This window comes from Siphateles boraxobius, unplaced genomic scaffold (genome assembly GCF_051911475.1).
Source record: "Siphateles boraxobius isolate OS27281-9 unplaced genomic scaffold, OSU_SipBor_1 30, whole genome shotgun sequence".
In the NCBI taxonomy this organism is placed as follows: domain Eukaryota; kingdom Metazoa; phylum Chordata; class Actinopteri; order Cypriniformes; family Leuciscidae; genus Siphateles; species Siphateles boraxobius.
The window spans coordinates 18282770-18354858 of NW_027508920.1; the positions used below are offsets into that span (position 1 = coordinate 18282770).

General features: G+C 39.6%; 4 protein-coding genes across 8 annotated transcripts in view; all 4 read left to right on the top strand.

The window, feature by feature from the left end:
- The first annotated feature begins 274 nt into the window (after positions 1 to 274).
- eif3m (eukaryotic translation initiation factor 3, subunit M) lies at positions 275 to 7998 on the top strand. Its single transcript, XM_077248439.1, has 11 exons — positions 275 to 406; positions 824 to 956; positions 1060 to 1198; positions 1286 to 1409; positions 1745 to 1839; positions 1938 to 2021; positions 2108 to 2207; positions 2290 to 2371; positions 6511 to 6654; positions 6745 to 6805; positions 7824 to 7998. Exons 1-11 carry the CDS (start codon positions 365 to 367, stop codon positions 7945 to 7947), a joined length of 1128 nt encoding a protein of 375 aa, XP_077104554.1. The 5' UTR covers positions 275 to 364; the 3' UTR covers positions 7948 to 7998.
- A 12085-nt stretch (positions 7999 to 20083) lies between these two features.
- Positions 20084 to 29972, top strand: prrg4 (proline rich Gla (G-carboxyglutamic acid) 4 (transmembrane)). The gene is made up of 7 exons (XM_077248454.1): positions 20084 to 20332; positions 20608 to 20717; positions 20992 to 21155; positions 21458 to 21485; positions 25718 to 25856; positions 25967 to 26152; positions 29286 to 29972. The coding sequence occupies exons 2-7, from the start codon at positions 20618 to 20620 to the stop codon at positions 29311 to 29313; spliced, it is 645 nt and encodes a 214-aa protein (XP_077104569.1). The 5' UTR covers positions 20084 to 20332; positions 20608 to 20617; the 3' UTR covers positions 29314 to 29972.
- A 1905-nt stretch (positions 29973 to 31877) lies between these two features.
- qser1 (glutamine and serine rich 1) lies at positions 31878 to 52171 on the top strand. The gene is made up of 13 exons (XM_077248443.1): positions 31878 to 32635; positions 36667 to 36767; positions 36859 to 37014; positions 37494 to 40976; positions 41220 to 41476; positions 42737 to 42853; positions 43961 to 44094; positions 45809 to 46029; positions 46732 to 46869; positions 46960 to 47057; positions 49614 to 49760; positions 49920 to 50015; positions 51053 to 52171. The coding sequence occupies exons 1-13, from the start codon at positions 32550 to 32552 to the stop codon at positions 51191 to 51193; spliced, it is 5175 nt and encodes a 1724-aa protein (XP_077104558.1). The 5' UTR covers positions 31878 to 32549; the 3' UTR covers positions 51194 to 52171.
- A 12080-nt stretch (positions 52172 to 64251) lies between these two features.
- The window catches only part of depdc7a (DEP domain containing 7, paralog a), a 22006-nt gene continuing 14168 nt past the window's right edge, over positions 64252 to 72089 (top strand). For 3 of the 5 annotated variants that reach the window (XR_013210483.1, XR_013210484.1, XM_077248451.1), the window contains exons 1-2: positions 66656 to 66852; positions 69790 to 70222. Coding sequence is in view for 3 of the 5 variants with exons in the window: in XM_077248451.1 (XP_077104566.1) it covers positions 66702 to 66852; positions 69790 to 70222 (584 nt within the window). In the remaining 2 variants the exon portion in view is untranslated. Of the gene's footprint in view, positions 64462 to 66655; positions 66853 to 69774; positions 70223 to 72089 lie in introns of those variants that run through there. The other 2 variants (XM_077248452.1, XM_077248453.1) reach the window with 2 other exon arrangements.

Below are 72089 nucleotides of genomic sequence, written 5' to 3' on the forward strand. Positions count from 1 at the left end.
ATGAAGATCCATCTTTTGTGTTTCACTGAAAAAGTGACATGGAGAAAAAAAATGGAGAAAAAGTTGATGGGCCCCATTGACTTCCATTGTGTATTTTTAAATGGGCCCATGAACCTTTTCGTTAGCCATATTCTTCCACATATATTATTTTGTGTTCTGCAGAAGAGAGATCTTCATACAGGTTTGGAACAACTTGACGGTTAGTAAATGATGACAGAATTTAACATTTTGTGTGAACTATCCCTTTAAGCCTGTGACCCGGAAGTGCTTTAACATCAACCGGCAAATATACAGATTCTCTTCCGGCCTGTGAACCTAGGCTGCGAGCGTGGATTTTCATCTGTGCTCTTAAAATAATAAAACAATGAGTGTCCCGGCGTTTATTGACATAACGGAAGAGGACCAGGTATGTTTAAGTAATTCACAAGCCATTTTGCGTCGTTACACACGTAATTCACCCAAGTAAAAGGCCTATGGTGTAATCATGCTTTCAGATGCTAACATCTGTTAGCCTTTAGCTAGTTTTGATACTTTCAACGAACTGGTTCCGTTACTATCAATTTAACAGACAGAAATAGATTTGAATTTGTGCATATTTATGATTCTGCATGTGTTTGAGTTGTTGTGGATATTTGGCTTTGCTGAGGCTGACACTCCGTGTCTTAAACGTCAGCATGATATTGTGAAGCATCAGTATATGACACAGTTTGTAACCTACTATGTCTTGAGGGGCTGGATGCTGTTTTGGTCAGACATGCATGCGTTTCCTGATGTGATTTCATTATAACAATTTCTTCATTTTTGTTGTGTCATTCATTTGTAGGCGTCAGAGCTTCGGTCCTATCTGAAATCTAAAGGAGCCGAGATCTCTGAGGAGAATTCAGAAGGAGGCCTCCATGTTGATCTGGCACAGATCATTGAAGCCTGTGACGTCTGCCTCAAAGACGATGATAAAGGTATGAAATAGCTGAAGTTATATCTTTGAAGCCTACATGTAGTAGTATTCAAAAACTATGGTTTAGAAGAACATTTTAAACCGCTTTCTGTGTTCCTCTGCAGATGTGGAGAGTGTGATGAACAGCATTGTGTCCCTGTTGCTGATTCTGGAGACGGAGAAACAGGAAGCTCTCATTGAAAGTTTATGTGAGAAGCTAGTGAAGTTTCGTGAGGGTGAACGGCCCTCGCTCAGGATGCAGCTGTGAGTGCTTTTCACTCAGTTGTTGAGAACGTGCAATCTCTAACTTTCTAGTCTTGTTCATTTGCTTTTTTTAAACTCTTTGTTCAGCTTGAGCAATCTGTTCCACGGTATGGATGAGAACACACCCGTGAGGCACACTGTGTACTGCAGTCTGATTAAAGTGGCAGCCACCTGCAACGCCATTGCGTTCATTCCTACAGAGCTGGACCAGGTACAGACATCAGCGTGATGCAGAACGAATCAGTGTTTTTCCTTTTCTGCGCTTAATCTACACAAGATGATTGGGTGAATCTCACAAAGAACTATCAATAAATGTCCAGCTCATATTTCATCATGACTTCAATTCAATTATTTTATTTTTAATATGTATATTTTTTTTGGAGGGCGGATGAATATGATCTAGAAATTTCTTTGTGAAATAAACCTATATAGGCATAATTAGCTTTAACCCTCAAACTGCTTATTTCTCTTAGTTCCACAGTTTTGAATCAGAAAATGCAATAAGTAAAATTGTGAAGCTTGATTGGTGTTTTGTGTCTTATGCAGGTGCGGAAGTGGATCACAGACTGGAATCTGAATACAGAGAAGAAACACACCCTGCTCCGTCTGGTGTATGAAGCGCTGGTCGACTGCAAGAAGAGGTACCTGTAGAAGAAGTTCCTGCTCTTGAAGATTTTAGGTCAGCTGTGTCCAGGGATTGTGTGTTTTGCTCATTTGACCTTTCTCTTGACGCTTTCAGTGAAGCTGCTGCCAAAGTAATGGTGGAGTTGCTGGGCAGTTACACAGAGGACAATGCTTCACAAGCCCGAGTGGATGCACACAGGTATGACTTTCTCTTTTCAACCGGTTCATTCGCTCCGTTTTTGATCTGGTGTCTTAGAGAATAACATGTGCGGCCTGCTCTCGCAGGTGCATCGTCCGTGCCCTGAAAGACCCAAACACCTATCTGTTCGACCATCTCCTGATTTTGAAACCGGTGCGTTTCCTGGAGGGAGAACTCATCCATGATGTAAGAAAATACTATTTTTTTTTTTATTACATATTTAAATGTGTAGAAAGCCTCTGGAGTAAATGCCTTTTTCTCCTTCCAGCTCCTCACTATCTTTGTCAGCGCAAAGCTTGCCGCGTATGTGAAGTTTTACCAGAGCAACAAAGACTTCATTGAGTCTCTCGGTGAGTACAGTCTGAAGGGCTTTACAGTCATAACCATGATGACACTCTTAACACCGAGTCCTAACCAGATGCGATGCGGTGCAATAAATCATAGTTTTTGTCCTATCAAGCCACGTAAGTGTAACGTGACTATTCTATTTTAGAAACAGTTTCTATTTCTGCGACGTTCGCGGCTGGAACAACAACATTTAGAGGGGTCATATAATGCCATTTTTGTACAAGTTAATATGAATCTTTAGGGTCTAAATGAAAACTTTGTAATATACTTTTATTAAGAATTCTCATTAGTATTTTAAGAAAACACTAATTTTACCTGCTCAAAAACAGCTCTGTTTTCAGCACGCCGTTTCAGTGTATATGCCTTTAAATGATAATGAGCTTGCTGACTCAAAGGACGTCTGTTCTTCGGGGCGTTTTTGACACCACGCACCCTGGAGTGTTGCCTTGACAACAGTTGATGGTATATTTTGGCGAAAGAATGTCAGCGGGAGTCTCTGAGGAAACATCTGTAGTGTTGCCATACCAGTTTGAACCGGAGTCGGACCCGGAACAAGATGACGGCCCCGAAGAAGTTCGACCATTAAGGCTCGAACAGGACGTTTCTGAATGGTTGGTTAACGTGATGTCACTTTGATCTATTTTTGTATGTACTGTCAGGGTAGAGTAGTGGGATACAAACGCTATGTGTTTACTGTATAGGTTAGTTCGTTGACAGATTTATGTTGCAACACTTTTTTTGGTAAATGTAGGCTTGTCAGTGATGCGTAACGTTATCTCAGTGTTCGGTACAACTAACGGTTATCGTGACTGAAACATGTCCTGTCATGTCAGTAATGATTCTAGCAGTAGTTGAAGGATACCTTAGAATTTGTTGTATGTTTATGTTTTGTGCAGTACGAATATGTTTTACTTAGTGTTAGCACGTTAACTGTAACACCTGCGTACGCAGTTTTTATTAACACAATAACCATAACGCTTTGTTCATTATAAACGTGGGATTATGAATTATATTGAGAATGTCGTAACGTTACATAGAATACATGCAGTAATGTACCCTGAGTGTAAACTTTATCCGCATTCATCGTGAAGCGTGCAAGCGATTTGCAAAGATTAATATGTATCGTAAAAGGTTAATAAAACGTTATACTCACTTCTTCAGGAAGTGCAGCAGGAACACGAATAGTTGGTACCGATTCCTTTTTCAGGAGCAGCTTCTTAGCAAAACCAGCTTTATACTGACCCTCGTTTAAAAAGCAGTCTGGTGAGAAATGATTCGCGCAAACATGAACACATTTACGTTGATCGTTGGGAATATTCCCATCGTAAACAAAACTCAGCCACTGCGTCTTCAGCGGTTCAAATTTGGGAACATCAAAATGATTTCTGTGTTTGTTATTGCACCCAAGAACAGAACAACACAATCGCTTAGACGCAATTCTGCTCCAGTGTATCAACAATAACGGACTACGATGACAGCTCGCTCAGGGCGGGGCTGTGTTGAAACACTGCTGTCAATCCACAACCGTGGGAGGGGCGTCATGCGCCATGTGACGTCACATGGTGAAACGGCTCGATTTGAGACGGGAATACATATAAGGAGATTAAAAGAAAAACACTGGATGGATTTTTATCATTATATGATGGTTGTGTACAGGCACTGCCAACACACATTGCAGTACAATCAACTTGTAAAAGTTCATGTACCATTATATGACCCCTTTAAAGTATGGCGATCTCGGATCATGTTTATGTGCTTAAAGTTTCTAATGCGAGTTTGAATATCATGTTGCGTGACTTTTATAGCCACACTGAAAGCGACAATGCATAATTCAATTCAGATTTGAAAATAAAGGAAACAAGAACTGTCAAATTTAGTCAACTTTTTTATAGCATGCATACATTGTAATATATTAAGATTAAGTTCTCTTTTTTTCTCTCTCTCTTTTTTACAATGGAATGGATTATTGCAATACTATGATGTTCCTTCATTAATTTGATCAAATAAAGAATAGTTTTAATAATTATAATTTTGGGGGGTAGTAATATTCATTTTCTAATGGTTCTATAATAATCAAATTATATACATATAAAAATTTTTTAATTTATTACTACTGTTAATTAGTTTTAAGGAGTGTTCATATTTAAAATAACATTTAATAAAATGTGGTTTCTCTTCTGTCCGTTGATGCTCCTCTTTAATTTGTTTTTAAATGCACTGGACTGTTCAGGCACGCACACGCGTCTGAAGTCTGTGTTGCTGTTGTGTCGCTGGACTGGTGGAATTTGAGTCTCAGCAGTTTTGGTTCTTTTAAAAGGCAAACGTTAATTAGAGCAAAATCCTCCCTGCCATTGACTAGCGACAGCCGATTCAGATGAAGTCCTGATGAAGTGTTGAGCTAACAGTGAGAGCCCGCTGCACCTCCCTCTGAACTCTGAAGGAAGTGGCTCATTGACCACCTACTCATTTTGATTATTTTATAATTAATATAAACAGATTTTCTGTTGAGAAGGTGAAACTATTTACAGTCAACGTCAGCAGTAATCTTTTTTTACCTACACCAATGACAAGAATAAGGAGAAAAAAAAGATCCCCAGTTTGATTACATTAAGACTTGCAAACTTTTTTTAAACATAACATTGAATTTGTATGTTTAAATATGCAAATGAGGCATTATCTAATTAAATATGCACCCATTTGAATAAGGTTCCACATATATCTGAACATTGGATAAAGGCAAAAACATTTTTTTCACTCCATAAATTAGAGAATACTGTCAACACATTTACATGTTTTCAGGAATAGACTTTGTATAAAATCAAGCATATGAAGAAATCCTCTGTTAAAACTGTAAAGTTTGGTGTATGTAAGTGCTGCTGAAATGGAGATTTATGGCTCAGGGCAGGAGAAAAAACTCTTTAAAGATATGATTTGTAATTGAAATCTACAAATTGATAAAGTACAATAAAATAACAAGTGGATTTTGTATGTTTTCTTTCCACTAGTCTAAAACATGTTTTAAAAAGCCAAATAGCCCCAAATATAAATTTTTCCCATTCGCTTTCTCCATCAGAAGCTTTGCGAATGATCTAATTTAATCACCAACAGTAAAATATTGTTTATTAAAAGACTATTGATTTCAGTCATTGCCTATAAAATATATCATAAATATTCAGTCAATGTAGTTTAATTTACAGTTCTTCATAATGCAAAAATTGCAAGAGAATGTTGTATCCACAAGTAAGGGATAATCCAGGGCCAGCTGTGCATTTAACGTTTTTTATGCACGACGTGGAGGCAAAGAACTGCCCGACGCGAAGCGGAGTTTTAATGCATAGCTAGCTGTGGATTATCACGCTTATACCATGTTCATTTGCCAGCATTGACAACTTAAAGCTGTTATTGATGTTTGCATCGCATTGTGTGACTTGGAAGGGTAAAAATTACGGTAATTTTCGTCAGTTAGATCTAGCATTTTGCCTGCTTTGAATCAGACAGAGATAAAGTAGTTCGTAGTTAATATTACATTTATTTCAATTAATGATTACAGCATTTATTTGAATTAATTGTCAAGGGAGAGAGAAAGAGATGCATGTGTGAATTATCTGCGTCTGTTCAGCGTCTCTCCCCTCGTTGCTGAAAAATACAATGTAGTGATTCAGTAACAAAGCTATTTTATTAATGAAAGTCACGGTGCATTCACATGGGGCGTCTGGGTTAATGCATCTTCATTTACTTTGCTTGTGGCAGAAGTTGAAAAATGTTCAACTTTTCAAGCGCCAACGCAGGCGTCAGCCAATCAGATCGCCTTTATACAAATACGCTAGCATGTTGCAGTCCCAGCTGGAAGTAATGGACTGGCTGGCATGGAATGGATTGGCTGTTGTCACTATTACGGCCGCGTCAGCACCAAGCTTGAGTGCAGTGTCACAGAGCAGCGATGAAGACAAGTTTCTGTGCTCCTGAATGTTTCTGTCTGTGCGCAGTGTGATTTCCGTGTGCGCTTCAGTGAAAACAGTGCATTAACATAGAATGGTGATTATACTAACTGCACACCTTCCAGCCAATCAGAACTGAGTATTCAGACAGACCATGGTACTGCGCTTGTGCATGTACTCAATGCTTGGTATTGTGTTTTCAGGTTTGTCTCATGAGCAGAACATGGCAAAAATGAGGCTGTTGACGTTCATGGGCATGGCAGTAGAGATGAAGGAGATCTTATTTGACACCATGCAGCAGGAGCTGCAGATCGGTGCTGAAGATGTGGAGGCCTTCGTCATTGACGGTATGTAAAATTAATGTTAAAAAAGCTTGTTATTGGACAAAAACACATACTTTTGTTTTCACCATACATTGTTTTTCTGTGAATTTCTAGCTGTTCGAACCAAAATGGTCTATTGCAAGATCGACCAGACACAGCGGAAGGTTGTGGTGAGGTAAGTCGGTATCTCCTTTCCATTTCAAACAAGTCGAAAACACTCAAAACAGGACTTCTCAATTCCAGTCCTTAAAAAATAGTTTTAATAAAACAGTTATTTTCATATTAAAAATATTAGGCTATTTTAAAAAGCTATTATTTTGTTTATTGGATGTAATAGAATAGGTTAACATGCTTTGATGTTCAAAAAACACATTAATTTTCACATGGCATACATTATTGCAGCTGCACTTTTCCCAGCCTGTCTGAAACGAGCTGATTTCTATAAAGCCCCTCCTTCTGAATAGCACAGAGTGCTCTGATTGGCCAGCTTACCCAGTGCTTTGTGATTGGCCAAACACCTCGAGCGTGTCAGAAATTTAACGCCACTTACCATAACCGTGAGTTTTAGCTTCTAATGCTTGTAGAGCAACTGTAAACACAAACCGTTAATAATGTTGTCAGTTTTACCAAATCAGTTCTAATCTGAATCAGATTCTGTAAATGCGGAAGCGTTTCCCAAAGCCATCATTGGCCAACTATGACAACAAGTTCCATTGAATTGTGTTGTAACAACAATACTTGCAGCCACAGTTGGCTTTGGGAAATGTACCCAAGATCCATCGGTACCAACATTGGAACGCCAGAACATGACGATAATACTATATTTGACTGAAGCTGATGTCACATTGTGATGTAGACATTCCCGGAAGTAATATCTAGTCTTTAATCAGGGTTTTTGACAGGTCTGGAGCAGTGTTCCTTTGTTAGAATAAATCCCTTTTGTGGGGGCTTTGTTACTTTGCAGATCTTATAACAGGTACACGCTAAAAGGAAAGGATTAAAAAGCATTGTATGCAACAGACTTTTATCGCAAAGTCAAGCACTTTAAATATGACAATTTATATGAATTAATGTAATAGTAACTTAATGTTTATATTCCAGGACTGGAATTGAGAAGCACTTCTCTAAAGGAATAAGTTGTATTGCTCCGCAGCAGGTGTAGAACTGATGTGATTGTGTCTCTCTTCCTGTAGCCACAGCACACACCGCACCTTTGGCAAACAGCAGTGGCAGCAGCTCTTCGACACACTGTCCTCCTGGAAACAGAATCTGTCTACCGTAAAGAGCAGCCTTCAGACGCTCTCTCCCACTGCCTGACACAGCAGGTTCAGTTTTTATATACATCTAATAAAAGACTCATGAAGACCATTTTTGAATGTGCACCGTTTTTTCTTTTAATCACACTTCACTGTCAGTGCTGTATAAAGGATAATGGGCAGTCAGATGGTCATCGTTGTAAAACGAACCCCTCCATGGAGCTTTTATCGCTCTGAAAGGGTTTATTTATCATTTTGACCAGCTCAATGAACATCCCACTTATTATATGGCTACTCATCAAATACGTAAGTGGACGTGCAGTATTGATTTGGTGAAAACAAAAAAAAATACATATCCTCTTAGGTTAGTTATGCACATGTTTAGCATTTAGTGTTATGGGTTTGTTCAAGTCCCTTAAATATGAGCAACAGGAATATTAAACCACTAAATATGACCACATTAATCATTTCAGACATTAACATCAGGAATATTCCTTGGCTGCATCCAAAATGGCATTCTTCTCAAATATAATACACGAAAAACAGGATGTGAAAATTCAAACTATTTATTAATCAGCCGAAAAGAACCTAGATGACCTACTACTTCCGGACAGTGTGCATCCGATGGACACTTTACTATCCTGTGCGGCCACGGGAGAGGATTTGTGAACTGTCATAGGTCACATGACAATGAGAACATGATGAATGTAGTACGTACGGATTGATACTATAATCATTCATACTATATAGAAGATACTTTTGTTTTTAAAGTAGGCATAAAATGTAAGTTGCAATAGTCTAAGTGAAACCGCTTCTCGAATAAGAAAAAATGTCCATGGGGAATTGATTGAATGGTTGTGGTTTGCTATTGGTCGATCATGTGAGTGACAGGTTGTACCGACCACACACCAATCAGAGAAGAGAAGAGATGACTCTGCAAGAGGCAGGGGAAGATATCTGGATTAAAGATCACAAGGCACATGAGTAAAATAAAACCTTGTTTTGCACAGATGAATCATTTACAACCCCAAATCAGAAAAAGTTGGGACATTTTGTAAAATGCATTAAAATTAAGAATCTGTGATTTGTTAATTCTATTTAAACTTTTTTTTACAAAAAACTTTTTTTTGCAACACACCCCAAAAAAGTTGGGACAGAGACAAAATAAAAGTGAAAAGATTACCCAAATTAGATTATCCAACTCTTTTGAAACAGTCCACAATGAGCAGGTGAAGTGGTAATAAATAGTTGAGGGAATCATGTTTGGGTGTAAAAGTGCTTCTCAGTCTTTTTAAGCAAAGATGGGTCATGGCTCATCACTTTGTGCCAAATATCTTGAGAGAATTGTCCAACAATTAAAAAAATCAAATTTCTCAATGCAAGATTGCAAAGAATTTGTCTTTTATCATCTTCCATACATAATATTGTCACGAGATTCAGGGAATCTAGAGAAATCTCAGTCTGTTGGGTAAGGCAGGACCTCTGTTGAATGTGCGTGACCTTTGAGCCCTCAGATGGCATTGCACACGATACCATCATGCTAATCTGTTAAATACAGACACCATTCTCAGGAGTAATTTGGAAAACCGTTTTCACTGAACACAGTCTGACGCTGCATCAAGAAATGCCACTTGAATCTCTGTTACGCAAGGAGAAAGCTTTACATCAGTTCTATGTGGAGATGCCGGCGAGTTCTCTGGGCCTGAGCTCATCTCAGATGGTCTAGAAGACAGTGGGAATGTGTGCTGTGGTCAGATGAGTCCATGTTTCAGCTTGTTTTTGGAAAAAATGGACACCGAGTTCTCAGTCCCAAAGACGAAAGGACCAACCAGACTTTCACCAGCGACAGGTCCAAAAGCAAACATCTGTCCTGGTATTGAGGTGCATCATTGCAAACGGTATGGGTAACTTGCATTATTGTGAAGGTACCATTGACATGGAGGCATATATTTGGATTGTACAGAGACATAAACTGCCATCAAGATGACATCTTTCCTGTGAAAGCAAGACAATGCCAGGCCTCATTCTGCACATGCTAAAACTGAGTGGTTTCTAGACACTCTGCACAATAGAAGGGATGTTCCTCCTGTTTACTGCAGTCCAGATATGTCTCTTATGGAAAATGTATGACCCATCATGAAAAGGAGAATCAGGCAACGATGACCACAGACTGTTGAGCGGCTGTCTCGTATCAGACAAGATTGGCTAAATATTCCACTAGCAAAACTCCAACAATTAGTATCCTCAACTCCCAAATGAATAAAAAGTGTAATTAAAAGGAACGGTGAGGTGATACAGTGGTAAACATGTCTCTGTCCCAACTTTTTTGGGGTGTGTTGCAGCCATCAAAATCAAAATTTGTTCATATTTACAAAATTTGTCAGTTTAATTTTTTTTAAATAGAATTAACAAATCACATATTCTTGATTTTAATGCATTTTAAAAAATATCCCAACTTTTCTGATTTGGGGTTGCATAATAAATACTACAATATTTCATAAAAAAATAAGAATGGTCAGTTTTGATTTGTTTGTGACTTTAATGGTAATAACATTTAGATGAGGTACCTACTCGTAGAATATGCTTAATTCGGACGCAGCCCTCGAGTGTGAGACTGATGTAAATAATGATCGTCAGATAAAAGTCAACACATTTTCAGCCCAGCTGATTTTGACGCTGAACACTGGAGCACGTGTTGAGAGAAAAACATGGTAACAATGAACTGCAAAACTTTCCCCGTTCCTTCACTTCTCCATTTGCACTCACTATCCCAGGTTAACAGTTCAGGCTCGAATGATGTGTTGTGTGAGATTTACCAGTTATCTCTCCTTTTCTCTATCCACTGTGTCCGATTTCACGACCCCGTTTTATCATGATCTGATACAGGTTGAATCATATTTCTGCTGAGAGAAGTCGTAGGTAATGTTTCTTATCTCTCTGATTGTAGGGTGGCCCCACAAAGTATAGGCACTTAGAAATGGATTTCATTGCATTAGTGGATGAATGAAGTCTGTTTTCCTCAAGTTTACACAGGTGTAGTTCATCATAATCACATAATAAAATATTATAGACACCACATGATCCTCTAATATTTGACAACCAGAAAATGTGGGTGGGACTTTGCACACTGTTCCTCACAGCAAGAACGTCCCCGGTTCCTGTCCCGGCTGAGCCAGGAGGTCTTTCTATGTGGAGTTTGCATGTTCTCCCTTTTTCTGTGTTTTTCCTCCGGGTGCTCTGTTTTCACCCACAATCCAAAAACATGCAGTATAGGAGAATTGTAGATGCTCAATTTTCAGTAGGTGTGAATGTGTGTGTGTGTGCGTCCCAAGACATGTAATGAGGAGGATTGAGAAAAGAACTGGCATCCTACCCCGGAAAAATCATCGGCAAGAAAATGATCGCCATACGCAACAGACTGTCCATTATTTTTCTTGGCAATGATTTTTACAGGGTAGTCCATAGAATCACCAAGTGTCAACCAAATGTGACTGAATATATATATATATATATATATTCACACTTTTTATACACACACAAGTGATTAATAGTAATCAGATTCTCAAAATTAAAAACTAATAGAAGAATTAGCCACAATCAATCAACTCTTTTATAATCTTTTAAATATTTTTCTAAATAAGCAAATTGCTTGTATCTTTTTATATTTAAAAAAAATTTATTTGAACATTTTTAAGATTTAAATAATTATTAGCTTTTCATCTATTTACAAACCCTGGTTTGGGAAACCCTTGTGTAATGTAATGTAGTCACTTCATATTGTTGATAATAAAGAACTTTAATATGGTACAAGGTTATCCTATTCAAATCAATGTAATAAATGATTTAGGTTAAAAGTAATTAAATAGTAGCCAGATTACATTACATAAAATGTGTAATCTAATAGATTACACTACTAGTAACCCAGCACTCACTAATTTTGATATTCAGATGAGATTGATAAAATGGGATTTTGTGCCATCTATGTTCAAGACTTCTTGTAACAAACTTCTTTTTGCTAAATGTTTTGCTTGTGCTTTTTTTCCCTTAAAATAAATTCCACTTGGTTTGATATTTTGTTAATGTAGTTCAATGACTTTTTTAAGTTTATCTAAAGTGTTCTAAGCTCTTTTATTTCATAACTTTGTGTGTAAAAACACATTTTGTTTTTAATAAAATGCCTCCAGGCTGTTGAGTAATAGTTGGGTGATTTTCTGCTGAGCTTAAAATGCTTTGCCAAAGTTGGTGAAAAGACGATATCTTAATTTCAGAGCAATATAAACAGAATAAATCATTTCCTTAGCGTGGGTTTATAAACTTGGCATACTTCCCACACTATAAAACATGAATCCAGCAGCGCAGCAGGAGGTATTTCCCATTGTAGAGAAATTATCGCATTTCCAGCAGACCCTGGTTTATCCATCATTATTCCTCCAGAGCGGAGCGCATGTTTCAAATCCTCAGGGGTTCTGACGAGTTCAACGTCGTCTGGTCTTACACAGCAGATAAAGACAGGAATGTGAGCTTTATATCAGCGCAGCTCAGTGTGGACAGACACTGCTTAACTGCATCAGCATTCTTGCAGCCGCTACAACAGTGTCCAGACCCCTGCTGAAGGACGGGGGAAACACTGAAGCCTATTACTGGTCAATTAGCACCAGTCTCCACGAGGAGCACAAATACATCACTGTTAAACTGGGGACTTTTCCAGGAGATCATCTGGGTGAGGCAAAAAGGAGTTGCTTTCCCCAGAAACCATACAAGGCGATCATGTTACAAAGTGATGAGGTTTATCTGTGATGTTTGGTATTTTCGAGATGTTTATAAAAAATGTAATTATTTTTTGTGGTCTCCATGGAGCATTAAATCACCTTGTCAGCTGCACCATGCATTATGTATATGTTAATGCATTGCAAGCCTTAATTGTTGATGTTAGGTAAATGCCAAAAATTGTAATATGGTTAAGAACACATTAGCATGTGTCCTTAAACATTTTACCATATGATACATTAAATGATAAATACTCTTGGGAATGGTTTGGACTAGAAAAGCCTGAGATTATTACGAACCTGCAGCCTTTAATTAAAACCCCGGACTCCTCAAGGGTCCTCAAAGGCAGGGCTTTAGTTTCCTGACACGGAACATGTCATCAGTTCAAGGCCAGTATGACTTACATAGAGGTTTTATGGGACAGCACTAAGGCAGCAGAAAATCAAATCCAGTTTACAATCTAAATTTTAGTTTTAAAGTTTTAAGATATGAAACTCTAACCTCCGGTTTCACAGACAATTTTTTGTTGTTGTAGTTGTTTGGTAAACAAGGGAACACATTCAGACAAGAGTCATCTGGACAAATGGTTTGGGTCACCTGACAATTACACCAACAGAGACTGTAATGAGATCTCATTCTGATTCTACATATATAGACATTAATATGAGGCTTTGCAGCTATAAAACCTCCACTCTTCTGGGAAGGCTTTCCTCAAGATTTTGGAGTGTTTCTGTGGAAATTTTTGCCCATTCATCCTAAAGTATTTGTGAGGTCAGACACTGATGTTGGTCGAGAAGGCTTGGCTCGCAAACTACGTTCCAGTTCATCTCAAAGGTGTTTAATGGGGTTGATGTCAGGGCTCTGTGCGGGCCAGTCAAGTTCTTCCACGGCAAACTCATCCAATCCTGTGTTTATGGACGTTGCTTTGTGCACTGGGGCACAGTCATGCTAGAATAAAAAAGGGCCTTCCCTAAACTGTTCCCACAAAGATGAAAGCATAGCATTGCCTTGGAATAGTGAAGCATTAAGATTTCCCTTCACTGGAAGTAAGGGCCTAGCCCAACCCCTGAAAAACAGCCCCACGCCAGTATCCATCCTCCACCAAACTTTACAGTTGGCACAATGCAGTCAGTCAGGTAATGTTCTCCTGCTAACCACCAAACCCAGACTCGCCCATCAGATTGCGAGAAGTGTGTTCTGTGATTCGTCACTCCCCAGAACAGGTTTCCACTGCCGGCGTGTTAAACACACTCCATCCGACACTTGGGATTGTACTTCGGGATGTAAGGCTCGCATGCAGCTGCTCGGCCATGGCAACCCATGAAGCTCCAATTGCAGTTTTTGTGCTGATATTAATACTGATTCTGATTAGGAATCCTGATTAGGAAGTTTGGAACTCTGTGGAATCGTCAGTGTTGATGACTTTAAGCACCATGCGCCTCAGCACTCAGTGACACCGCTCTGTGACTATATGAGCTGCGTCCCTATTAAGAGGCTGCATCCTTCAAAGGCCGATTGTATTTCAGTGGTGCGACGAAGACTGTCCCAATTCGAAGGCTCCTTCAAATGCGTCCTTCGTTTCCCGTGCAATGAAGGATACAACAAATGGATCCTTCACAGCCTTGCCTACCCCAGAATTCATTGTGTGCCAGTGCAGTGACGACAGGAGAAATAGCTGAACTTACACTTAAACGCAAGTATTGGGTTTCAGCTTACTCAAATATCTGATACAAATGTAAAAATAAAGAGATCTTTAAAGCTGTTTGAATGTTGACGTATCTTACTAAGATGCAATTATAGACAGTTTGTGAACCCTGTTTTATTTTCAGACAGTTTAATATAACTTTCCAAAAAGTCTAGTACAAATGTTACTGCCACTCATCAACAGCAGCTGTCACAGTTGTTACATGAAAAGAACAGTCCTCCATACGAGGCTAGACCGTCCTATTTAACAACCTTCGTGCCTTCAAAGGACACAGCCTCTGAATTGGGAACAGCTATGGTCTTTCTCTGAGTAGCTGCTGTTCCTAAATGTGTCCACTTTCTAATTATACCACTTACAGTTGACCGAATATCTTGCAGGGATGGAATTTCTCGAACTGACTTATTGCAAAGTTGGCATCCTGTCACTGTACTAAGCTTGAATTCACTGAGGTCTTCAGAACGACCCACTTTATTCGCAAATATTTGTAAATGTAGACTGCATGGCTGTGGCAATCTGATTGAAACACCTTAATTCAATAATTAAGACGTGTCCCCCAATAATGTTTTGTTTATATAGTGTACAATATAAAGATCTAAAAAGTTGCTCTCAGGACTAAGGTGTTTCTCGCCCAGTTTGGGCAAGGTTTCACATGCATTTAATTTTTTTTAATTTTATACAATTCATTAGGTTAATTATTAATTTTAATACTTACCTTTTCATTTTGGCTGTCCGGAACAATAGCTTTGGAAGTGTTCAAAATGTTTTATACAGAAGTTATACTGAACAGCAAGTCCACTCGGAGTATAATATTCTCTGGATTATAAATTGTGACAACTAGCTTCAATCTCCCCTATATTTTGGAAACTCTGATAGTGTCAAATGAATAAATGAGAAGATTATGAAACTGAAATTCAACTTCTCCTCAAATCTTCCAGCCACAAGAAGCAAGTGGACAGCAAGTTTTTACTGCCATCTAGTGGTTCATGTAAGTAACATCAACCTGTGGCTCAAATGCCACTGCTATGGCTTAAAGTCCCCATGAAATCAAAATCGAACTTTTATTGGCTTTTAGTATGAATATGTTAGCCTTATTGATATATATATAAGCTAGTGAGCTCCTAAACAATGACAAAATTGGCATTTAGAAGATATAATCATTCAAATCTTGCTGTGTCTTTCATTTCCACCAATATGGATCAATGATTTAGATGACATCATACTGCACTTCAGCTTGTCATCAGATTTTCTTTCCAATAAAATGCTCTCTAGAATCAGTCATTTGTTTACACATTTACTTCTTTCTACAGGGTGAATGGCACATACTGCACTATATAGGGAATAGAGAACAATTCAGACAGTGTAAATATTTTTAATTCTGGTTTCACGTTAGTGTCACGCGAACCTCCACAGCTCGGGTCCAGAGACGACAGCACAGAACGGACGCAGACCAGAAAAGCTATCAAACCCATTTGAATTCTACACAGAATGCTATATTTTAAAGCGATATGATGGAGATTATGAGGAGAAACTGTTCGAGGTTAGGAGGAAACTGCGGCTTTACTGAGCTCAACGGCTCTGGCCGAGCAGTGATTTAAACAATAAGCTATTGATTAATTTTAAAAAGGCAAGGAGCTGCTCGATATGTCCCGCCCTGTCTTAAGAGCCTTTTCACATTTCCGGGTTTCTCATAAGCGGAAGTTGTCATAGTCGGATAAAATTCTATAGCGGTAAGAGAGAATACATTAAATATATTTTTCAACGACAGTGTTTTCACAACTTTCAAATAGAGAGAGATTGATAATGGCAGTCAGAAGAGTGAAAGATGTCAACTTTACTGTTCTCTTTCATCATCTCGTGTGCGAGATCCACCTGTGGGAAGGGCATCCGTAACCAGTGTGTCGAGCTCGACCTTTCAGACTCAGATGGGGGACACGGTGACGGCAACGCGCTACCGGGGGCCTCCCGGGGCGCGACTTCTCTCATCGGGGCTGACCAGCCCAATCCTGGGTTCCCCGGGACATCTTCGCGGGCAACCTCCCGCTTGTCGACGACGTGGCCATCCCGCGGCCTTGCCTCAGTCCATCCTCCTGGAAGTGTGTGCCTCAACATTGAGTGGCCGGCTCCACAGAGCGCCACCAACCAGGAGAGGGACATTTATGATGGGAAAGTGCTGGGACCCCCTCCCGGTCAGAGGAAACAACTCTTCCCCGTCCTCCCAGAGTGCGCGAAGCACATGAGGCACTACTGGAGCGACCCGCTCGATCTCAAACACGGTCTTGCTGGTCTAGAGGTGAGGGATATGGTGGCTCTCGGCATGGGTGATCCCCCCGCTATCGAGCCATCCATCGCCAGGCACCTCAACCCAGTCCAGGGCGGGCTGCTCGCTCCCCCTAAGCCGGTCTTGCCTAACAAAATGGACCGTTTTCTGCCTCGGTGCACCAGGCCGCGTACAGATTCTCAGCCTTGGCTGTCAGGGCCCTGAATGTCTCCTCCCTCCTCTCCGCTTACCAGGCGGAGATTTTAGATGACTTAGCCCAACAGCTGGATAAGGGATCCCCCTCACCCTGGAAGGAGATCATTACTGTTAATGACCTCGTCCTCCATAACGCTCGTCAGGCCATCCAAACCAGCGGTTGTTCCATGACGCTTTCTGTAGTGGGAGAGCGCGCGCTGTGGCTGAACCTGTCGGGCCTTCCTGACAGTGAGAAGAGGTGCATCGCGGGTGCCCCGTATAGAGCCCGGCCGGGCTCACTTTGGCCCCGTCGTCGCATTAATGCAGCAACGATGTGACGACAAGAAGAAGGAAGACGACTTCCTGCCATGGCAGGAAAACCCTTGAACACTACCCCCACCGACTCGAAATGCAAGCGGCTTGCTTGATGTTCGGCCGATGGGGGAATCGAGTCCGCTTTCACGAGCCGCAAGCTCTTTGGACTTTCTTTCTGCCCTAGAGCCTCTGTTCAAGAGACGGAGGGTTTCTTATGGAGGGGTCGGCCACCATAAGGTGTTTCCCCCCCACGTTCAGGGGGTCTGTTGTGAGAAAAGTGCAAAAGCATACTGTGTTCCCCTTACCCAGGTAATAAAGGCTTTGACCCCAGGGTCCCCCTAACACAAAAAACACATTAAAACAAAATAATCTAATGAATTTGTTACAGAGAGAAATCTCCCTGCAGAGAGAGGAAATCCTTTTGAACCCCTGCATGTCGCCCCTAGTTCGCCTGTCTGTCATTCTGACATCACCCAGGTGGCCCAAAGCACCATGGCTGGTGGAGATAATCCCTCTGTTATACGCCCAGCCGTGGCACCTCCCCCTCCGCACAGACATATTGTCCCAAGCGAACGGGGAGATTTATCCCCCACACCCGGACATGGTGCCTCTCTGGGCCTGGCCTGTGAGAGGATGAACCTAAACGCACTAGGGCTTCCCCCACGTGTGGTTACTACTATACAGAACGCCAGGGCTGTTTCTATGCGGTCCTTATACGGCTGTGAGTGGCAAGTGTTCGAAGAGTGGTGTGAAGGGCGTGGTCTCAGTGTGCAGTTCCTGATATTTTGTGTTTCCTTCAAGACCTCATGGATAAGGGTAGGTCCTTTTCCACGATTAAGGTCTACCTGGCTGCGATTTCTGCTTGTCATGTGGGTTTTGAGGGCTCGACGGTTGGGCAGCATCCTCTAATCCGCAGATTTATAATAAATTTGCAATAAATTCTCTCTTGGTGGAGATAAGGTTTTCCTTAAGCCTAATCCGTCCTTCATGCCGAAATGCTTCCCTACTTTCACATCCGAGGTGTTAGAACTATAGACCTAACCCTTTTTCCTCTGCGGCGGATCAAAGGCTGAATGTCCTGTGTCCTGTTCGTGCCTTACAGACTTATTTGGCTAGGACCAGTGCTTTTCGGAAGAGTGGCCAGCGCTTTATTTCATTGGCACCCCCTCAAGGGGAATCCCATATCTAAGCAATGCCTCTCACATTGGCTTGTGGAAGCTATAATTTTGGCATATGAATCGAAGGGACCCCCTGCAGCCCCCAGGGGACATCATAGCTCATTCCTCGAGGGGCTTAGCCGCCTCTTGGGCTCAGTTCAGGGGAGTATCGCTGCAGAATATATGCTCTGCTGCCAGCTGGGCTTCTCTCTATATGTTTGTACTTTACTATCGGCTGGATGTCACCAGTAGCTCGGTTCTGTTTTGGGGGTAGGGTCGTCTTAACCCTTCCTTCTCTTGTGTGTACCACACACATGTTTCATGACCTGCCTGTACACAGCAGTTATGTGTGTGCGTCAGTATGGCGGGTTCATGATTATGGGAGGTGTCAGGCACTGCCCCTTTGGGTGACCGTCTTCCAATGGCTTACAGAACCTCACTGTGAGTGTATTGGGCAATCGGGGAGCTGTCCATGTCTCTCCCAATGGTGGATCTTGAACACAAGATGATGAAAGAGAACAATAGGTTACAGTCGTAACCCCGGTTCTCTGAAACATCGAGTGGAGAGATCCACCAGCTTTGCCCCGCTTGCCGCACGAGAAGCGAATATACTTACTGGAGAACAGCAGCGCTTGCAGGCGTTATATGCCCTCAGGTAAGGGGGTGGGGCCTTACCTGGCATTGGCTACACGCTTCTGTCTGTCTAGCCATACTTGGTGCAATCGGATGCTTCTACAGAGGTCAGGTACGGATGCCCTTCCCATAGGTGGATCTCTCCACTCAATGGTTTAGAGAACCGGCGTTACGACAGTAACCTATTGTTACTCCCATAGCCGCAGTATTAGAAACACGCATTCACAGCAGCAATAACCAGTTGTTGTTTTTTTTAGTAATTTGATGCAAAGGTAATACATACTAAGTATAATGTTATAATAGCCTTTTTTTAATGAAAATATAAAAATAAAAAAGTTGCAAGATTTATGACGCCCACCGACCGTTAAAACGTGTCATCACAGTCTGTGAAAAGGTTTCAAGGCACTTCAGTGGGCCTTTAAAGGCCACAAAATATGTCATTTTCAAAACACTATATGAGGATATTTAATAAAATCAAAAGTGATTAAGTCTCTTCAGAAAATTGTATTTGCGCAGATGTCAATAAAGGGAGATAATTTTTTTATTATTTATTGTGTTTTGAAGATGAAGTCTTACAGGCTTGGAACTACATGAGGGTGAGTAGCTAATTGATGATTATTTATTTTTTAATTTTTGGGTCAACTAACTCTTTAATTCCTTATGAATAGATTTGAAAAGTATTTTCATTTTTGCTTATGAATATAAAATTTGGCCAACAAGAAAAAGTTTAATATTTCATTGTCCTCCTTTGTTTTCGTAAAATATAATAATATCACAGTGGTGAATAGGCTACATGATATTTCCCAAAGTTAAAATCAAAATATGAAATATAAATATTTTGATCAAAATTGTCATCATAATTACATAAATTACAAACATTATGAATGTTTGTAACCGAGGCACTGTCAGCATATGTTAAAAGTCAACCTCATTAGCAGCAATCGTTAAGCCCGCCCAGTTTTGCGTGGGAATATATTAGGAATCCTACTATGGCGAGGCCAAATTGCTGAATATTCATTGACAGGTTACTAAAGCATCCAATGATGTGACGCTTAACCAGTATTCATAAATTATTCACAACGTCTGCCTTTCGTAAAATGTAAAACCAGGTAGGCGTCCTGAGGGAACGTCATGAAACCAATAAATATTCATGAGCTAAGCCTTCGTCATAGTAGGTCTGGTGAAATCGGGATTTGTTCTCTACGTCTACTCTCTTACTCCAGGTACGACGATCGATTTGTCGGGTCTGAGCAGGTGTTTTCCAACTCACCAGTTGTGTGTATGTTACAAACAGAAATTCACTTCCTGGAACACAACAAAATGGCATTTCGTCCTAACCATGAATACCTTTAGGTGCTCTCTGGGAATTAATAAAGGTTGAACGCTAAACTTTGGAGATATACACTAGTATAGAAAGGTAAGTTAAGTAATCTGATAGCGTCCTTCCTTCACGTTCTTTCGATTTTGACTAACGCTACCAAAACTGAGGTCAGTTTTTCCTAATAAAATGTAATTTGTCTTATTGAAATTAAAACTAACACCGGAAAGAAGAACTGAAACTAGTGAAGCAATTGTGACTGATTTGTTTGCTATAAATTCAACCTCTGAGATAACATAAAATGGGTGTAATTCAGTCTGTCTGTCTTTCCTTGTCTTTGAGAAGCCTGATTTTTGTGTCCTTTTTCCCCGCAGTTGACTAGAAATGCTCATATTTATCCTCCTACTGTGTCATTTCACTTTATGTGGACACTGTGCTTGTATGAGAAAAACTCTTCAAGTACAAGCAGGTCAAGACAGTGAAGGTGGGCAATGCTTCTTTTTTCAAACACTAATTAAAGAACATGCTCTTATTAAAATGCCATCATGATCTGATGTCATAAGTGCATGTTTATTAATTTTGTAATCAGGTAATGATTGTTTGTCTATGTTCAGATCATTATGTTTCTATCAAATTATGTTGTCTAAGTCAGTCATCTCCATCTCTGTTTCAAGCTATACAGTGATATAATATTACTAATGGTTATTTGTGGATTATATATTTTTAGTCACATGTGGCATTTTATTTGTGGCATGTAGTGTTTGTTGTGGACCAGGAGGCCAACACTTTTTTAGGTCGCCACCTGTTGTTCAACCGCTTCGACTTTGAGATCTTCACCCCGGGTAATCTGGAACGGGAGTGTTACGAGGAGATATGCAACTATGAGGAGGCTCGGGAAGTCTTTGAGAATATCCCTGAAACAGTTGAGTAATCCCTTCATTATTGTTATTGACTTATGAATCAACATTTAATTTATTTCACAGCCTACGACAACCACTCCCATTTAAATGACATTGTCATATGTACTTGCCCATGGGTTGGATTTGGGCAGATAAGTCTAATTTGTATGCAGTACAAATGAAAATATGATACCAAAGTGTGTTTGGAGCGACACACTCCCTGCATCTGATGATCAGTTCTAAATATGTCTGCATTAACAAACACCCATTTGTTGATTTCATACTGGACATTAATTTAATTCGCATTTAATTTCTGTTTTCACAGAATGCGTTTTGGAAAACGTATACCGAGGGTAAGTTTTTAATGCACGTACAGCTGAATGATTTGCCCTCAACAGAAACTCCAAGAAAAAACACTAAAATATTCTCATTCAAATGTTTATCTACTGAAATAAACGTGTTCATCCAGAGTTGTTAGCATACTATTTTAATATTCCCAGTTTGCCAAAGTTCCACTTCTTTTTAAACAGCTTCTGGATTGTGTCCTTGTGTTTGTCTGAAAAAAAGAAAGAAAATGCTGTAATTTTTCTATATATGTGGAATCCTTTCCTTGTACACTACCGGTCAAGTTTTTAGGCCTGGTTTCACAGACAGGGCTTAGGCCACGTCCACATCAGCCAGAGCTTTCCCTATCCGATCTTTTTTTTCCTCGTTCTGAAAAAAAATTCCGTAAACACGGCGCCGTCTCAAGAAATATCTGCTTACACACGAAACCACTGAAACCGACTCAACCCGATGTAGTATACATGCCACACCAGTATGAGGCTCTGTAATTCTGACACAGATACACTAAAAACAGAGAAGAAGACTTGCGCATAAACCTTTCGCGCTGTATAGCCTACAATAATATACAGTAGCCTATAATATTAGGCACAGTAGCTTATTTTCTTTTTTACCAAGAACTTTATTGAACAATATGAAAAACCATAAATGGCCTGGTACAAAATAGGGATGAGTCATGATATTCGATTAGCTAGCTAAAGCAGACGCATAAAGCTTGCCACAAAGAACCGGCAAATAGCCTAATCATTATGTATGTGTCAAATATAGCAAGGAGACATTTTAATTGTTTATTAATAAACTAGTGTTTTCTGGGACGATGCTGACTCGCCACCTTCGCACTGTTGTGAAGGTGCCTATAGAGGGAAATGCGCACTTCATACGGATTATTAGAGTTGTCTGTTCTTTTCGTTTTGAATTGTTTTGTTTGAAAGTAGACATTTCAAGCTTAGATATATTTCTGAGTTTCTGTTCATTTATGAGACAAGCTCAAGTTCACGTATGCAAGTTATATCGCGCCGGCGCCTCCATGTCCAGATTATAGGCTATTGTCTGCTATATGCTTCCTATTTATTAAATCCAGGAAAATGGTTGATGAAACATTGATTTAAATTAAGATTCAATTTATAGAAAACGAAATTCACTTTAAAGAAAGGCTTTATACAAAACAAAACTTAATGAAGTGGTCAAAATGATGTGTCTCGATATTGCGCATCTTATGATTAGATGATTACTACTCACGCTGTTCACTTTTCATATAATCAACATATGAAATGGAAAAAAATAACATAATATTTAAACATAAATATGAAACTAACTTTTCTTTAATGGCTACAACATGCAGGCCTACTACAGTACAGAGAAATGTAATGTCGGAGCGAACGCCGTGTCACCGGTAAGCATGAGGGGGCAGAGGTGCGTTTTTTGAATAATAATAAAATAATTCCCAGCGATCGTCGAGTATTATTTTTGCTTGAAATGCCCATCCCTACAAAATACGAAATGTCTTAATCAGACAAAATACAAGCATCATAGCATAAGAAAGAAATATAAATAAATAAAGAAGTAAAATAAAGAAATAAAATAAAAATACATGAAAGTAGGCCTAAATAATAAAGAAATAAAAGAGGCTCAGTAGCTTCTGAAGCATGAACTCAAGCAAGTAGTCGCAGTTGTTGTTGCTGTTTCTGATTTAGCGCGTCTGACTAGTCAACACGTGGGGTGATGACATCATCGTTTTCACAAAATATACGGATTGGCCGTACACACGAAAACACAAGGGTGTCGTTTTCAGATTTATCCACCCTGGGACCCGGTTTCAAAAAATAGCGGTTTCAGTCTCCCAAAATGCCGGATCCGTCTGGACGAAACGCCGATCCGATAAAAAATGTGTACGTATACAGCAAAACGCGTCTCCGTGTGGACAGGGCCTTAGATTACACCAGGATTAGGCCTCTAATTTAGATATCTTTTATAAACATAGCCTTAGAAATAAACATTACAGGTGTCCATCTTGGGACAAAACAATAGCAGTGTCATATTTTAAGATTTCAGTGCAAGTTGCTTTCAGTTAAAACAGCTCAAACATGCATTTTAGTCTGGGACTAAACTGAAGCCTTGTCTGTGAAACCAGGGGTTAATGTTGTTGAAAAGTCTCACCACAGCTGCATTTATTTGCTCAAAAATACAGAAAAATTTGAAATAGCTGTTTTTTATATATATATATATATATATATATATATATATATATATATACACACACCTAAAGGATTATTAGGAACACCTGTTCAATTTCTCATTAATGCAATTATCTAATATCACATGGCAGTTGCTTCAATGCATTTAGGGGTGTAGTCCTGGTCAAGACAATCTCCTGAACTCCAAACTGTATGTCTGAATGGGAAAGAAAGGTGATTTAAGCAATTTTGAGGGTGGCATGGTTGTTGGTGCCAGACGGGCCGGTCTGAGTATTTCACAATCTGCTCAGTTACTGGGATTTTCACGCACAACCATTTCTAGGGTTTACAAAGAATAGTGTGAAAAGGGAAAAACATCCAGTATGCGGCAGTCCTGTGGGCGAAAATGCCTTGTTGATGCTAGAGGTCAGAGGAGAATGGGCCGACTGATTCAAGCTGATAGAAGAGCAACTTTGACTGAAATAACCACTCGTTACAACCCGAGGTATGCAGCAAAGCATTTGTGAAGCCACAACACTCACAACCTTGAGGCGGATGGGCTACAACAGCAGAAGACCCCACCGGGTACCACTCATCTCCACTACAAATAGGAAAAAGAGTCTATAATTTGCAAGAGCTCACCAAAACTGGACAGTTGAAGACTGGAAAAATGTTGCCTGATCTGATGAGTCTCGATTTCTGTTGAGACATTCAGATGGTAGAGTCAGAATTTGGCGTAAACAGAATGAGAACATGGATCCATCATGCCTTGTTACCACTGTGCAGGCTTGTGGTGATGGTGCAATGCTGTGGGGGATGTTTTCTTGGCACACTTTAGGCCCCTTAGTGCCAATTGGGCATCGTTTAAATGCCACGGCCTACCTGAGCATTGTTTCTGACCATATCCTTCCCTTTATGGCCACCATGTACCCATCCTCTGATGGCTACTTCCAGCACGATAATGCACCATGTCACAAAGCTCGAATCATTTCAAATTGGTTTCTTGAACATGACAATGAGTTCACTGTACTAAAATGGCCCCCACAGTCACCAGATCTCAACCCAATAGAGCATCTTTGGGATGTGGTGGAACGGGAGCTTCGTGCCCTGGATGTGCATCCCACAAATCTCCATCAACTGCAAGATACTATCCTATCAATATGGGCCAACATTTCTAAAGAATGCTTTCAGCACCTTGTTGAATCAATGCCACGTAGAATTAAAGCAGTTCTGAAGGCGAAAAGGGGGTCAAACACAGTATTAGTATGGTGTTCCTAATAATCCTTTAGGTGAGTGTGTATGTGTATATATATATATATATATATATATATATATATATATACACACACACACACACACACACACACACACGATCCTTCAGAAATCATTCTAATATGCTGATTTAGCACTCAAGAAACATTTCTTATCACTATCGTTGTTGAAAACATTAATATTTTTGTGGAAACCATGATATGCCAGTTAGGGATAAGAAAGATTTAAGGGGAAAAAACAAAAATAATACTTTTATTCAGCAAGGTTGCATTAAATTAATCAAAAGAAACAGTAAAGACATTTATAATGTTAAAAAGATTTCTATTTCAAATAAATGCAAATATTTGTATCACAGTTTCCACAAAAATAGTAAGCAGGTTTGAACATTTAATATCAATATTTGGTCACCAATAATAACTGATAATAATTGAGCTGCAAATCAGCATATTAGAATGATTTCTGAAGGATCATGTGACACTGAAAACTGGAGTAATGATGCTGAAAATTCAGCTTTGCATCAGAGGAATAAATTAATTTCAAAATATATTACAATGGGAAACTTAAACTGTTTTACTGTATTTTTGATCAAATAAATGGATAACTTTTTTATTTTATTATATTGACTGGTTGTGTATGTACTTATTTCTGTAGTATTATATTTCAAAGAATGAACGTACAAAGCACTGTCAGATATTCATCATCAAATAATAATAATCATATTTATTTTATTATTTATTTGTTTTCTTTTTATTATTAGATTTGATAACTTTTGGCCTTATTTCCACCTGTACTCATAGATAAAGGTGAATCCCAATCAAAAGTTGATGTAACAGCGCTGCTGGTGGGCATTATCTCCGCTGGAGTCTTTATTGTTATAGTTGGCCTTGTCATCTGGTACTTCTGCCAGGGGAGGAATAAAGACCATGGCTTCCGAGGGTAAGACTTTATAATAAGAAGTGTGAACAATATTCTGTATGTTTTAGACAATTATCCTAAGAGTTGGTGCCTGAAGAGACTGAGAACAATGTTTTGCCTTTTATATTCAGCTCCATCAGACGTCGCTCCAACCGAAGCAATGCCTCCATGATAATCCGGAGACTGGAGGAGGTTTCTCTGCATCCTATTCCTCACACAGACTCTGATGGGAACCCTGGTGCTCCTGGTTTACCTTCTTATGAACAGGCCATTGCCATCACTGGACCACATGATGCCCCACCTCCACCATACCCTGGGTACAGACACAATTTAATTTGATGTGTTCCCTTATGTAACCTCTGTGTCATTTTTATAACACCTCTATTATGTCATTTAGTTATTTATTACCAACCAATTTAACTTTTCTTAAACAATGTCAAAAACAATTTATAGTACACTAATTGCCATAACAGCAAGCAACTCATGGTTAATTGTAATCACTGTTGGTTTCTAATTGCTCTCTAAATAGAAAGTTGCTGTTTTTTTTAAGTCTCTTCTACACCAGTGGTTCTCAGTCTTTTTGATTCCAAGGTTTTCCATTGTCCACAGCAATTTTCAAAGGACCCATGGGTTATTCCGTCCGTGTCAACTCAACTCAATACATGTTTAAATTTGTTTCTTAAAGGCATAGTTCACCCAAAAATGAAAATTCTGTCAGTAATTACTCACCCTCATGTTGTTCAACCCCGTAAGACCTTCGTTCATCTTCGGAACACAAATTAAGATATTTTTGATTAAATCTGAGAGCTGGATCACTCCTCCATAGGCTTCTAAGGGATTGAAACTTGTTCCCCGAAAAGTTATTAAAGGTATCGTTAAAATAGTCCAAGTGACTACAGTGGCTCAATCAAGTTTATAAAGCGACGAGAATACTTTTTGTGCGCAAAAAACCCAAAAAATAACAACTTTATTTCAACTATTCATTTCCTTCTCTGTGGGCCTCGAGTGAGTTCACTAGTGTAATAGCGTAGAGCTTCTGTGTTGTACGTCACACGCATCACACACATGACCAGCGTCGGCCAATAGTGAGCCTACGTGTGACGTACAACACAGAAGCACTGCGCTGTTAAACTACGTGAACTCACTCGAGGAAAACAATAGAAGGAGATTAATAGTTGAAATAAAGTCGTTATATTTATTTTTTTTCGCACAAAAAGTATTCTCGTCACTTGATAATCTTAAGATTGAGCCACTGTAGTCACTTTGACTATTTTAATGATGTCTTTAATAACTTTTCGGGGCCGACAAGTTTCAATCCCTTAGAAGCCTATGGAGGAGTGATCCAGCTCTCAGATTTCATCAAAAATATCTTAATTCGTGTTCTGAAGATGAACGAAGGTCTTACGGGGTTGGAACAACATGAGGGTGAGTAAATACTGACAGAATTTTCATTTTTGGGTGAACTATCCCTTTAACATAAATAGTAATGAAAGGGAAAATATTAAATGCTACGGATAAATATTGGAGTAATCCACTGTTTTGTCACCTACAATTTAAAGCCACATTCCGGGGGGAGAAAATGTCTATTAGTAAATTGTTGTATTTAACAATCCTTGTGGAATTGTATATCAATGCTGACAGTTCAAAAATGAAGCACTTTTTTTTTAATAAAGTTGGCATGCCTGGAACTCAAAAAGTAATAAAGTTATCTCAATATGTTTTTATTTTCTGGTTCTTAACAAACATTTATTTTGGTAACTTAATTTTTAAGGCTATATAGGTTCAATACCAGAGATATGGGGATCTCAATGTGGCTCTAGGCGCAAATTGTGCAAATTTTCATTGGTCCAAAAAATGTGGGTCACTTTGCATACAGCTTATAGGTTTTATTTTTTTTAAAGAGGAATGTCTAAAGAACAAATCATGTTAAAAAGTGCCTATATTTATTCACATAAAAACAATGTCAACATCCTTGTTATTAGGAATCAGAAAAACATGGCTATTTAGCTTGTGCAATACTTATATTTCACTTTTGATCTCTGGAAGGAGGTTAATGTGCCTCAACTTGGCTATTTCAGTGTATTTTTGGTTCTTAAATATTGTTAAAATCCGTATGTTCGATGCAGTTGTTTTGATAGAAGAAAAGAAAATGCATTTCTAGTTTTTCTAGTTTTTTTGTTCTTCAGACATTCCTCAGTATCAGTAAACAGTATCAGCTGGTTTTCGACCATTGAAAATGGTAAAATTCAACAATTTGCACATGGAGCTGCATTTAGGTCTCCATATCTCTGGGCCTTAAAACTGAAAAAACCAAAAGAAAAGTTTAAGAACCAGAATCTAAAAAGATATTGAGATACTGTATCTTTATTACTTGAGTAACAATCACGCAAACTTTGGAAAAATTATATTTATGGCACTCAGACAGGGATGTTCTATACAATTATTTTGATAAAGGGAAACAAGATACATTTCTAATTTTAATATAATTTGTTATTTAAACATTTCTCTTTAAAAGAATAAGTATCTGTATGCAAAGTGACCCACATTTGGTTTTGGACCACTGAATATCTGTACAATTTACTCATAGAGCCACATTAAGATCCCAATATCTCTGGGAATTACTCGTATAGGGCCTTACGAATAAACATACTTAAAGAAAAGTTTGTTAAAAAAACAAAGTCTAAAAGGATATTGAGATATCTTTATTACATCTTGAGTTACAGGCATGCAAACTTGTTAAAGCCAACAGATTTTTACTAATAGGCCTACCTATCTATGTGTAAAACTAAAATAATGATGCTACCATCTTTCTAAAGTCATTTTTGCTCCAAATCTTTGTCATTCGGACTCCCTTCTACAAAATAGTGGATTAGTAAATATATTTATCCATGGCATTTAATATTTTGGCTTTCATCACTGTTTGTCTGTCTTCAGGAAAAAAAGTATTGACAAAATCGAAAATTTTAGCTGGGGTACTTTCCAGATTTTGTTTGATTTGTCACAGAATGACCTCCATGACTTTTCCAGGTTTTCATGATTTACTGGATAAGAGTTAAGGTTACATTTAAATAAAAATAAAAAATGTTTTACTTTTTACTCAAAATGTCTACTCATTAAAATGTATATTCATTAAAGATGGCCATGGTGTTAAGAGATTTTATTATTTACATAACTTTTCCAGGAAATTGGAATTTGAACTCCTCGTATGTATCCAAGGTTTCCAAGACCATACAAATCCTGGTTCCTCAAAGAAAAATATTAAACAAGAACTCCAATAAGAATTATCTTGATTTTTTTTTTTTTTTTGGCTGCTTTTAAATAATTTTGTCATAATCTCCGAAGTTTGAGAACCACTGATCTACACAAGAATGAATCAATTTTGCAATGTGTATATATATATATTTTAAATGGTTACAATTCTAATTCCACACATCTAATTTCTGTCTGCAGTTCCAGGCCAGGCAGCATCAGAAGATAACCATTCATCACTTGCCTAAATCAGGATGGACTGGAAAGATAACTTTCAAAATCTAATCACTTGTTGTAAATTCTTTTTAATTGTGTTTATTTGAAACTATGACCATTGAAAACCAGTTTTGATATTAATTATTTTATTATAGCAATAAAAGGGTTGATAATGTTTTATTTAAAATACAGGGTTGTTATGAAGGACATATGCATAAGTATACATGTAATTTTATTAAAAACAAAATTTAAGATGTTATAGATTGTTATAGAGATCTAGTTGAGTGTGACTTCAAATTAGTGTGTTTACTGGATCAATATTTGGTCTACATTTATGAGAAATAATTCTGTGATCAGCACACCAAAAAACAAGATTACCTCCTCTAACGTTATGAAACTCATACCAGGCTGTGTTGTTTGCACTAAACCTTGAGCATAAAGATAAATTATTTGTTACTTTGATCTTATTTAGTCATTTCTTTTCATTCTATTGGCAGATGTAGAGCATGCACACCCAGCGAGGCTGAGTCATGTTTTACAACGCCATTGACAGACACTTCACAGTTACTCTGGAGATTTCTGTCTCTTTGATGCCTTTTACATGATAGGCTCTGGTGTTATCATCATAGGGATATTAATAGACTTTATAATAAATAATTACTGCTTTGACTATTTTTGTATCTTAGTGTGGTCTTGTTACATTTTTGTGCATGATGGAAACGATTGGCATATTAATTACTAAAGGTGATATGCCTAAAGTAGCTTTTGGGTACAGTATTAATACATTTTCAAACTCTGTTTGGAGATATCAGATAATGTATGCAGATGTTAGGCAGATTAGTGGGCAAAAGTGTTTGCTTGCAGTAAGCCTACTTAAGGGGGCGTTTTACACAACACCGTTTTCAACTAAAAACGGAAAACTTTTTAGTTTTTTATAAACTTTATTTACACGACAACGCCGTTTTGGGTGCCTGAAAACGCAAACTTTTAAAAAACGGGTATCAAAATGCAAGTTTTCGAAAACGATACCGTTGTCGTCTCCATATAAACTACAAAAATGCAAATTTGAATGAATGAATGAGGCATTTATTTAAATTTGGGAAAACAGGGATGTTATGTGCATGCGTGTGTCACATGAACATTTTGTTTATATCATTAGGTTTTGTATTTCACCTGTCTGCTTCATTCCTATTTGCCTGGGTTCTTATCAGGGTGAGTTCCAAACAGCGTTTTTGCACCCTTGAAGGGCACTTCGGAAGGGGTCGCCATTTGTAGAGGCGTTCCAAAATGAAAGGGAACAATTGAATCCCTTCACAAAAGGGAACATGCGATGGTCACTTCAAGGAAGTAATTTAATTGCTCATGGTCCTGTGAACCAGGGTGGCGGATCCTCACGATTCATTTTAAATTTAGATATGGCAATAGAGTTAACATACAAACAGAATGTTTTGTTTTGTTGTGATATATAGACACATTTGTTATGCATTTCATTTTCAGTTCCATAGGTAAAACTGTTTAATGCTTAACTTATAAAGTTAAGAGCAGATTGAGAACACACATAAAAAGCATATTTTAAAGACTTTATTATAAATGTACATTTATTTGTATTTCAGAGTGATTAGGGCATAGGGATGCTCATTTCCGATTGGAAATTGCCCTTAGTTTCCTTGGTTACTCATTAGTCCCCTTGTTTGCTGCACTGTTTGTATGTCCAATCATCTTTGTCTAGTATTTTTATGCCTGTGTTTCTCCTCTTAGTTGTCGGTTCTCATTAACGTTAAAGCTAAGTTTGGTTACGGTTTATCTTCTATTTATTTGTTAATAAAGTATATTGCATTTATCTTCTTTGTCGTGTTGGATTGCTACGCCTGACTGCGTGTTACATGTTCAGGCTATAGGTGTGCATAGTGTTTCACAAAGTGGCATCGCCACCTACTGGCCTGGCAGCATAATACAGCATTTTTAGTCGTTCTCGCGGATCAATGTAAATGGGTCGCGGATCAATGTAAATGGGGATTGCTTTGACAACGTTGTCATCTGTACAAACAGAATGCTTTGTTTTGTTTTGATATATAGACACATTTTTCATGCGTTTCATATTTAGTTTCATAGGTAAAAAATATGTACTGAAACTTTTCAAAAAGGCTTTTATTCACATATGAAATCTGAGAGCTTTCTATCCCTCTATTGACAGCTACGCAATTACCACTTCAATGCTACAAAAGGTTCATAAAGAGATGATAAAACTAATCTATATGAATTCAGTGTTTTGTCCAAATTTTCTGAAAAAACTTGATCGCTTTATATGATGATTGAATTTAGGCTTTTATTCTCATATAAACATTGATCAGCGAACACAAACAGAAGCTGAGCAGCACACGAGAACAAACCTCATTGGTTCTTGCAGAAGCTCAAACGTGCTTCGTAACACAAGAATAAACTTCAACTTTGGAGAAAACTGCTCAAATCATATGAATTAGTTTTACAAAATGAAAGAATTAAAATTTTTGGGTGAATTATCCCTTTAAATCAGCCAAACCTTGCGTTCACTTTGTAGCTATTGGGAAACAGTCTGATACGGTTAGGACAGGTTTGATGGTTAGGTGTAAGGGTGGGTTAAGATGTAAGGGAAGAGTCTACAGTGTAATTATAGATGTAATTACATCAATTAATTACAGCTGTAATTAAACGCAAGTATTATAAAAATAAGAATAATGGGAAAATACTGTACACAATAAGTGCATTGCATCAAATTATAAATTTAAATGTTAGTACATAGTAGTTAAAGAAACTGAAAGGCAGTTAAAGAAAATACACAGTTTATAAAGTGGAACCATAATTTTAGCAACAATAGATAGGCTACAAGTCTCCACAGGGATAACGTTAAACGCTGCGCGCGCGTGTGTGTGTATAGAGAGAGAGAGAGAGAGAGAGAGAGAGAGAGGGGGGGAAAAAAACTTCCATCTAAAGTTTGTCGGAACTCGGAAGTGAATGTTTGGGAGAAAAACATCAATATGGGGACTCGATGCAGCAGCGCTTCTGACTCTGTGTGATTGTGTTCGGGGGCTACGAGCAGTGATTCTCACCCTGCGTTTATTAATCCACCGCACAAATCAGCCGTCCGACCCCCGGGACCAGCGCTCGGATCACCGCGGGACCAACAACGTTTGGAGGAATATGTGATTTTGTCACGCTTGGTTGAATGTGTAGCTGTATTAGGCGACGCGCGTCATTCCCGATCCAAGGCGGATGATGGAGAGGAATTACCCGAGCTCCAGCTTCACAGAGCCGGTCAGCGCGGCGGCTCAGAGCGCGGGCTGGGCCTACAAACCCAGGTACGAGAGGGCGGGTCGTCTCCCGAAGAAAACTCCGGTGATGGAAGGCCTAGCGAAACAAACACGCATGTAAAAGTGTCAAGACACACATAAAGGCACATTTAATGTAGCTAATGCGTTTATAGCTTTAGGCACTCGCGCAGTAATACACCGTGGTGATTTTTGTAAATCTCATGAATGTGCTCAAATCACTGATCACCTTTCAATCCGCACTGTACTCACACCCTAATTCGTTATTATTCATTATGGTATATGTTTTTGTGCATGAATGATCAGAAAGTGCAGGTTAAGAACTGTGTCAGCTTGGTCTCTCGTATAAACTTGTACACTGCAGTCACAGTGTGTTTGCAGACATGGAGGAGGTTTGTAAACAATTGATCGATCAGTGTTGCAGAACACGTGTCAGCAACTTTCCACAAAAGTGTCTTATTTAGGTCTGTCATTAATAAGCTTAATTTACACATGTATGGTGCCAATGCATTGTATTTATATGCGTAAATTGCTTCTGTTTATCAGGCAGTGATGTCAGATCTACAGTTTTCAAGTCATTTAATCGGTATAACTGTTCTGTAAAATTAATTTAATTGCAAAAACAAAACCTAGGCTAGGTAGGTAGTCAGCATCACACTAGATGTTGAGACAGTGCCTGTGTCTGACTTGACAGGCAGCAAACATCAAGAAAACATTATAACTGACCCCCTTAGAATTAGTGATCTTATTTTGAAAATTCTCATGAAGTGTCTTTATTTACTGCATTGTAAGCAACATTGTCAATTGCTGTTTTTTTCATACCTAAATGTTGCTAACACGTCAACTTGGAAACCATGAAAACATAAAAACGTTTCCCCCGGTCTCCCAGACAAAAAATGCATGTTTGAGCTGTTTTAACTGTAAGCAACTTGCACTGACATATCGTAAAATATGTCACTGCTATTCTATTGTTTTGTGTCAAGATGCACACCAGTAGTGTTTTTCCAAAGGAACATTTCTAAAAGCTACTTAAATGCCTTAAATGGATAGTTCACCCAAAAATGAAAATTCTGTCAGTAATTACTCACCCTCATGTTGTTCCAACCTCGTAAGACTTTTGTTCATCTTCCGAACACAAATAAAGATATTTTTGATTAAATCAGAGCTGGAAAAATAACGAAAGTCTTACAGGGTTGGAACAACATGAGGGCGATTAATTACTGACAGGATTTTCATTTTTGGGTGAACTATCCCTTTAATTGAACTAAGGCCTTATCCTGGCTTAATCTAAGCCCTGTCTGTGAAACCGGGCCTTAGTGTATTATTTATAACTGATTATAATTATGATAACTTATTAGCTGTGTTATAATGCATTAGGAATGCATTTATAAAGCTTTTCGTTATCATATACAATCCTGCTTGTCTAATAGTGCATGTTATCTTGTAAGATATAAAAGCACCAGGTGGTTTGGCAGTCAGAACCAGAGACAGTTAGTTTATTACACTGTCCTTGCATGCAAATAATTGCCCGGCAGCTCTGTTTACTCAAAAATCAGAAGTTCCCATCTTCTAACTTATCGTCTTGAATGGTTCTGTAGAAATTTACATTGACACCATCATCAGAAATCAGTGACGTTAATTTTATGGCTGGGGGAAAAAAAAGATTTTGTTTTATAAGAAAATATTAATTCATAAGTCAAGTCGCCATCTTCCTTTATATAGGCCTAGCGCTTTTAACAACATTGTTTCAAAGCAACTTTACAGTGATAATAGGAAATTAAAGTAACAGTGATTGGTTTGGCTTTACAGCTGTACTAGAATAAAGTTATTGTCTAGCTAAAGTTAGTTTTGATTGATTCACTTCCATCGCAACATTCATTAGTTGTTAACTTTGGGGCCGTTCAACAGAAAACCCTTAATGCGGTCCGGCCGCTCATTTGCACAAAACAGTGCCTGGTGGTTATTTTTTATCGCTTCTGCGTAGCCACGTGAACTGGAATTATCCCGACAACGTTTTATCTGTACAGAGGTAAAGGGAAGGGAAGGAGGCCTTCACAGGGGAGAGACTTGTTGACACTTCAGAAATGCATTGTCGTCGTGTCCGGGTGCAGGTCCTTCATCAGATTCGAATTTGATATTCTAGGTATTATCAACTGCCGGGAATTTTGAGATTGCAATAAATTTGGCGGACTATAATGCGTTAAGAGCTTGCTCAAGTACTGGGGAGCTAAACCATTTAGTGCTTTGTAATTAGCAATATTTAAAAATGTATACAATGTTTAATAGGGAGCCAATGCAGTGTTGACAGATTCTGGCTAATATAGTCATACTTCCTGGGTCTGGTAAGAACCCTAGCAGCTATTTTGGACCAGCTGTAGTTTGTTTATTAAGCATGCAGGGCAACCACCCATAATAGTATTACAATAATCTTGCCTTGATGTCATGAACGTATGAACTAACTGTTACGCATTTATCATTGCGAGCATAAAACGTAATTTATATATATTTTTAAGATGGAAAAATGCGGTTTTACAGATATTAGACACGTGACTTTCAAATGAAAGATTGGTATCAAAGAGCACACCCAGGTTCCTAACCGACGACGAAGACTTGACAGGAGCAGCCATCAAGTGTTAGACAGTATTCTAGATTAGTATGTGAGGAAGTTTTTTTATCCAATAATTAGAATCTCTGTTTTTTCCTGAATTAAGTAGTTGGAAATTACTAGTCATCCAGTTTTTTATATCAGCTATGCATTTCGTTAATCGTGAATTGGTGAGTTTCGTCAGGGCGTGAAGAAAGATAGAGTTGAGTATCATCAGCATAACAGTGAAAACTAATGCCATGTTTCCAAATTTCCTAAGGGTAGTGAATAGCAACGGTCCTAGTATTGAGCCTTGTGGTACACCATACTAGACTTTCGATCGATAAGACATCTCTTTATTTAATGCTACTGTAAACTGATAACGGTCAGATAAGTATGATTTGAACCATGCTAATGCAATTCCACTAATGCCAACATCATTTTAAATCTATTTAAAAGAATGTTGTGGTCAGTGGTATCAAATGCACCACTAAGATTGAATAGAGAGATACAACCACGATTGAATGATAAGAGCAAATCATTTGTGACTAAGGAGAGCTGTCTCATTGCTATGGTACGGTCTAAAAAATCCTGACTGGAAATCCTGGCAGATAACATTTCTTTCTAAAAAAGGAACATAGTTGTGAGGATACTACCTTTTCTTGTATCTTTGACAGAAAATGTAGATTCGAGATCGGCCTGTAATTGACTAAATCTTTAGGATCAAGTTGCGTTTTTTTAACAAGCGGTTTAATCAGAGCCAGCTTAAAAGTTTTTGGTACGTATCCTAATGACAAAGATGAATTAATGATATTAAGAAGAGGATCTATGACCTCTGGAAGCATCTCTTTCAATAGCTTAGTCGGTATAGGGAAGAATTTTCTAAACTCGTTAAATCATCTTAATCGACAACATGCATGTTAGATTAAGACATTTACTTATGCAGATGTTTATTTGGCAAAATATTATGTAGACAGACTTGCCTCTATTTAGCAAGAGATGTGGCTTTGCTACAATCATACCAAACAAACCAACTAAAATAGTTTCCATGTGTTTTCTCTGTCCAGACTCTATAGTATTTGTAGCTTGTGACTTTTTTGTCTCATTTGCTATGAAGTATGGCTATTTATTTATGACGGAGAACTTTATAATTCACTTTAAATATGCAGACTATATAACTACCCAAACTATGCTACTTCTACCAGCCTATTATGTAGGCTACTACTACCAAACTAGGCAGCTTCACAGAGAACATGTGTGATATTTGCTATTATGTTTAAAATAGTTTGTTTTTGTTATACTTAAGAGTTTGGTTTGTGTGTGACGTGTACAGAACCTCAAGAATAGGTTGCGTGTGAAGAGACTGTATACAAATGTTCGTCTTATGTGAAGATTAAAGATCTTTGTGTCAGCTCAGTGAAAGGTTGTGGTCAGTTTTTTTATGTACTGTCTAAAATTGACATTTGTAATTTAATAGTTCAAGTTATGGTTCTACACAATTGGACTCTGAGATCCTCCAACGGCAGACCTTTGCCTCTAGTCACCAGCCTACGTTTACCACCACCCACCACCCCACAGGTGAGCAAATGGTTCAGGCTGTAACGAAATATAGTCACTCTTTGAAGTCACTGACAGTCTGTTATCTGTGTATGGTATCTCTTTCTTTTAGGAGTGTTTGACTCAAATCAGCACAGCACAGCCAGCAGCAACACTACTGAATCATCAGTCATGAACTTCCTCTCCGCTATTGAATCCCGAAGCCTTCAGGCTGGACCTGCTGGCTCCACTCTTCTCCCTCCATTTAGAAGCCCCTCCTGGCAAACAGGTAAATATGCATTAGGTCTCTGTTTTAGAGGGACCACTGAAGTTTTTGATGCACCATCTTCCTTTTTGCCATTCATCCTTAATGAGTCATTAGGGCAATAGTTGAGGTCATATCATTGTGTTTTCTTTTTATTAAAATAAAATATAATTTATTTTTCCTAAGCTCTATGTATAATAGCTCATAATTTAGTTGTTCATGACCATTTATCACCCAACCTTCTTATTTTTTGCTGGCGGACTCTTTTGTAAACTCCCTCTTCGCATGTGAAATCAATTAGCGCATTGCTACACTCACGCATAGGCTGCAACTTTTTTGTCTTTTTTGCACTCTCCCATCCTTCAATTATATTGTATGACCCCCTTAAGTGTTGTTGTTACTGACCAAAGGGGTATTTAAGTGCAAAAGGAAATTGGTTTAGAGATGACATGTAATTTAAATACTGCCTACAGTTCATCAAACTTTAATTTTTTCTGCTACAGGTGCAAACACTTCAACAGAACTTTTTCTCACCGGAGCCCTGCATCCATCAGGAACGTTCCCAACACCTTCTGCGCTCTCCTCCTACCAGCACCCTAGTGCCTTTCCTACAAGAAGTTTCACCACTACATCAGCACTTGCTGTTCAGGACAGCACTTTCATCTCTTCGAATGGTCTGCTATCCCCTAATGACCCTCTGCTCCAGTTCAAATCCTCCCAGAACACTGTGCCAACTTCACTTGCTTTTGGTGGTACGTCTCTAGGTGTTGGCTTGCCACCTCAGTCCTCCACGTATCGCTCAGCACAAGAGTCAGCCCCACACCTACTTCAGCCTCAGTTCAGTCTGCTCTCCACATCTTTGGGCAGTTCCCAGCAGGCCCCTCAGCCTTACGGTGGCCCGGTTTTCTCAGGCTCCATCGAACGAGCACTTCAACGTGAATGTAGTGTGATCAAGCACCATCAGCGGCCTTCTAGCACCCAGCCAGTCCAGGAGCAGCTGGCTAGCAGTACTCAGCACTCCCTACAGGGTTACCTGCATGACGAAGATGACATTTCATATCAACAGGACCTTTCCCCCCACACACCTGTACCCTGCAGTCCTGCAGGTGACCCTTCACCTCTAAACGGCACTGCACAACAGAAGACTTCTAATACAGCGCTGCAGCAAACTCAGGCCTACGCTTCTTCTGTCCCCTCCCCTGGGTTTTCCACCACATCTGGAGTAAAGGTTAAAGAAGGCTCTTCCAAAATAGCTCAACATCCCAGTGAGAACACAGACACTCAAGCCCAGACAAGCTCTCCAAGCCTGCAGCCGCCTAGCTACTCTTCCTCAGCCCAGAAACAAAGTTCAGTGATTGCCAGCCAATCGCAACCATACACATCCACGCAGCTTTCAAGCCTGGTGTCCGTTAGTGCCTCGCATGCTTATATCACATCTCAAAGCCTGTCGAGCAACCTGGGACAAACACAGGCCTTCTCATCTAGTTTGTCTGAGAAACTTCCTTCCATTTACAAGACTCTCTTGTCATACACTAGCCAATCTGAAGCTGAGACATCTGTGAGCCCGTCTCTTGTTTATTCCTCCAGTCAGCAGCAGGAATTGCCACATGTGGGAAACAGGGATGGGTATGAGACACCAGTGCAAACTCTTTGCATGGGAAATTCTTCTCAAAACTATTCTTCCAGCCACTCTCAGGGCCTGCCAACCATTAGTTTCTATACCCAGGGGCCAACATCTGCTAGCATACCTTCACAGAACTATGTGTCAAGTCAGTCCCTATCCTCTGTCTCTTCTTTCTCACCCAGTCGTGCCCGAAGCTTATCATCCTCTAACCCAGGCCAAGACTACATCCTAATGCAGTCTTCCCCTGTTAGCAAGACAGACAGTGCCCTGTTACAGCAGAAGTACTTGGTATCTGTCCAGTCATCAACCTCCTCTCCTGCCACCCACACCCAAGCCTTGCCAACTGACCAGTCCTCAGTTGAGTTAAAACCACGTCAGCAAGATGAACGAATCTTTCTTTCCTCAAAAGAGAGCTCTGGAGAGCTACCTCTTGAGGATGTGCAGGCATTACAAAAAGGATCTATGGGGACCTCTCCTCAAACCCTTTCAGCCACCGAAATCGGAGCACTGAACAGCACAAAAAATGACGTTTATGTAGTTTCAAAGATGGAAGACAGGCATAACACCCAAAGTGTCATTCGCAGTAACTCCCGATCTGAGGAGCAGATCCTTACACATTTGGAAACCACAAAGGAGCTCGCTACTAGTGCCAATACTCCCTCCGACCCCAAGAGTAACCCTTTGTTGATGCACTCCACCCATGCACCCTTGAGTGCTGACCAGCTGAAACAGCATACTTTAGTTCTGAAAGGGTCCATATCTCAGCAGCAGAATCATCAGGGTCAGATTATCCGAGTTCAACCGAGCGATCCCAGACAGCTGTCTGAGGACCAAACACAGTTCATCCGGGTTCCCAGTGCCCAAGTGCTACTCGATCCCTCTCACATGATTGTTCTGCAGCAGCCTGTGCTCACCTCAGACCAGAATCAGCCCAAGCAGACTATGTACATGCAGTCCGTACCAGTCCAATATCTCCAAATGAACAGCGACACTGTTAATTTGACAGTTAATGGTCGTCACAACCAGCAAATTGTCTCTCACCAAGTGCCCAACTCGGCAGAGTCCACAAAACAGGACCCAATACAAAAAGACAACTTCAATCATTCAAATCCTCATGACACAAAGCAGAACTTTACTCTCAGTTCTGTATGCTTTCCTGACTCCATGCTATTGGCAGATGAGAGGAACATCCTCTCAAACGTCGATGACATTCTTGCTGCTACGGCAGCCGCCTGTGGCGTCACACCACAGGATTTTGTCAAATCCACATCATCTGATGGCGATATGTCATCGGTAGCCAACTCTATAGATTCCAAGTGCAATTTTCAGTCCTCTGAGAACAGACTAAATAGTTTCCCATCTCAGCATATGATAATCGCTAACTCACAAGCGATGACTATAATTGGTGCTCAAACGACATACTCTAAAGAACAAACGGAGGGACACCAAGTGTTTACACTCTCAAACTCTCATAACCAACCAGTGGTAAGAAACATCTCTGCACAAGAAATATCTGACAAGATAGCAAACGTTCATGATAAGAATGATGTTTTACCCAAAGGACATTTTGTTAACTCTAGCAATGGATCTACTTTGAATGCTAATGGACTTGCTATTTGCAATACAACCTCCTCTGACTTTCAGTTGGCTGGCCATGAACAAAGTCAGTCAGGACATCTGAATATTGAAAATGTGTCAAATAATAATATGAGCCAGCTGAAGGGATCGAAAGGCCTTAAAAACGATGACAGTCTTATTGAGCATCCTACTGATGGCCTTCCAAAAAAACGATCCAGATCGAAGGGTTCATCTAAGCAATCTGTTGAAGATGAAAATGGTCAATCCAAATCTCAGAAGAAAAGCACACAAGTTAAGCGCCAGAATTCACGTGCCAGTGAGGCAAGCTCAACTTCTACCTCAGAGAATTCCCATGATAGCTTCCAACAACAGGAGAGGATGCGTCAGAAGTTAAGAGAGGTTGAAGAAAAACAGCCAGAAGTTAAAACTGGATTCTTGGGCTCCTTCCTGGACTTCCTTAAATCCGGATCCAGACAAAACCTATCATCTCCACCAATACGGTCACCCAGTCGCACCAGAAAGCCTTCAACCTCCAAGAGGCCTCCTAATCCATTACTTATTCCTTTTAAACATCCCCTCCCTTCAACCCCATTGATATCTCCAGACCCTCATAGTGTCATTTCTACAAAGCGACTTGATGAAGAGCTCCAGAGGAACCTGGAAACACTGCCATCATTTTCTTCTGACGAAGATGATTCAGTGGGGAAAAACCAGGATCTGCAAAAGAGCATCACTTCTGCGCTTTCATCTTTAGATGAGCCCTCAGAAAAAAAGCAGAAGTTGGGTATGGAAGCTCCTTTTTTGAAGACATTTTCTTTAATATTTAATATTGCATTATATGCCCAGATCATTATATTATAATAAATTATAATACTTAGGATAGCTTCAAGGACTATATTTAAATGTAAAGCATGTTGCTGTAGTATTCTATTTTGTTTTAATTAATCATTATTATTGAGAGACTGAAATTAAGGTATTATGACAACCCTAGTTAATCTTCTACTGTTTCAACACAACATATATTTAGGTGACAATACTAAGCAGCTTCAGGCCTCCAGCACACAGCCTATAGTTGCCAAGCCACAGGAGCAACCGAAGGCTGTACAGAAGATGTCTGCAGAGGAGCTGGTGAAGGATGTGCCTCCAGACAAGTTAGCTGTTCAACTGACCGCAGTTGCTATCGAGGGTCTGATGGATGAGGAGCTGTCAGATAGTGGAGGGGAGGGCATGTACCGGGAGCGAGATGAGTTTGTGGTTAGGAATGAGGACATTGAAAGGATGGAGGTATGCTGAGATGTGCTTTTTGTGCAATTTATTTATAGAAGTTAGCATGAAATCAACACATACATGTTACTGGTCTTATTGTGCACAAAGTTTATTCTGGAAAAAAAAAAAGGTAACCGCACACTGAATTCAGTCCAGACTAGAGAAAGTCTAGCACAAATACTTTATTTTATAAACTTTATAAAGCAAAAAGGTTCAAGTGAATAAAAAGTTAGACAAGCAGGAGCAGAGATTTCAGCACTTTGCGTCACATTACAACAAACATTCACCCTTTTCTTTTTAGATTATCAATTAGGGATAATCAGCTGGATTCAATTAGCAAGAGTAGAACTCAAAGGCTGTGTTCAAAATCACTCCCTATACCCGCATTCACTATTCCCTACATTACTGGAATGAATGAAAACGAGCGAGTGAATTCAGACACTGAATGCGCTGGAAGGGCTGCCGATTTGCATACTTTGTCCTTGCTGTTTAATAATCATCATTTGAAACTTAGAAAACTGGCTGCTCCAGTAGTAAAAGGAAAAGATTTATCTTGAACTTTTTAAAACCTTAATTAAACAATTTAATAATCAAAGTATGATAGTACCCTGTACCGACATTGGACCTTCTGGGCAGGTGTGTGAATTAATTTGGCGCACAACTCTCGCAGTGCGTTATGGGTATTCTCTAGCCATTGAGTGCACTCGATAATGTCCACTATGGTTTCGGACACAGCCAAAGAGAGCATGGTAGTTTATATGTATGGCACAGAACATTACCAATATACAACTGCAGCAAATAATATACCGGTAGATATTACAAATATGCAAAAAATACAAATACTGCAAACGATGCAAAGACACACCGTAAGTCAAATTTGTTTTATCCATTTGGAGTGCGACAATATCTTCTAGCACAATCTATTCTCGACATTATTACAATGAAAAAAATGCCTGCCTTGGTAACCCTTTCACCTAAGATGCACATGCTATTGGTTAACTTGAACCAACTGAACTAATGGAACAATCGCCCTTTATTGAATATGGTATTTGCTTCCAAAATAATTCATATTATGGAAGTAAAATGGGTTGTTAATGCCGTTTCATGTTGACTCTAAATTGTTAAAATTACATTATGTGACGTATCTGTTGTTGATGAGCAGTTTGTGATGTTTTCACCAACCTCCTGTCAAATATAAGATACAAAGCGCAGACTGCCTGACTGTGTTTCATCAAACCCTTTGTCTCTGTAAGCCTTTGATGTGTGTTTTGGGTGTAGATCACAATGATTGCTGGGGTTGAACCACCAGCCATCTGGAAGGTCCAGAAAGCCCTGCTGCAGAAGTTTGTACCTGAGCTCAGGGACGGGAAACGAGTGTTCTTTGCCACCAACAGTGTAAGTGTCTATACAAAACAATATATGCATGTGTAACTAGGGGTGTAACGGTTCTCGGCAAAAAATTGGAACTCCACCCTTCGGCAAGCACTTTCTTCTCAAATCTAACGACGCTTACTCGTTTATAATATGGTAAAAACAGTTAGAGTTTGGCTAATGTATGTTTCTGTTGATGGATATGCATTCTGTCTTCCCCTAAACTTTGTTCATTGCAAGTGCCTTATTCTTTAATATGACCAGTCATTTACGCCGTCATCACCCAGGTGTTGATAGCGCATGAGCACAGGCGAGACCTGAACAGCACACACTGCTATCTGTGTTTAGTTTAAACTCATTTAAGCCTTGCAAATTTAAACATTCAAGTGCACTCATCTGAAGCACGCATGCAGAAAGCCGCTTCTCAGACAACAAGCAAATATCGAGTTCTCTTTCAAGTCTTGTCCTTAAATGGACAAGTTCACACAAAAATTGTCAACATGCCCGTCTTGGCGGGTATCTTAGCAAACATAGTAGGTTATGTCTTAAGTGAACATATACAGTACAGTTGGGAAAGACAACGCAAGTGTACATTATCAGTATTTTGGATCCGTGCAGCAGCCTAATATTCCTGCTGCTGTCTGTGTTTTTAATGTTAATCAAACAACAAAAGACAAGAAAATCACTCCCTGCTATTGACTGAATAGTTTTTGTAATTTAAAAAAAAATGATTGATCCTTATTTCATTTTTACAGTGAAGATTATATGCAATGTTGTTTTACATTTGTTTACTTCATTCAATTTGTGTACCTGAAAACTACTGTTAGATACCTAAATAACCTTAAAAGCAACGCTTATTTTGTTTGTATCTTTGCTCTATTTTATTTATTTGTTCTGTTGCTTGTAGTTTGATTATTTGTTCATAATTTTCTTTATTTTTATTTGACCAGTAGTCCTTTTTTCCCTGAACTTAGCACATACTGAACTATACCGAAACCGCAACCCTAAAATCGCGATAAAACCGAACTGTGAGTAATTTGAACCGTTACACCCCTAGTAGCAACATAGTGTGCTTCCAATGCATATATCAAAATGCTGTGACCAACACTCAGTGTCATATACTCTTTACAGTATTTGGGGTACTTTGGTGATGCGAAGTCCATGTACAGGAGAGTACATGTCAAATTTCTTGACACTGTCAACAAGCGGGAGTATGTTCGAGTTTGCAGTAGGAAACCACGATGCAAGCCCATGCATTCAATGAGGTACAAGCCGTATCTGCCTTACTCTATTAGCGTGAATTCAGCTGATTTAGAATTATGTTTATTGTGAGTAATTCATCTCTGAACTTGTTTCATTTTGAACTTTTTTTTACCTTGTAATGTGTAATCAAAATTAGGGGTGCGCCGACCCGATACTCCGTATCGGTATTGCTCCGATACTACCAATATTTGCCGGATCGGGTATCGGCCAGACGAGACCATCCAAATCCGATATTGTGCGTATCTTATTGTTATACAACACAAAAGGCACAAAAACATTATAAAGCACCATAATGTTTTTGTGTACTATATTCCAAGTTTTCTGAAGCCAATACATATAGTTTAATATGAGGTACAGATTTAAGTCGTTAAATTAATCTTCACCTAAGTGCTTCCCTCCGCTGCGGCTGTCAGTCATTCTCCATTCAACACTCAAACAGCACGTCGCGCTCCGTTACGACAGTCAACACGATGAAACCTATTATTATACTGTAGATCTGTAGATAAAGGTCTATGGTTTGCATAAATGGACTTTAACTTGCTGGAGTTTCACATGTTACTTTCTCCCGGGTGTCTGTTAGATCACAACACTAGAGTAGAGAGCGATATAATTGTTCTTCACATGCATATTAACTGAAATTTAAAACCGTTAAAAGGCTCAAACTAATGAATAAATAAATAAATATACAGTATGTATATCATCCCTTTGTGCTTTGAACTTTTCAATGCGAAGCGCTGTGTGCCGTGACTCCATGTTGCTTCGAGCGCATTATTCTGCGCACGGGATGCGCAAGTGTTTCGGGCCGCTCTGAATTGGAGCCTTTCATATTACAATACTTTTGCACAATGGCAGTTTATTGATAGCCTTAGTTGTTCTGTCCAATCTATCATATGTTGCTGCTTCATTAAAAAGTTGCGCTTAAAATTTTAAAAGAAATGTCTTTAAATTATATAGTTTATATTTTGTCCGTATATTGTTTTACAAAGTAAGGAAAATAATGTTTAAGTCAAGCTTCATGCCTTTAACAAAAGAATAATCACAGTCTCTTCCTCACAGTGAGGCATACAGATACAGTTTATCAGGTAATTCGGCACTGTTTTTTTAATTATTATTTTAGTATAGGATCGGTACTCCGTATCGACCATACTGAATCTCAGGTATCGGAACCGGTTTCGGGGGCAACAAAGGCGGATCGTGCCACCCCTAATCAAAATGTCATAACTGGATCTTCTGAGGAAAAAAACAGACTTCACTCTGGTGACATATGCAGGACTTCTCCAATCATTTAGTCCACTACTTTTTCATTACGAATTTAAAGAGACTTAGGCCTCACCTAATTGTCTTTGAACACAAGAATGTGTCCTGTGTAACCCCTATGTAAATGTATAAATAAATCGCATAACGAAAATAGCTCAGATGAGTTAGCAATCATGTTTTTCCTATTCTTCTCTAAAATGTCAAGCTGAGCCGCAGGCCTCTGTTGTGCAATCCCACTCAGCCAAATATTTTTCCATAGTACATCAATCTCCTGCCAGTTTGTTTGAAATCTCCATCTTCAAACTGATCCCACACATTACTCTATTCCAGCCAGCTAGCACAAAATTCACAGGATTTCTGTTTCGGTCAGAACCGTTCCATTAGCTACGCTATTGATAATGTACATGTTAGACTCAATAAGTGACTAATTAATTTATCTGTGATATATGTTTTTCCCAGAGGCTCTCAGGCTAAAGCTCTTCTGGCCCAACGATTCACTGCAGTGACTGTGTCGGACTCTCCCACGCAGAGAACGACACAACAGAAAGCTCTGTCTAAAACGAAACCCAAGCAGACGAAAGCCAGGGCTGAACCGCCACCCAAAAAGAGAAAGAAATGGAAAGAGGAGTTCACGACATCTGCCTCCGACTCCTCACAAGAGGCTATGAGTGAGGATGACGGTGAGACGTGACAGCTGGGGAAAATTGACCTTATAGCCTAGATGTGTGCATCAATGCATCAATGACGGGAGAATAATGCTTTTAATTGAAACAATTGTTTTGAAAAAAATATTCACCTTTTTTTTTTGAAGAGCTCAAAACTACTACTCACTAAGGACATCTTCTGGATAAAGCTGTGTAAATACAATGGGAACACAGCAAAAATATGTTCAGTGACATTTTCTACAAAATCTAAAATATCAGTTAATACCATTAAATATAGATTATTATTATATATTTTAGTAAGTTTAATTTTATAGCACTTATTTTGTGTACCAACAAGTCTGTAAATCTTACAGATTTTAAGAAATGTATAGAACCCAACCCAACTTGTATTAATAAAAACTGATCAAACTGAATATATCAGTTACAACCATATATATATATATATATATATATATATATATATATATATATATATATATATATATATATATATATATATGTAATACTAGTATCAGATATTTTTTAGAAATTGCAGAATTTTTTTTTTAATTGGAAAGTGCTACCTTCAAATTAGATTGATTTAAACAAAATAATTCAGTTTGTACTGGCTAATATTTTCCTATTCCATGTTTCTGCAATATAATATCTCATTGGGGGATCAGTCTGTCTGTTGCTGTTGTCCCACACTCATGCTTCGTCCAATCCCATCGTTTTCAGAGTTTACGCCTCCGGTTCCGTTCGCTTCCCGTTTCCTGAACACCAGAACAATGAAGGAGACCTTTAAGAGCTTCGTAGAGCTGCTGATCAGCGTCGCCCTGGACACGGATGTCATGAACGCGCTTGAGCGAGAGAACGGTGAGAGGTTCTGTCTGTTTTGTAACAGTAGTGTTAATAAGTGGCAGATGGTGAAGCTGACCTTTGTGGTTGATCTGGTCCTGCATTCAGACGAGCTGCTGCTGCCTCACATGAAGAAGGTGGATGGAATGATCACAGACAACAGGCGGAGACTGCTGCCCAAACTGCGCATGGGTCAGATCTTCAAAGTGAGTCACCGTTTTCCATTTCGCCATCAGTATATCAGAGTCCTGCTTCAACTCACAGTAATAATCACATTTGAAACTGGGACTAATTGTTCAATAAGAATCAAAGATCTTTTTATATTTTTTTGTTTGTTTTTGTCTTTTTTGTCTTATTTTGTATCTTTAGTATTGTTTGGATTTGATTCTGTTGTTGTTATTTAAAGTAGAGAAGAATCAATATAAATCCCTATTCGGACGGCTCTATTTTTCGTAGAGGACGTTAAAGAAATTTGTGACCTACATTTTTTTTTGTCCTACAGTGCTTATCATAAGTGAACACACCCATGCTAAAGTTGACTAAAAAGAGGAACAAAAAGACATCGGTACCGAGTCGACCGTTCTCTGGGATTTGTTTTCATGATAATCTAGTGTTTATATCGCTAGTATATGGGGCATATAATAAGTAAAAAGAGATCGCTAGTTAATACCACTAACAAGGCTCAAAATAGCCCCACACTAACACGGTAGCTTAATGAGGGTCTCTACATACAAACCGAAGCACTGAGAACTTTGTAAGTGTACAGACAGTTTAATAATAATATACTTTATAAAGATAGTACCATCGCGGAGCCATCTTTGGAAAACAGTCTCGACCAGTTCGCCGTTCGTGGTTCGACTGGTCGAGGCTGTTTCCCAAAGATGGCTCCTGCCTGTATACGCGATGGTACTATCTTTACAAAGTATATTATTATTAAACTGTCTGTACACTTACAAAGTTCTCAGTGCTTCGGTTTGTATGTAGAGACCCTCATTAAGCTACCGTGTTAGTGTGGGGCTATTTTGAGCCTTGTTAGTGGTATTAACTAGCGATCTCATTTTACTTATTATATGCCCCGTATACTAGCGTTATAAGCTAAACAGTTTTTAGATATAAAACTCTTTACACTCGATTATCATGAAAACAAATCGCAGAGAACAGACAACTCGGTACCAATGTGTTATTACACCCCAGGTTCATTTTGCGCCGGAGTTCTCCTTTAATGCCTTAATTAAAAAAATGAGGAAAAATCCAACCTTTAAGGACACCAATTTTAATGTTCCAATAAACCAATAAATAAATGTTCTTCCTTAAAATACAGGTTGCATAAGTCAGGACACCCCTATGTTAAATTCCCATAGAGGCAGGCAGATTTTTATTTTTAAAGGCCAGTTATTTCATGGATCCAGGATACTATGCATCCTGATAAAGTTCCCTTGGCCTTTGGAATTAAAATATCTCACATCATCACATACCCTTCACCATATCTAGAGATTGGCTTGGTTTTATTTCAGTTAGGCTAATAGCTGGTTTGATTTGCATTGAGAGATGATCTTATGGAAAGTGCCCCATGCCAATCTCTAGGTATGGTGAAGGGAATGTGATGATGTGAGATATTTTAATTCCAAAGGCCAAGGGAACTTTATCAGGATGCATATTATCCTGGATCCATGAAATAACTGGCCTTTAAAAAAGAAAATTTATTACAAAAGAAAATTTGAGCACAATTAAGTAAAACATTTCGTACCAATAGGTGTACAAATATTGTGATTAAATAAAAATAAAAATATAATTTATTACAACATAAATATGAATATTATACCAAAATACCAACTAAAATACCAACAACATTAAACATGCACTTCCTAAAGATTTCTTAATACAATGGTATTTATTTTTAGCTGCACGCTCACTTCTCATAGTTACGTGACACAATATGTCAGGTGGGTTTTGGCACAATCATTTGAAAAAGTACTGAAAACATTTGATATTGTTTCAGAAACTGACATTTTGTATTAATATAATTTTAATATTGATGTTTTTTTAAAGGAATCAAAACCAAATAAGTAGCTTGTGAGTATATGGATACAGATGTATCAATGTTCCCAACCCTATTGGAGAAGTCCCGCATACGTCACCAGACAGAAGTCTGTCGGTTTCACTGGAATTTTGATTAAAAATTACGAGGTAATTTTTTAACTAACTTAGATAGGTTTAATGCAGAGGACAAATTCCAATTATGGGTTACCATACTTGGCCTTCAAATGTCACTTTCTTATAACATCAATTTACAATATAGAATTTTCAAATAATGCTGACTTCAAAAGTAAAGTTAGCAACATGAGAAGAATGCTTTCCTGTAATATTTGTTTTCAGATGGGATGCATCTGGTGAGCATGACCCTAAACTAGCCAAACTACATGGCTTCCTTTAAAAGTTGCCGGGTTGTCTAAATAACTAGTCAAATAGTTGTATAAACATCCTTACTAGAAAGGTGATCAAATGATCAAATATCTGAATTCTTTAGCTAGCCGACTTGATCATGGCTCTGACACAGCCGGTGAAAGAAAGTGCTGCTCTTCACACGCACAGACATTTTGTTCAGAAAGCATTTGATGCATATATAGTGAGAGCGTCAGATTAAATTGATTAGTACTAAAGAGAATAGAACTAATGTAAATCTGTGCATGTAAAAATAGCCACTGTATTTGCATAATACATTAGGATATGTGATTTTTCTTGCATGTTATTTTATCTGACAGAATGCATTAGACAGCTTTCCTGAACTGTCCGTGGTCACCGAGCTGAAAACAGACTGCGAGACTCCCGTTTTTAAAGTAAGGTTAAGTGGGAGGGCTTACAACAGGAAAACCATGAAGCCCTCGAAATCCCCCAGCAAACTTCCCTTGGTGAGTATTCCAGGTCTAGTAGTCTAGTGTTGCTAATGCCAAATATCCTGATACCAACTAGTTTAATTTTTTGACCACTAGGAGGTATACCATACTGGGTTTTAGATCACTTTCGATGCACGGTTATAGTTTATTTCTCTGTTTTTCCCACTCGATCAGGAATACACAGTGGATCAGCAAAAGACGAAGTGGTTTTCCCTATATCACTCTCTACAACACTATAAGTACCACACATACCTGATGTGTATGGAGGAGGTAAGGAATCAATGTGTTTGTTTGTGTGAGTTTTTGGAAGGATAACCAATCTACTAGTCCTTGCTGACAAGCTCTAGGAATCTTTGAAGGAATCTTGTTTTGACTTTGAAATAAGCTTTATAGTCTGTTGCATCTCGGTTCTTTTGTTCATGAGATCGACCAATAGCAAATCACAACCATCCAATCAATTCCCCATGAACAAAATCAAGACCCACCCTACATATTTTCCTGTTTAGAAATCAGTTTCACTCGGATTTACGCCACAATATGGGAAAAAAAGACTATCGCAACTTTAGTTTCATGCCGACTTTAAAGCGTAAATGTTAGTATTGTAACTTGCAGTGTAAAATAATATATTACATTTATTTCATAGGACAATTGTAATTTACAACAGTAATATATTTAAACAAGCCCTATACTTGTAGCTCTGTATATAAATACATTTAAAATTTAAATAATCAATATATTATGTTTACTTGCATGTCATGTGACCATTAAAGGGTTTGTTCACCCAAAAATTCTGTCATTAATTAATCACCCTCATGTCATTCCAAACACGTGAGACTTTCGTTCATCTTCAGAACACAAATGAAGATATTTTTGATGAAATCAGGTTCGGTTGAGCTTCTGTTCGCTGATCAATGTTTAAATGTGAATAAAAGACTCAAGTCAATCTATTCATCAATAAATGATCGAGTCTCTTCACAAAGTTGGACTAAAAAGCTAAATTCATATGAATTAATTAGTTCTCTCTCTTTATGAACTTTTTGAACCATTAACATGTGAATGTGTCATTAAATTATTTAAATATTTATGTCTAAGGGGTTCAGCTGCCCAAAAAAGTTTGGGAACATCTGCCTAGTGCTTGGCACACATGCTCCATGTTGAGCTGTGGTGCTCATATGGGAGATTCAGGTTCGATTCTGGTTGCTACGACACAACAACCCCTCGGAGCACCTTTTGTTTTCTTTATAAAATGTTAAAATCTTCTTTGTGTTTACAATACTGATGCACTGTAATTCTCTCTCATATCCCAGATTCAGGTGTTGAAGTCGCGAGGTAAAGACCTGGGGCAGGAGGAGACGGTCCAGACTTGCATGGGCAACAGGACATGGGTAGAGGGCCTGTTCGATCGCTTCGGGGAGCTTCTGACACAGGTGCAGCAGGCCTGCCTTTAAACAGAAGCCTAGATTATGCTGATAGACAAGTATATACTGGAATAAGCATTCATAAACCTGATGAAATGCTTTAAAGCACCATTGAGGACAGACATCAATACGAAGAGACAGTAATGGTTTTGAAAAATGGAATAAAATAGACCAAACAGCTGCCTTTTTCTGACATCCACAGAGATGATGGACTTCGAATGTGGTTTTACATGTAAAAATGCTTTGGTTAAACTAGCTGTAGTTGAGTATTTTCTGTGCTGAATTAATGTCGGCATCCTTTTATCAATAAGGACCAGAATTGATGATCTGTTACAGTATATGATACAGAGTGTCTTGCTGAGAAGTTTTAAACCATCTTTGGTTTAAAAGAATAATATCAGTCTGTAACTATGGTTAGGAGGGTAAGGTGATTATAAAAATGAAATTATACATAGATATATATATGTAAAACATCACTTTTTAAGACTGAATGCCAAATTTATATATGATAATGTACATTTTGTATAGGGAGCTTGTTTGTCAAAGGATTCTCATGACATAATATAGAACACTTACCCGTTGTGCTTTTGAAACTCTGTTATAACAGAGTTGGTGCAATTCTAATAATGCTTTTGTGATATATTTTGTTGTAATGAAAAGCATTTACTTAAACTATTTTTTCTGAGGTAAAAATCTCTTTATACTCCTTTGTCCTTTTTTTCCTCAAAACATTTATTTTATCTCACAGATAGATGTATTTTTCACTGAAGGAAATATTGTGGTCATTTGTCATACATTTGTAGATGGCCTATACGTTTATGTCATATGCACATTGTATAAAACATTTAGAAAGTTCCTTTATTTGGGGATTTTGCTGGTTTTCCACCATTTTAAGCAGATTACTGTGCCGACAGCATTGGATTAGTTTTATGCGTTTCAGGTGTAGCTGTGTTAAACACTACAATGTTTTTGCTGACATGTGAAAATAAATTTCCTATTAAATGAGAACTTTGAGTGAGTGCTTAATTAATACCCTGCTCTTTTTGGCTGTCAAATGTCAAAGCCCTTTCAATTCGGTTAGTTTAGCACATTAACTACCAGTTTTGGCACTTGAGGGCACATACAGTTGTAATCGAAATGATTCAACCCCCATTGCAAATCAGGTTAATTGGCAAAATTTACAGACTTTCAGCTGTTTGCAATGAACAAATCAAACAACAGAAGTAATTGAAATAGCTCAACACAACAAATGTTGCAAGGGTTTCCCTAAATTCAACTGAAAATGCAACTTTTAATGACTTCTGCAGTATCAAAATTATTTAACCCATTCATGGGAAGCATCTGTAGTACTCAGCAGAAAACTTTTTTGCTGTTATGACTTGCTGGAAACGAGATGTATAACCAGACACCAGCTTCTGGCAGTGTTTCTGAGGAATCAGAATAGTTCAGTAATATTCTTGGGTTCGCGTTCTGCAACCGCCGCCTTCAAATCCCACCAGAAATTTTCTATGGGGTTCAAGTCAGGTGACTGTAATGGCCACTGTAGAATCTTCCAGGACTTCTTCTGCAACCAAGCCTTGGGGGAATTTGAGATATGCTTGGGATCATTGTCCTGTTGGAAGGTACAGTGACGCACAAGCTCGAGCTTCCTCACTGACGGCATGACGTTTTCTCCTAAGATTTCCTGATACTTCAATAAATCCATCTTGCCTTCCATATGCTGCAGGTTTCCAGTGCCAGAGGATATAAAGCAGCCCCAGAGCATCACCGAGCACCACCATGCTTACCTGTAGGCAGACTGTTCTTTTCAGCATATGCTTCATTCTTCTTCTTCGTCCATAGGGCCAAAAAGTTCCCTTTTTGCCTTCATTGCTCCCCAAAACAGAATCCCAAAACTATTGTGGCTTATTATATGGTTTTTAGCCAATTGGAGCTGACTTTTCTTTCAAAATGAATAAAAACAGTGAAATGCAAACTCAGAATATTGCGCAAACCTATAATAATTAAATGTTAAATTACACAAACTGTCACGATACACACTCAGGAAACAAAAGGCAAGATCCAAAAGCAGTAGTTTAATTGAGGGTAATCCAAAATCGTAAACAAGTCCAAGCAAGGGTCAAAATCCAAAGGCAATCCAACATACACAGGAAACAAAACAAGAAGCAAGGAAAACGACGTCAGAAGTGGCGTGATAAATGCAAGGACTCTCTGACACACACTGAAACAGACAGGGTTATATACACAGGGAATTGTCAGTGATAATGGGGAAATGGCTGAGTGCAATGATCAGTGATGAGGAACAGCTGAGTGCAATGATAAGCCAAGGATCGTGGGAAATGTAGATTATGAAGTGAATGACACCGTGGGGACGGAGGACATCTAGTGGACACCTGGGGAACACAAACCCAACACTGTGACATAACCCCCCCTCTACGGAGCGGCTACCAGACACACCAAGACATCAAAGACCACAAAACAAGAGTGCAGTATGGGAGGCAGAATAGTAAAGGCTCAGGGTGAGGGATGGGGGGCCAGGGCCGTGGAGGGGAACAGGGACAAGGGGCGATGGCCTAATTGACAGCCAGGTCGGAGCTAACAGTCCATCGGGCGGCCAGAGTGAAGACGACAGCTCATCTGGCGGCCAGGACGGAGACGACAGCTCACCTGGCGGCCAGGACGGAGACGACAGCTCACCTGGCGGCCAGGACGGAGACGACAGCTCACCTGGCGGCCATGGCGGAGACGACAGTCCATCTGGCGGCCAGGGCGAAGCAGACAGTCCATCGGACGGCCAGGGCGAAGCAGACGACCCATCGGGCGGCCAGGGGAGAGCAGCCGACCCATCAGGCGGCCAGGGCGAAGCAGACGACCCATCGGGCGGCCAAGGCGAAGCAGACGACCCATGGGGTGGCTATGGCGAAGCAGCCAACCCATCGGGCGGCTAGGGCGAAGCAGACGACCCATCGGGCGGGCCAGGGCGAAGCAGACGACCCATCGGGCGGTCGGGGCGAAGCAGACGACCCATCGGGCGGCCGGGGCGAAGCAGACGACCCATCGGGCGGCCAGGGCGAAGCAGACGACCCCTCAGGCAGCCAGGGCGGTGCAGACCCCTCGGGCGGCCAGGGCGGTGCAGACCCCTCGGGCGGCCATGGGCGGTGCAGACCCCTCGGGCGGCCAGGGCGGTGAAGACCCTTCGGGGGACCAGGGCGAAGACGACCACTCGAGCGACCAGGGCGAAGACGACCACTCGGGCGACCAGGGCGAAGACAACCACTCGGGCGACCAGACACCAAAACTGTAACAGCCACAAGAACAGACACAAACACAGAAACAAACACTGGTTCAGGAACAGGCGCTGGCTCCGGCTCAGTTACAGCAGACACTGGCTCCGGCTCTGGAACAGCAGACACTGGCTCCGGCTCTGAAACAGGCACTGGCTCTGGCTCTGGAACAGGCACAGGCACTGGCTCTGGCTCTGGCTCTGGAACAGCAGACACTGGCTCCGGCTCTGGAACAGCAGACACGGGCTCCGTCTCAGGAACAGCAGACACGGGCTCCGTCTCAGGAACAGCAGACACGGGCTCTGGCTCAGGAACAGCAGACAGGGGCTCCGGCTCAGGAACAGCAGACACTGGCATGTCCAGGATCCGAGCCAGACGCTCCAGATAGTCCAGCATTGCCTTGGCGGCCAGACGAATGGGCATCTCTTGATCTGTCTCAGACTGGGCAGACGGGACGTGAACAGTCTCTGGCTGGGTAGATGTGACGTGACCGGAACAGGGATCATTAGGTGGTGATGGGGCAGTGGATAAGACACATGCCTCTGGTGTGAGAGACCCGGGTTCGAATCCACTGTGAGACACCAATGTGTCCCTGAGCAAGACACTTAACCCCTAGTTGCTCCAGAGGCGTGCGACCTCTGAAATATAGCAATTGTAAGTCGCTTTGGATAAAAGCGTCAGCTAAATGAATAAATGTAAATGTAAATGACCATTCTCTGACTGGGCAGACGGAACATGAACAGTCTCTGACTGGGCAGACGGGACGTGAACAGTCTCTGACTGGGCAGACTGGACGTGAACAGTCCTCTGGCTGGGCAGGCGGAACGTGAACAGTCTCTGACTGGGCAGACCTCCTTCTCCTTCTCCGGACCACCGGACTTAGGACCACCGGAACCGGGACCACCGGAACAGGGATCATCTCCCGACTACCTCCTCCACTGTGACCTCCACGGGACCCGCGAAACTTGACCAACCGGGTCCCCTTAAAAAACTCCCTTCTCTCCCGCTCGTTAGATATTATAAAACATACCGCTGGATCTGGGTTTGACGGAGTCCATCTGTCACGATCCACACTCAGGAAACAAAAGGCAAGATCCAAAAGCAGTAGTTTATTTGAGGGTAATCCAAAATCGTAAACAAGTCCAAGCAAGGGTCAAAATCCAAAGGCAATCCAACATACACAGGAAACAAAACAAGAAGCAAGGATAACAGGACATCAGAAGTGGCGTGATAAATCCAAGGACTCCGTGACACACACTGAAACAGACAGGGTTATATACACAGGGAATTGTCAATGATAATGGGGAAATGGCTGAGTGCAATGATCAGTGATGAGGAACAGCTAAGTGCAATGATAAGCCAAGGATCGTGGGAAATGTAGTTCATGAAGTGAATGACACCGTGGGAAGGAGGACATCTAGTGGACACCTGGGGAAAACAAACCCAACACTGTGACACAAACATACTTTATGTATTTAATCTATAATTCAGACAAGTGTAAAGTGCACAGTGACCCAAGGCGAGAGGAAGAACTCGACCTGGAAGGAAAGCTCTGCAGCCCAGAGGAGTCGACCGTCTCCTTTGATGACGGAGAGCCCAGATGGCAGGAAGTCAACGACTTCATCCGAAGGGCTAGGGGAAGATCTAGACCGGGGCCGAATTGAATTCCAAACAGAGTTTACAAGAACTGCGTGAAGCTGAGGAGATGTCTTTGGAGGCTACTTAAGGTAGTGTGGAGGAAGAACCATCTGCCAGACAGTTTTCTTATTGCCGAGGGCTGCTTCATCCCCAAGCAGCTTGAAAGACTTCCTCACAATCTAGTTGTTGAATGTGGAGGGGAAGGTGTTCTTTGTAATCTTGGCAAAGAGGATGACTCAGTTCTTGATTAATAACAAGTACATTGAGTACCAGGAGTCCCCGGTTGCATCGAACACAACAGCGTCATCTCCAAGATCATCAAGGACTCTAAGAGGAACCAAGGAGATCTAGCAGTCCTGTGGCTTGACCTAACAAATGCTTATGGCACAGAGCCGCACAAGTTGGTCGACACACATTTAAAGCCTATCATGTCCCCCAGAAGGTACAGCTGCTCCTCTGGAACTACTTCGGGCACTTCAAGATGCACTTCACCTCTGGTGACTTCACTACCAATTGGCAGAGATTGGAGGTCGGAATCGTGACCGGATGTACCATCTCTGTAATTCTGTTCGTAGTGGCGATGAACCTCCTTGTCAAGTCAGTGGAGAAGCCCAGACGAGGAGCTGTGCTGTCGAGTGGAGTCCGACAGGTCCCAGTCAGGGACTTTATGGACGATTTGACAATCACAGCAAGGTCAGTCCGGGAGGGCAGATGGATCTTGGAAGATTTGGTAGAGCTCACCACAGCAGCAAGGATGGAGTTCAAACCCGCAAAATCGAGAAGCTTGGTCCTGAAACGGGGCCGTGTCCAGGACCGCTTCCGGTTTAAGTTCGGTGAAGATACCATCCCAACAGTCACGGAGAAGCCGGTAAAGAGCTTAGGTAGGTGGTACAGAGCCGACCTGACTGGCAAAGCAAGCGTGAAGGAGATGCTCAACCAAGCAGAAGAATGGCTGAAAGCCCTGGAGATAGAGAGGCCTGCCTGGCAAGAACAAGGTATGGGGCTACCAACACGGCATCCTTCCAAGGCTCCTGTGGCCCAGGGCCGGATTCAGCCAGCCCCACTAGGGGGTGCAGGTAGAATATCAGGGGGGGCAAGTCATTTAACGGAACATTTAAATTTGACAAATATAGTGATTTGATTTATATTGTGATATATATCGATATGGCCAGAAATGAAAAAATATATTGTGAAATGAAAAGTCCTATATCGCCCAGCTCTAATCTATAAGCTCAAAGCTATCAGCTATCAGTATTTGATTTGTCTGATAGGTTTTATGTTGGATGCCCTTCCTGACACTACCCTCTGCATTTACCCGGGCTTGGGACCGGCACAAATAAGACACTGGCTTGTGCCCTGTTGAGGCTACATTTATCTTTTTTTTTTTTTTATCTGTCTGTCTGTCTTGTCTGTCCTTTCGTTTTTTATGTCAATCTTGTTTTTTTTAAAAAAAATTTTTTATTTCTTTAGCTCTGTACACCGCATGGCTTATATCAGTCATTATAGCATCAGTCGTCTGCTTTTCTGTTCAAAAGTCCTAACAAATGCGTCCATATCTAGACCTGTTGTTATGGCCTTCTCGTGAGCCAGAACAACTAAATTTCTTTTTCTCTCATGTAGCATAGTGCGGCGGAAGGGGGTAAGAACACGAGACAAAGTGGAGAAAGAGCTCTCGCATGATGCAGATGATATTCCAATCACAAGGCATTCTTATACCCGTGTAGATATGTGCAAATGGTGGAGAGGTCTACAAACTCTACGTTCTCATCATCATTAGTCTTTTTGAATTTTTTTTCCAACATAATTTTTGCGACAAGAATCTCATTGGAAAGTTTGTCACTGTCACAGTGTGTCTGCGTGCTCCGCTCTGCAGTGACTGACTGAGACGTGAAGCTCAGCAGGTTCACCACAAGCCGGAGAAGCGGCCACGCCCTCCCTATGCATCTACCAATCAGTAGCTACTTTGAATGAGGGATAGAGAGCAGAGAGCGCTCACTCTGACCATTTTTCTTGAAATCTTTTTTAAATTTGGGATCTTTGCATGCCATCACGTTTGGGGGGGCAGTCACGGCATTTGGGGGGGCATTGCCCCTCCTTGCCCATGCCTATATCCGGCCCCGCTGTGGCCACTGCTTGTGTACGAGATCCCCTTGACAACAGTGGAGGCTTTGGAAAGGAGAATGTACAACATCCTCAGGAGGTGGCTGTCTGTTCCCAAAAGCTTTTGCTCTATAGACCTTATGTAGCCCTGCCCCTTTTCAGCGCTGCGCTTGTTGTCTTTTGTCTTCCGGTCTGTATTTTCACAGCGATCTTGCCTATTTATAAATGAACGGCTCATTTTAAAATCTTCCCGGTATACTGGCATTTGTTATTTGTTAAACATTACAATCCTCATGATAACTTTTGTTTACTTTACATCAAGTAAATCCACTTCAAAAGCTAATTACTCCTGGACAGCAATCCCATAGAGATATACAGAGCAACCGCAAAAACGTAAGTTCAAAGACAATATTCCAAAGATGGCGGCGCCCTTGTTTCTCTGGCGCATAAGGTCTATAGGGCTATACAGTTCCGGGCGCAAACTGCAATTACCAGATACATCAGTCGTGGAGTAATTTAAGACAGCCAAAGTCTGGTTGGCCATGATGTTTGCGCGATAGTGATGATCAGGCTGTGCGACAGGCGAACATCGTAGTGAAGACGGGATGGAAGTGGAAGGCCAGTGGAGCTCTGAGGGAAGCGGAGGAGCACTTACAACATGCAGACATCATGGGCACTGTGACTCAGGGAAGGCTGGTCCTGGGAATCATCGCCTGAGCAAGCTGGAAAGAAAGCTGGAAGGGGAAAAGAACCAAAGCTCAAGACAAAGGCTTCATTGGCTTCCTCAGGCCTGGGGAGAAGGCAGACAAGGAGAACAGATGTTTAGGGATCCTTGGTACAGCAGAGGACTGGGAGATGAGAGTTGATCTCGGAAGGCAACTTAAGTTTCCAGAGGAGATTGCCGTCACCATCCTCCGACCAGATATCGTGCTCTGGTCCCAAGCAACAAGTCAGGTGGCCCTAATAGAGCTGACGGTACCCTGGGAGGAAAGGATCGAGGAGGCACATGAACGCAAGCTAGGGAAGTATCAGTCCCTCATCTCTGAGAGCCAGCAGAGGTGTTGTAGAGCCTGGAAGCTACCGGTGGATGTGGGTTGCAGGGGGGTTCCTGGGACAGTCACTTTGGAGAGCTTTGGGGATGCTTGGGGTCAGAGGGGCAACCCGCAAGAACCTGGTGAACAACGTATCAAAGCAGGCAGAGACAGCATCCAGATGGCTGTGGTTAAAGAGGAGCCAGCAGTAGCTAAACCAGGCTGGCAGAGGGGGCAGGGGTCAGAGCTGAGTGGTGAAGTCCAGGAGCAGTTCCAGGAAGCTGGTTCTGCTGTCAAGCCACATAAGGTGTCGTGGGCTAGTTGATGAAACACTGGTGAGGTGGGGTGCCCATTTGAAAACCCAGTGAAGTCAACAGGTCTGAATCATGCAGCTCAGTTGAAGACGTCTGAGGGGAGCGACTTCAATGCTAGCCACCCACATAAGGAGCAGGACGTGACTCCTGCCAAGTGCGGTGGCTGCGATATACCCTATCGTTTAAGTCATTCGAGCTGACTTTTCTTTCAAAATGAATAAAAACAGTGAAATGCAAATCAGAATGTTGCGCAAACCTATAATAATTAAATGTTAAATTACACAAACATACTTTATGTATTTAATCTATAATTCGGACATACTACATCTGCCATGCTGTCATTATCATGTGACCTACCAGCGTCAGTTGCATCACTTTACTGCCATTGAAAAAATCCTCTCCTAAGGCCTCATGGAATAGTAAAGTGTCCATCGTATGCACACTTCAGAATCTCGCCTGAAGACGTAGGTCATCTGGGGACTTTGTGTCTACTCTTTTATGAATACTGTGAATTCGGACATACTTCTTTTGTCACATACTGCTTTTCACCTATATAGTAGGGAAGTATGCGATTTTGGATGCGGAGTGTTGAACTTTCCTTTGTCCTATTTTTCTGGAATCCAGAATGGCAGCACAGCTTAAGGTTTGAGCTGCGCCCTCTACTGATCAGATGTGAATTTTCAGCATCTAATTAACGCAATTAGTCGCTTTTTTCGCGAGTAACAATATTGTAACGCATTACTTTTATAAGTAACTTTCCCCAACACTATATATATGTGACAGGCATATATGAAGGCTTATAAATTATAACATGAGATGAGAAATGTCAATATCCTGTCATTCACGTCAGTTGATTTAAAGGGATAGTTTCCAAATATTAATTCACATGTCATTACAAATCTATATGACTTTTTGTTTGCTGTGTGTGGAAGAAGATATTTTGTGAAATGGCTCAGTGTTTTTGTCCACACAATTACCAAGTAAATGATAACAAATATGGTTTAGTTACCAACATTCTTCAAAATATCTTTTGTGTTCAACAGATGAAAGAAAATCATACAATTTTGGAACGACATAAGTGTGCTTAAATGATTACAGAATTAAAATTTTTGGATGAACTATCCCTTCAACTTTGCATGCTTTTATGACCACTAAGTTTTGTGTTTTGTCTATACATTTGAGTCAACTTCAGATTTTCCTGCTATCAGTACACCGCTATCAGTTAGTGTTAGTGAAACCGTCGTCACAGGAGCTCTTGACGCATGCAAAACAAAGTCTGACGGTGTATGTAAGATAACGGGACCAAAAAAAGAAATACATTTTAAAATCATATTACTCGGCTTCATTATCGTAAATCAAAATACAAGGACTAACTTGCACATTGACCTTAAGCTGCCAAATACATTAAGCAGTTGTGTTTAAAACTAAGGCAGCTGCAGTGAAAGTGTTTCTACCACATGAGCCTCAAACAGGAAATTATATTCTCTGAAATGTATTTTTTTTGTCTTGTCTGTTGTCTTTGTTCCTCTTTCTGCAGAGCAAAGCAGTGATGCTGCAGATTTGTAAGTGGACAGTGTGATGTGACTTGTGGATCGGGGTGATTTATCACTCAGCATAATCGCATACTTCCACAGGGAGAGGCTGGTTAATCTTTAGCCTGTCTTCACACAAATTCACTAGATGAATTGTGAAGTGCATTGTCTGTGTGTTCTGTGAATTTAGAACAACCAATCAAGAAGCACTTATACAATCTGCTGTAGTTTTCATTGATGTGATTGATGTATTATTAGAAAACAAATTTTCAACATAATGGAGTGGAACTAATTAATCTTATCTATTTTAGACCAAATTAACAGCAAACATAGCACATTAAACAAAATTATATTATTTTTCACGTGTAATCATTGCTCATGTGGTCAGTGTAAATCTTCATGTAGCCACAAACAACCTCACCACAATCTCTACACCGTAAAGACAATTGTTGGTTTAACTTAAAAGTAGCCTAAATACTCTTCAGCACAATGGTAAACACAAAAAAATTAACATAACAGTTAAATGTCTATCGAAACTAATTTAAACACCAACACGTATTTTTCCTTTACTAAAAAAACCCCCATAAAATATCACTCAATTAAAAAAAAATTCTCCACTGTTCAATTTCCAAATCCAATTTTCAAATTTATTAAGACAATTTTATTGTTACTACAACTTTTTTCCCCCTAACCCAGACTAATGATCAACACTGATGTAATAATCAACATTATGTCAACAGAACTCATCAAAATAGTGTTTGAAACTTAAAAGTTTTAAAGTGCCCCTATAATGCAATTTTGAAGATTCCTAATTTTGTTTTGGATGTCTTCTACAAGAGGTTTAGATGCATCCAAGAGCAAAAAAACTAAAAAACATTTAATTTTCTCATAACATGCATTGTAAATCACCTTGAGGATTCAGTCTCTCCAAATGTTTCCTTTCCAAATGCCTACTCTGCCCAGATGACTCAGTCTGTTGTGATTGGTCTACTCTGCTCTTCAGATGGCTTAATCTGTTGAGATTGGTCTACTCTGCTCTGATTGGTCAGATGATCCAGTCTGTTGTGTTTGGTATACTCTGCTCTGATTGGTCAGATGATCCAGTCTGTTGTGTTTGGTATACTCTGCTCTTATTGGTCAGATGATCCAGTCCGTTGTGATTGGTTTACTCTGCTCTGATCGGTCAGATGGCCCAGTCTGTTGAGATTGGTCTACTCTGCTCTGATTGGTCAGATGATCCAGTCTGTTGTGTTTGGTATACTCTGCTCTGATTGGTCAGATGATCCAGTCTGTTGTGTTTGGTATACTCTGCTCTTATTGGTCAGATGATCCAGTCCGTTGTGATTGGTTTACTCTGCTCTGATCGGTCAGATGGCCCAGTCTGTTGTGATTGGTCTACTCTGCTCTGATTGGTCTACTCTGCTCTGATTGATCAGACTGCTCAGTCTGTTGTGATTGGTCAACCGTTTACAGCATGTGTCGAAAACCAAACGCACATCACTATATCTGAATTTCAGCTCTGGAGGCTTCCACAGCACTGGATACACAGTGATACAAACCATACAAACTATGGCGTCAGTTTTAATGTATTCACAGCGTAGAAAACAGCATCTCGACATGTTGACAACAAACCTCAGCTACAGCTACAGTGTTTGAGTGCAAGTGAAAGTAGACTTTGTTTGCAGGTCGCCAATGAAGACCATATGCTGTTATTATGCAAACTTGTTACATTGTTACATAGGTATGAAACAGGAAGCGAGTCTGGAATTAATGATGACCCATTTAAGCCGTTCAGCATCGATTCTCTCCTTTAGGAGACTTTAACTTTATTTGTTGTACACTTTGATCTTTAAAACTTTGTAGACCTTTTACATTCCCAAACAGCTATATTAGACACTGCATGAAAGGTAGTATTCAAAAAGCATAATGGGGCAAATTAATTAAATGAATTAATTAGAATCTTTGTTGCGGTAATAGGTCCCATGCATTTCTTTTGAGAGTGCATGCATGTGCCCTTCAGGAATACATTCAAAATATCTAAGCAATTTCCTATACGCATATCCTTGCTGTTCTCCAGTTGTCTCATGGAAAAAATATTCAGTCACGTGACTGAGACTGTGACTTCAATCCAGCTGGGTCAGTGGACTGTTGAATAAAATATGATTGTTGCAAGCCACAATGCAGCAAACTCGAACATCTCTATGGCTGAAAACAAAGGCTTCAATGTCTACAAATGGCCCGTCATGAAGGAAGCCACTGTATAGTTCAAGTAGTGAGGGGCGTTGGTAGATTCCAGGCTGCATATTGCTTGGAGAACTGGATGTTTGTCCAGTCCCAAATGCTGAGACACATGAATATTGATAGGAACATGGTTTTGTGCTTGTGTGGGAGCAGATCTGAGAGGACTCTTTGACGCTGGTCCACGCAATGTTCTGGTTTCACTGAGACTGGAATTTGTTTATGGGGACAGTTGATGGGCAATTGATACAATCCACCCGCTAACCATCCGTCCTGGAGATACTTGCAAGTAACAGACAGGAACTTCAAAAAAACAGCTTAAATGGTTTCATTATAACAAGATAATATTTGATCAAGCCAACTGTATTTAACATTAAGTCCATGAAAGTTAGATAGTTGTCATCTAGATAGATAGATAGATAGATAGATAGATAGATAGATAGATAGATAGATAGATAGATAGAGCTAGAGCTATTTAGATAGATAGCTATCTAAAGAAATGTGTCAAAACAAAACAATCTTGGTTTTGTCCCAAAAAGAGTCAATTGTCAAGTACCATTTTCTTTTTAAATTCTTTTGATTTTATGGGGAATGTGACCTGGACAGTTCTTCAAGAGATCCAAACATTCCAGAAGACATTCCATTCCTGGGCTGTGATGTGTCAGACATGGCCAGTCCAATAAACCTGACAAAAAGTATAACACCATCATTAATTACCACTGCATGGCTTATCAAATCTCATATGTTCCCATAAAGCCAGCCACCGTATAACAAGGCTCAGATGGGCAGTTTATAGGAAGGGAAGGTGACTGGATGCTTGATAAGAAAACCGGAACAACAGCCAGGTACAGTGACCTTGCCGACAGGTTCTTCAGCATGATTTAATCCTGAGCTGCAGGGCTGTGCGTAATCAAAGGAGAGAGAAAATGCTTTAGCTTGCGACACAGGTTTACACAACAACATCAACACACACGAGTAGGACGCAGAAGTGACAGAACCAGTTCTGGTGACACATGTGTGGTTTTTTTTGGTGGTTGGAAGCGTCACTTTTACGAAGATGGCTTATCAAATCTCAAAGAAGAACTTCTTTTTATAGACATTTATATATTATATTTCACATGAGCTGAACTTTGGATACTTTTCATTGTTTGTTCTGTCCAGGTAAGTAAACTTTCCCAACCACCTTCTTATATCGTCTTGTATTACCATATAAATTGCTTTCTGTAAAATCAAAAGCTGTTTATTTATGTCTTTTAAAAGATTTTATGGGCCAGTTAATTACAAAATATGAAGCTTACATTTGTTTACTCATGGAGATATATGGAAGATTTACATTGTGGATGTTTGACTGGCATATACGGCTTGAATCAGAGTGGTTGGTTTTGTGTATTGGAATGCAAAAGTGCTCCATGGCCGAGAGGGACAGTAAAAGGACTAATGACTTGGGAAAAAGGAGTGAATGAGACCCCCTGAAGAGTGTGAAAGTTAGCATTGAGAGGCAAATTCTGTCTTACAATCCTTTGGCCTGGAATCTGTGACAAAGCATTATGAGAAGATGACCAAGGAAAAGGCACTTTTTAAATAGATCCCATCCCTCCCCCTGTCTAACCGGTTTCTTTACACTCACACACTAATAATACAGACAGTCTAATCTGACTCTTCCTTTGATGTAGAGGACTGAAGTCTGGTTAAGATATTGTTGATGAGCTTTTGTAAAAACTCAATACTTCATGATCTCTTAGTTTGAATGTTTTAACAATGACGTTTTATGACCATATCAATTGCATGCTCAATATCATACTGTTCTCAAATTGTTGTTTCTGAATTCTCATTGGATTAAGCTTTATTTGCACTATTCCAATCAGAGTTTCGTGAGCTGTCCCTCATAACTTCAGTTTGAAGGTTTAATGGGGATGTCATGGGCAATGATTTACATTGGCAGGTGAAGTAAAGGACATGCATATTCATACAACAGTTTGAGCCGAGTTTACCTAGTGGTTTCTTATCGTTTAGAGGACACTGTATGCACTGATGCATTAAATATGATATTTGCATATTAAGTCACAGCTTTCTCAAACCTTATTAGCCATAGTCTGTTAACATTTCCAAGTAACTTAAATCCTGGATAAATTCCTTGAACTGGAAACCCTTTGGTAGATTTCAGTGTTTTGAGTGAAGTTTTCTAAGAATTGAATTTCATTTAAAACCACACAACCATGGTGCGAGAGCGTTTTTCATTTAATGGTTATCAGAATTCTTTCTGTTCAACCAGTTGAGACCGAGAGGCTGAAACAAATAAAGTTGTAATAAGGTCTTGATAAGCACCAACATTTATTCCAGTGATACATTTGACCTTGCAGATTATATGTTGTTGTTTTTTTTAAACAAATCAATTTTCAAGGATTCCAGGCCAGGCTGTTAATCATAATAAACAAATATGAGATCTCTATTAAACATTTTTTTGTGACAGCCATGCTTATTCCCTTTTGGAAAAAACACTTTAGCATACTGAAAGAGTACTTATTAAGGAAATATACTTTTAAAAGAATATACGGTAACACTTTATTTTACAGTCCTTGTTACACATGTAGCCTAACTATAGTATTAACAGTAAATTGTGCATAATTACATCCAGCTAATCCCAAACCAAATCCTATTTCTTCTGATCCTAACCCTATGCATGTTGTTAATCAATATTACTCAGTGCTTAACTGTATAATTACACTGTAACAACGACACCTTAAAATAAAAGTAACCAAATGTACTGTTGCGAACTGAATGTAATGTTTTTTGGAAACTTATTTGCTCGTAATTGGAAATGTAATACACTTTAAACGTATAGGCTTATTACAATTTCAAAATTCTATTTCTATTGAAACTTAAATAAATTTGTAATGATGAAATGCAATTTGTACATTTCAAACATGAACTTTAAGTGAAATATCCAATAACACTACAGTTCAAATTATAGCATTTTCTGCTTTATGTTAGTCAACACATTACAATAGGCCTACGCGTACTTCTTCAAAGCACAACACCTAAGTGCACATTAAATAAAATTAAGCATACTTCTTTTTCACAAAGGTTTTACCACAGTTTTACAGTAGCCTACTGGAACCCCAAATATAGTCTGTTGTAACTGGTTGAAATTTTTATTGAAATTTCATGTAGACCTTAAATAACATCTCTAAAACACTGTAAAAAGCCAAAATAAGTTCTTTTTGTCTTTATAACCGCATTATTTACATTTAGTGGTTCTTGTTTATCCTTTGCAAGTTTCGGAGACTGCTATAGTGTAAATGAAACCATTATATAGTGCTAATAGCCTTTCGACTGCCCTCATGACGTCACGAGGAGGGTGTGTGAGCGCGCGCGCAGGCTGCTGTCGCTGGCATGTGTGTATGTGTGTGAGCGTAGATGAGTTCAGATCGCGCGAGTGTGAGCATTATTTACAGCGCGAGACTAAAAGGAGATGCTTTACATTAATACAGCAACGACGCGAGACATCCAGCTTTAACCTGAACTACAGACGTCACATGCACAGACCTCCAGGTAGGTTTCTGCGTCTACAACTTGCTGGTTTAAAGTTATGTTGTGGTTTGTGCATTTGCAATTTGAATGCTGTAAATCGGCTGTTTAGTTTTTTAATCAAACGTAACTAAAAACTAAATTCCAAAGTTCATATTAAAAATAGAATGCATATGATTGCTTGTTGTGTCTGAAATTGTATGTTTTTTTTCTTTGCGTTTAAAATAGTTTTGTAATCGTTGTGGTTAATGGTGTAATGGTTAATGTTAATGGTTAAACTGATTTTCCGACGTATTCCATTTAAATGCTGTGAATTTAAGTGCTTTAAATAATCATATTAATTTAAAGAGGTTTAGCGGGCAAATGTTTTCATTTACCGGTAATTGTGTGCATTACTGTAGCCGGAGGGCAAACCCGTTTGGCTTGTCTGTGCTTGACAAACTATTAGAGCTCTTATACACTTAAGACAAAGTAGAGTTTGTGTTTGTTTTCGACCTGTTTTGTGTCATAACAATAGCCTAGTGTAGATGTGCAATTATTAGGTGTTCTCCCTCTGGGAATATTTATCTGAGTGTTGGGCAAACAGTGAAATCCCATCAGATGCCTTCTGTCCATCCACGGGGACAAACACCATGGCGACTTTTCTAATAATGTCCCCTAATGCATGTTGTGCAGATCTCGGATTTTAATTTGAATTATGATACGTCAATGCTGCTATTATTCATGCACTCTAACAAATTAACAAAAAAATCATCATGATATGACCACATTAGAGTGGTCATTGTGGACACACCATGGTAATACTCTGCTGTTCTTTGATGTACTTTGGAGTACCATGATATTGTGTTATGAGCCAACTTTACATACCACTACTGTATCAACATAATGTTTTTTGTAAGGTTCATTGACATTTATAAGGAATAAAGGTAGCACTTTATTTTACAGTCCTGTTACAATAACTAGGTACTAACCCTGAACCTAAACCTAACCTTAACCCATGTAGTTACCTTATATTAACTAGTACTTGTAAGTACACGTAAGTGCTCGTACTGTAAAATAAAGTGCAACTGGAATACATCATTTCAAATGGTTAACTTAACATCAAAATCTCAGCAAGTACTAAAACAGTTGTTCAACTAGCGGCATGCAAATGAAATAAAGCCTACATGATGTGAACATAACAAGGAAGTTATCTTATCAACTAGTTTTTCAGATGGAGGGATTATGCGTTATTGACGCATCTGGTGATTTTAGTCAAATCTAGCTAATGGGGAGAAACTGAATTCGTTATCAAGTTTCTGACTTGATAAATAGGCCTATTGCTTGTCCAGATTTGTACATTTGCTTGTTAAGCATAAAAACTGTGATGCTCACCCTTGTGCGCTTAGTCGTATTGAATGTCCATCTGTAGTATACTTAAAGTCTTAAAATCTGTACTTGTAGATGATATAAATTAATGAAGTAAAAGGACACCCAAGTGTACTTATAGAGAATAAAATAAAATAAAAAATGTACATTGAAGTACATTTTAAATCATGTTTTAATAATCTTTTGTCATGCTTTCAATGAGTGTGTTGACTAACATACATGTAAAGTATTTAGTTATAATTTTAACGGTATGTTCAATATTATATTTAACTTGATAAGTTTAATTAGAAATCACATTAAACTGAAAATTATATTTTAGTTTACCATAAATGCTTGTCAGCACGTTTTGCAGTACATTTTCACCGTATTTCAAAGACAATAAAAGTAATTATGAAATTATAAATAAAGATGTACTTAAGTCCTGGAATTAAGTGTCCAAAAAAATAAATTCAGTTTGATTTCTTGCATATTCTTTTATTGTTTCCGTGCTCTTAAAAAAGATGCTTCTTTTTCACAAGGACAAACAAGGACTGTATTCACACAACTAGTTGCTGTTTGCTGCATCCCAGACTTCCCGGGAAAACGCTTGAACTGCGGTGTCTAGAGAGAATCTTTTATATTGCAGCCAGCTGTTGTTCACTTGAGCCTTCATTTAGACTAGGTGTGTGTGTGTGTGTGTGTAAGGGGAATCTCTATGTAATCACAACAGTTGTCCTGGAGGTTTCTAGCCACCCCTAGTAAATATCCTGATCCCTAATGGGTAATTTAGACCTTCATCATTACCTCAGGGCTGCACATAAAATTCTGCAGGAAACACTTCTAGCGAGAAATGATCAACCTCCCCTGGTGTCATTTATAAGGCTTGTGAGGTATTGATCTTGGCAGCAGATGCTCTTTGTGTTGGAAGAAGGATCTGTAAAAGCTTTCACTTTAGTCCAGCTTTTAACCCGTGAGAAAAAAATATGGGAAACTTAATGTTCTGCAACTATCACGTTGATTATAATGATAAAGTGCTGGATTTAAATTGGATTTTTATATGGGTAAACTGAAACCTCTTGGTCCAGTTTCAAAAGTCTGAAGAAGCTTCCTTTTGTAGACCTATTCCATTATTAACAGACAGTGCCAAAGTGTTTGTGTAATTTATTGTTATAATTGATTTTAAACCGCATTAAAGTGCAAAACTTTGGCATATATATTGGCATATGCCAATATTGGCATATCATGTCTAGTTTGTGTCCACTGTGATATATAGGAACAATATAATTGGAATCACTTTCATAATTATGTTTTTTCGGCTAATGAATGATAAAAAGATTGACAGCCAATCAGAATCTATTCTCTTTAAAGAGCTTGATTTAAAGAGTCAGACGACATCGTTATCGTCTGCTGGTGTTGAGGCTAATATCGTCTTGTTATAGTTATCGTTCTTGGTGTAAACGGACCTTAAATCTATTAAATGTTCCAAAATGTGTGTCCTTTCAGTCCAAAGCTTGACTTATTTAATATGTGGAAAATCAGAAACCCAGGAATGGAGTTTGAGATCATTATTCTGGAATATCACTGGCATTTCTCATTCAGTCCATCTCTTGACAGACACGGGAATGGCTGGGAAGCCATTCCGAGCCACGTACATCTGGACTAACATCATCAACAACCTTCAGACGCAGGTGGAGGTGAAGAGGAGACGCCACAATCTGAAAATCTACCATGACTGCTTTCTGGGGTCCGAGGCCGTGGACGTGGTTCTGGCTCACATCATTCAGAGCAAAGTATGTGGGGATGCCGAAGTGCCCCGTTCCAAAGCGGTTCGCCTCTGCCAGGCCCTCATGGAGGCCAGGGTCTTTGAAGCAGTGGACACTAAAGTGTTCGGGAAAGAAAAGAGGCAAGCGAAGTTTGAGGACAGCAGCTGTAGTCTATACAGGTTTCTAAACAGGCCGACTCCCAGCACATCAAGCTCAGAGACCATTGAGAGTGGATACAACTCTCTCAGCATACAGAGGAACACTTACAGCCCACCCTACGAAAGGTAGGCATCTCACAACACTGCTTTCACTGGTCAAATCACCTCTCTACCCAGACAACAACATAGTGTCGGCCCAGATCCGGCCCACATCTGATACGCGTTGAATCCATATGTACCAGATGTGGCCCGGATCTTGGCCGACACTATGTTGCTGTCTGGGTGTGTAACTACTTCTGCATATAGTCAGTAGGGCTGGGTACCGAGTTCGGTACTTTTTAGGTACCGACCGAATTGCCTCGATACTACCGAGTATCGAAACATGTCTTGTTTTTCGGTACCAAGTTTCGGTACCTAAGTGGTTAATCTCGTCAACGTCAGTGAAACAATAAACATGCAGCATGATTGGTTGTGGCGGAAAAACACTAGTTTACGCGGCTGCCCAGAGACGTGCCTCGTCGCACGTGAGGCTGTAGTGCTGTAGTCGCACTGTGTGTGTGTGTGAGCGTAAGCGTCCAACCCAGATAGATAGAAAATATGTGGAAATGATCAAAAGTGTACCTATGTACCCGCCTCGATGCCATAAGCACACGATGCAATATTTTCGACAAGATAATTGCTGCCAAGACCGGTAAAACGGTAAATCTGCACTTAAAAGCGCACAGAATACACTCGAGAGTAGAAAGTTTATCAGCCTTCGACTACAAGAACTGGAGCGCGTCACATATAAACCAAAACTCAGCGTATAGGATACTTGCCTCACAGACATGAGAAATAGTTCTATATATGTTCAAAATATGTCTACTTTTAAACGAAACAATTAGAAATAAATAGTTTGATTACCTAATCCATATAGGCGTGCGCGCGTTCACTACTGCAGGGATGACGAGTCAGCATCGCAAATTCGCAATAATCATCTTTGCAGCCAACAAGTAGTAACCACTTGTTCATTAATAAACAATTAAAATATCTCCTTGCTATCGTTTCCCGACACATCCATAATCATTAGGCTACTTTTGCCAGTGCTTTGCACAAGCTTCATGTGTGCTGAGCGCGAGGCATATATCCCGCACCCCAGTAGCCTATATTTAATTCAATTCACATTTATTTGTATATCATTTTTCACAATACATATCGTTTCAAAGGAGCTTTACAGAAAATGCATTTGTCTAAATTACAATTTAGAGTGATCTGTTATCAGGGGTGACTGTGTGTAATGCATTTCAATTAATTTTCATTCAGTTTCATTGTTAAACAATGCATTAAGTTAAGGCAGAAACAATGAGCTCATTGAAGTAAAGAATATATGTTGTTAAATGATTAGGAAACATAGAAAACTTTAGCATTGGTGCTTTTTTACTGACTCAAAATATGAGTGTAAAAAAGTCAACAAACTGAAAAAATAAAAGTGTTTTTTTAGGTAATGTTATATTGATAAAATTGGTATCGAAAAAGTATCGTTCAGGAACCGGTATCGAAGTCAAGGTATCGGTATCGGTATCGGTATCGAAAATTTGTTACGATACCCAGCCCTAATAGTCAGATATGTCCCAATTAAGAAAATTGCAGACTTGTGCTTCTGTTCTGAGAATTCTGTGTTTATTTTCTCATCCTCATGTTGTTCCAAACCTGTATGACTTTCTTTCTTCTGTGTAATATAAGATGGTCCTTTAAAGTCAATTCTTAAATTCTACATTCTTAAAAATATCTTCTTTTTATGTTACGCAGAAGAAAGAAAGTCGAACAGGTTTGGAACGATATGAGGGTGAGGAAATGATGACAAAATTTTCACTTCATAGTCAATCGAATTTGTCCAGGACAGCAACATAGTGTCGGCACAGATCCGGGCGTGTACCAGATGTGGGCCGGATCTGGGCCGACACAATATTATGACAAAATTAACATTGTCGTAATTCGGATTCTAAAAAAATAT

Excerpts from the sequence above, each read along its gene's own strand:
- eif3m (XM_077248439.1), top strand. The coding sequence starts at position 365 with ATGAGTGTCCCGGCGTTTATTGACATAACGGAAGAGGACCAG. Across the intron at positions 1,410-1,744 it reads TTCCTACAGAGCTGGACCAG|GTGCGGAAGTGGATCACAGA; the intron begins GTACAGACATCA and ends TGTCTTATGCAG. Across the intron at positions 2,372-6,510 it reads AGACTTCATTGAGTCTCTCG|GTTTGTCTCATGAGCAGAAC; the intron begins GTGAGTACAGTC and ends TTGTGTTTTCAG.
- prrg4 (XM_077248454.1), top strand. The coding sequence starts at position 20,618 with ATGCTCATATTTATCCTCCTACTGTGTCATTTCACTTTATGTGGACAC. Across the intron at positions 20,718-20,991 it reads AGCAGGTCAAGACAGTGAAG|TGTTTGTTGTGGACCAGGAG; the intron begins GTGGGCAATGCT and ends TGTGGCATGTAG. Across the intron at positions 21,486-25,717 it reads TTGGAAAACGTATACCGAGG|ATAAAGGTGAATCCCAATCA; the intron begins GTAAGTTTTTAA and ends CTGTACTCATAG.
- qser1 (XM_077248443.1), top strand. The coding sequence starts at position 32,550 with ATGATGGAGAGGAATTACCCGAGCTCCAGCTTCACAGAGCCGGTCAGC. Across the intron at positions 37,015-37,493 it reads AAGCCCCTCCTGGCAAACAG|GTGCAAACACTTCAACAGAA; the intron begins GTAAATATGCAT and ends TTTCTGCTACAG. Across the intron at positions 44,095-45,808 it reads AAGCCCATGCATTCAATGAG|AGGCTCTCAGGCTAAAGCTC; the intron begins GTACAAGCCGTA and ends TGTTTTTCCCAG.